Source organism: Strigops habroptila, chromosome 12 (assembly GCF_004027225.2).
Source record: "Strigops habroptila isolate Jane chromosome 12, bStrHab1.2.pri, whole genome shotgun sequence".
NCBI classification, from domain to species: Eukaryota; Metazoa; Chordata; class Aves; order Psittaciformes; family Psittacidae; genus Strigops; species Strigops habroptila.
In genome coordinates, this window is record NC_044288.2 from 21,008,775 (window position 1) to 21,079,115 (window position 70,341).

At 57.5% G+C, this 70,341-nt stretch overlaps 1 protein-coding gene across 3 annotated transcripts; it reads right to left on the minus strand.

The window, feature by feature from the left end:
* Positions 1-19,829: 19,829 nt before the first annotated feature.
* CXXC5 (CXXC finger protein 5) lies at positions 19,830-51,766 on the minus strand. Of its 3 annotated transcripts, none has more exons than XM_030504028.1 (3): positions 51,685-51,766; positions 25,151-26,191; positions 19,830-20,927 (listed from the first exon to the last, which is right to left on the minus strand). In XM_030504028.1, the coding sequence occupies exons 2-3, from the start codon at positions 25,934-25,936 to the stop codon at positions 20,883-20,885; spliced, it is 831 nt and encodes a 276-aa protein (XP_030359888.1). In that variant the 5' UTR covers positions 25,937-26,191; positions 51,685-51,766; the 3' UTR covers positions 19,830-20,882. The 3 variants fall into 3 exon arrangements, with proteins under 3 accessions (XP_030359888.1, XP_030359889.1, XP_030359890.1); XM_030504029.2 differs by having other exon boundaries at positions 51,522-51,720; XM_030504030.1 differs by lacking the exon at positions 51,685-51,766 and adding an exon at positions 26,315-26,335.
* Between the last annotated feature and the right edge of the window lie 18,575 nt (positions 51,767-70,341).

Genomic DNA, 70,341 nt, shown 5'->3' on the forward strand with positions numbered 1-70,341 from the left:
TGCTGTTCAGGTCTCTGCATCCATGCACCAGATCTTCTACTGCAGGGAAGGATGGTCCTGATGACGGAGAATGAAACATTGTGGATGGCTTTGGACATGGTTTTCTTTTCCATTCCTAACCAAAACAAAGAAATACAGGAAGAAAATCCTGTCCAGCCACATTCGTTGGCTCACCAAGGTCCACAAGTGACCTCGGAGCTCCCCACTGTGCTGAGAGCTTCTTGGAAGCTCAACACTGCTTCCAGAGGTGGGGAAACTGAGCCAGAAACAGGGCAACTACTTAGATTTCTTCTGGTCACCTTGTACCTCCATGTGAGATGGTAGAAAAAGGCTCCCAAAGTCTGGTCATTGCCTTTTGGAGGTCAGGCCAGCCAACACCACTGGAGCATTTATTCTGTTTATATGGTCTATATGATTCTACTTTTCCATGGGTGGATAGGATAAATCCTATAAATACTGCTGCTTGTTCTCATTACCAGATTTTAGCACCTGAGAGCAGGTAAATTGAGGTACCAGAGGGGCTCCAAAACCCCGCAGAAAGGTGGTACTCAGGTTTAGGTACACCCTTACCTGGACCCTTCACCCCATGGCCTGGCCAGACACCAGGGGAAGTGGGGTGGCAGTGTCAGGGTGAGGGTGAGGCTCACCGAGGGGCTGCGTGGTACCCAGGCAGCAGAGGCAGGATGCTGAGGCAGGGGCATGAGCGTGGGCTCCCCAGCCAGGCAGCTGATTAAAATGCAGTCCGGCCACCCCGGGCCTGTCCCCACTGTCTCCCGGCTTTAAATAATAGCTTAATTATCTCATTTACATTTGGCTCCTTTCAGGGAGGCACTGCAGTTGATTAACATCTTCCCTCCCGGTGTCTTGCTCCGTATCCCCGCTGCATGCCCACACCGCTGGTCCCACTCCCCCCGGCACGGCTCCTCAGCACCCACCACATCTGGCCTCAAGCCCCACTCCTCTCCCCAGGTCAGGGCTCTGGAGATGCAGAAACCAAGCTTGCAGATGGCCACAGCAGATGCTGAAGGATGGGAATAGATGCCCTGGCTGCACAGCTGCATGATGAAGGCTCTCCTCATCTTCTCCCCACCGCTTGCTGGTGCTGGTCGGTGTCCTGCCATTGCTTTGCTGCCGGCGCTGCCCCTGATCTCTCCCCACGTTCCTGTTTCCACCCCTCACTGGGCAGCTTTTAACTTTCTTTTTTATCTTCTCTTTTTAACTCTCCTTTGAAAGCTTCAGCCAAACACTGAGTTCTTTTGAAGAAGAAGAAAACGTCTCTGTGGGTTGCCCTTTCTCACCGGCTGGAGCTGCGAGAGATCCCAGTGCCCAGCCTGGAGAGGGGAGAAGCTGCTCAGGCACATCCCAAAGGGTGTTTCTGGAGGAGATCCAGGACTGGAGGCATCACCAGCCCTCACTTTGCAGACCCTCCGAGCTCCCATCAGGACACCCAAGTTGTGCTCCTACATCACTTGGAGGTCTTGGGGACAATTCTGTGTCCCCTGCCAAGCTGAATGGGAGATGTGTAATTAGGTCCCCAGGCACCCAAGAGAAGGAGCCAGGGGGGATGCGTGTGGCACTGGGCTCCCCACTCTCCCCACCAACCTGTCACACCACATCCTGATGTGGGACAGGGAGGTGATGGTAACCCCATCCCACTGGTGCTGGGCTGACAGAGCCAGGCTGGGGGAGATGAATGTCCTCTAGGCTCTTTGGTAGACCAGCCCCTTTCCCTCGGCTGCTCCATCCTCTCATCCGCCCTCCCCGGCTCGATGCAGCCCCGGAGGCTCCATCCCTCCCCGGGCTTGGCAGCAGAGCACTGCAGGCTCCAGTGAATTACAGCCTCCTGTGTGAGTGGCAGGCATTTCCAGATAGTCCTATTGATTCCATGTAGCCTCCCAAACCCCCGTTCCTGCTGCTGATTTAGCTGGGATGCCTGTGTTGTCCCTTCTCCTGATGACAACCCTTTGATCCGCTCCCTCCCACTCCCTTCAAACAGCCCCCCATTGCCAGGAGATCTTGTGCTTCAGTGCAGAGGTGCTCTTTTTGGAACATATATTTTTAATGGGTATTTCAGACGTGGCGCAGGCACGAGGGAGGAATTCTCCTGTGCCCTGGTATTTACATATTTTCCAGCATGCACAGCACAGGCAGGGGAAGGTTTCACAGAGGGAGCACAGCAAACAGGAAGGAAAGAGCTTTGTGCTTTGTATCGCCAGGGCCCAATTACAGCCTGCAAGGCAGGGAGCCCATCCGGGTATTGCCCTCTCCAGCCAGTCCAAGCTGCAATTATAGTTCTCACCAGGCTCAGCAGGATCTGGGTAAAAAAATATCTCAAGAGCTTCAAAACGGATCGCTAGCTCACTCCTCGGGGCGCGGGGATTTTAGGGCACCATCTGCTCGCTCTTCTCTGCCAGCACAGATCCTGAAAACTACTGGGTTTCACCTGGCTTCGGAAGGAAAATAAGGGGTGAGGAGAACCCAAACGCTCCCCACTGCCCGCAGTGAGTGCCAGGAGGCTGCAGAGGTGATGCTGCAGGGAGGGGGCTTCAGGGTGATGCTGCCAGGGAGGGCTCAGGGTGTGCAGAGGACATGGAAGGAGATCCCACTGAGCAGAGGTGATGGGAGGTGCGGAGGGAAGCTGGGATGAGGTCCCTGCTCGCACTGTGCAGGCTGACAACCCCAACCTTCCCACAGACATGGGCATGCCCAGGTATTGCTCTGCTGGTGGTGCAGCCCCAGGAGCTGGTAGAGCCCTCTGACACTACCTATGTTATTGGGAGGGGTAGGTGACACTGCAATTCGGGTCACATCTGAAGCCACCCTGCAGCCAGTACAAGCCATTCAGGCCACCTATCACCACCCCAAGCTGCTTGCCCCAGCAGGGCAGCTCTGCCCTGCCTCTCCTGCAGGTTTGGTTACCCTCGACGTGGTCAACACCATGGGGACAAGGGTGTGTTGAAGCAGAGGATGGTGGCATTGCTGCCTGAGGACCCATGCTGGGGATCAGGAGAGGCAGAATGGCCAGGGGAACCATCTCCACACCCAGTCCTGCATGCTGCTCCTAGCTGCCTGTCGTTGACCAAAGTAAGATCCTGTGCCAGTGACAGTGTTTTCCACTTTTGCAGGGCAGTTTCTAGGCAATGCACTGAAAAAAATGAAGCTGCAGAGATAGTAGGAAGAGAGAAAAAGAGCTATATGGGAATACTGTGTATCGTGCTAAACCCAGCGAGCTCTATTTTTGAGACAAACCAACAAATACTTCAGTGGTGCAAGTTTCTCAGCTGAAGCAGGCTCTTGAGCGAGCCGGATTTGACCTTCAGGCACTGCTAGGGCTAAGTGATGTGCAAGGATAGGGTTTGTCCCACCAAACTTAACACACAGGGTACCACCACACTGTGTCAAGGCACACGAGTTCTGTTTTCTTTGAAGCTTTTCGAGCTCCAAAGTCCTGCCTGGCAATTATACACGTTTTCAGGTCTAAATTTGTTGGCCTGTCTCTAGACATATGCTGTACTATATAATATGGAGCATTTGGGCATAGATTTCCGTGCAGCAGCGCCGTCTGCTTCCGAGTGCTCACGCTGTGGCACTCTCTGCTCCTTCAGCACTGAAAAACCTCCAGATTAATATTTCCATGTACAGGAGACTGCTCTGCACCTCACTATGGGCAGGGAAGAGGTAAGCCTGAATCCAGAATTACCACTGTTGGAGCAGAGAGGGAAGGATGCATGGGGACATAGTCCCATTGCTGTAGCCAAGTGCTACACACCCACCTCTCCCATGCTTTCCCCCATAACATTGACCATACATGCCCAAATAGCAGCCGATTTGTTCCCTGTGAGGGTGCTGAGACACTCGCACACCAGTGAAGCCCAGAGTAGCTGTGGCTGCCCCATCCCTGGCAGTGTTCAAGGCCAGGTTGGACACAGGGGCTTGGAGCAACCTGCTCTAGTGGAAGGTGTCCCTGCCCGTGGCAGGGGGTTGGAACTGGATGAGCTTTAAGGTCCCTTCAACCCAAACCGGTCTGTGATTCTATGATTCAGCCTGCCAAATAAGTCTGATACTTAAAGGCTTTTGGGATGTATCTGGTGTGTCCATTCCCTGCATCAGGGGGACAGAGAGGACTGGTGGCAGTGGCATGGCCGAGCGAGGAAGGAGGGTGATGCCGCACTTGCCAGCACAGACCATGGGGTCCAGTGCCCAGATCAGGGAGGTGGTGAGGGCCAGTTTGGGAGCCAGTTTGGAGATGTCCCTTCCTATGCCCTGTCTTGTCTCTGGAGTGTTCTTGTCTCCGCAGGGATAAGAGGAAGGGTGTACAGTGCCATGGTTCCTGCCTTGGCAGTGCTCCCAGCAGCTGCCAGCTCTGCAGTGACGCAGAGCCTGAACACCCCCATTTCAGTATCCAAAGAGGTTCCAGTCCCCATTGACTCCATCCCACCACCCAGTCACAGCCAGATTTGCCTCGCTTTGCAGGAGGGAGACAAATGTTGAGCACGGCATCCAGCACAAGGGCTCCACCAGCTTGTTAGCTGCCTCAGAGCAATGTATAGGATGGGGCACCTGGGGCTATATCTGGCTCGTTGCTGTGCTCTGGTCCTGCTGGTTTGGCCCTGCTGGAGCCATGACTGGTGGTGATGGTTTGTGCCTCTCTCCTGATGAGGTCTCGCAGACCACAGTCCTAAGGCCAGGCAGGGGTGAGATCAAAGCCACTTCTGTGACCATCCCAGGAGACCCAGCACTGGGAGACTTCACCCCTGTTTTGGAGCTAAAGAGACCCCCAACCACACAGTATGAAATGTCTCAAGCCTCCATATCAGGGCTTTTCCAAGTCCCATCTACCAGGAAGCTTCAGCTGCGTCAAGTCCTGGACCAGGTCTCTGCACCACTGAAACCCCTTCCAAGCCCCAGACACCACGAGTGGCATCACATTTGCTAGCTCACCCTGCACTCAGAGCCACATAGGGATGAAGCCCCCAAGCCCCTGGCCCCCACCTCCCCTGCACACCACTGCCCCTAAAAATCCAAAGCCACATGCCGAGCTCCCAGCCGCTGGAGAGCAGCCAGGAACCACTTCCAGACTGCGTCACCGTATGCACGGCCTCTCTCGGGCTATATATAGTTGTGTGACTGCAGGTTTTTCTGGACGTCGCCTTGCTAAAGAACCAGCATTCCCCAGCCAAAGCAGCGCAGGTCCCACAGGGATGCTGAGCTGGAAGCGGGGAGCAGTGCTGAGCATCCCCAAGGTGAGGTTTGCCTCACTGACAGGTATCTGCCCTTCAAACAACCAGCACAGCAGGAGTTTAGACCTTTCTGTCTCCTCAGCAGTGCAGTGCTGGGGAGGTTTTGTAGAGCCAATTGCATTTTGATGTCGCCAGCAGATCTGGAGAGGATGTGAACCTCAGTGCCAAAAGCTGCCTCGCAAAGAGGTCACAGAAGCAGAGAGAGAAACCGCTGCTGTACTGCGCATCGCATCCCCAGCCTCTGTGGCGTGCAGGTTGTTTGTGAGAGTCTGAGTCCATTGGCACTGACTCAACCACTGCAACGTCCCCCTCTTCCCCTGGAGGCCCTGAGGGCTCGGGGCTGGCCTGCAGCACAGCAGGGGATGGCATGATTGCATCTCTCTGCATTCCACTGGGTCCCTTTGGCTTAGGAACAGCCCAGGCAGCTGCCAGACCTTGTGAGTCTCCTGCTGCTTCACTCTGATACCTGGGAAGATGCTGGGATGGGACACATGCCCAGGAGATGCCATGGCTGGGGTATGGGCTCTAGCAAATCCAATGTCCTAGCTCAGAAAAGGGCTGCTTTCAGACATTTATAGGAAGGTGGAAGAGACCCAATGAATTTCCTCTTTCCCAGAGGAATTATGGGCACTTTCTCTCCAGGCACTGCTCTATCTCTATGCACTGTGACTTACTTTAGCCCCAGCTACCCCAGACCAGACTCCAGTGACCCAGCTCCAGCAAGGCATCCCCAAGCAACACACAATTGTATGTCCCATTGCTCTTCAGGCCACTGTGCCCTGGTGCCCCGGCTTCTGCAGCAGCTGTTGGTCAAGTCTACCCTCTACCTGACCTCTCCCTCCTGCTGCTGTGTGTTTGCTGTGCCCATCATCATGCCAACTGCTTCATACAGCCATGCTGTGAACAGCTGAGTGAGATGATCAACACTAGAAAGCAACGCCGAAAAGCACCAAAACAGAAGAAGCCAGTGCAGGGTGATCCATGGCCATAGACATGGCTCAGCCACTTACTTCCAGCCTTCAGGAACTCAAATAGCTGCTTGTTGGAGTTAATCATGTGAGGAGGTGGAGCAGTCCTGGAGTGTTGCCCTTCTATGAGCTCATCCCTGTTGACCTCATCATAGTGTCGCAGAAGAGTTCAGGTTGGAGGGGACCTCAGGAGGTCTCTAGTCCAACCTTCTGCTCAAAGCAAGGTCAGCGGTAAGATCTCGTTGTCTAGTGGGGGCTTGACAACCTCAGAGGATGGAGACTGCACAGCTTCCCTGGGCAGCCTGCTGATGCTTGGCTGCCTTCACGGGGGAAAAAGTGTGTCTTTAGAACCAGTCTGAGCTTCTCTTAATTCAACTTATCTCTTTTATTTCCACTGTTTCTGTTCCTCTCACCAGACACTGCTCTGAAGAGTCTGGCTCTGTTTTCTTGATAACCTCCTCATGGTGCTGGAAGGTTGCTATTAGGTCCCCTCGAGTCCTTCCCTTCTCCAGGATAAATCTCCTGCTGGCTGCTTTTGTTCTTGCCATCCTCTCCAGCTGAGAGGAGACAGCAGTCCTCCCCAGCTGCTCTGAGCTCCTGTGACCCTCTTCACCCCAACCCCACTAACCATGGAGGCAGGTGAGCAGGTCACATCCCAGCAAACTCTAGACTGCTCTAAGAACCGGGAACAATAAATCAACTGAACTAGCTTGGTCCAAGATGTTCCCATTCCTTTGCTGACACATGATAACAGAGGACTATGAATACACCTACCCTGGAACACCTCTGAAGGTAAAAAATGCACTTTCTGAAAGATGCCAACTGTCTCTAGGGAAGCAGAGATATTTAGTAGGCAAAACAATGGAAAAGGAGCCTGATAGGTCTCAGGTAAATCCCTTAATCCCACCGTGCCTTCATTTTCCATGCTGCTCCTGCAGGAACCATCAGCTGATGCACTAAGCATCTGCACAGAAAAGCAATGCTACCCAGTCACCCTCTTCCCCTCGCTGAACTCTCTGTCCCATGCTCTGATTTCACAGTCCCTCAGCATAAGCCAAACCCAAAGTCAGTCCTCACACAGTTAAGCATTTTCAGAAGGAGAGCTGTATTTTTTCCCAGGTTGAAGACAGGATTAAGAGGGGTTGGACACACAGGAGTTGGCTACATCAATCAGGAGCAGCTCTGTGTATCACCATCATCAACCATGAGTCCCTCTGCCTACAAGTGTCCCTACAATGTCTCCTCAACAAGCATTGACCAAGGCCAGCCCTGGTTCACAGAGATGACAGTACTAGACATGACAGCTATAGACAGGTAGGTAGGACACTATAAGTGAGCAGGGACATAGGTGTCCTTTCTATGGGTGGAAGCAGGCAGTTGAGAGCAGTGCAGAGAACAGGCGGTGTGAGGAGGTGCAGGAGATACCCAGAGCTGAGAGGGCAAGAGGTGACCATGAGCTTTGGATCTGCTGGAGAGGACCAACTTCCATGACAAAAGACCGAAGGTGAGAGCAAGCCAGGAAGTGTTTGGAAGTCACCAACAAGACCCAAAGAGGGTCAGGAGATCATAGGTCTCATCTCGAGCTGTTCATTAGCCACATGGACTCTGGCCTTTCAGCCAGACTAATTACTGATTGCTCAAAGGATGACACTTCCCACAGCTGCTAAACTTGCTGACGCTGGGCCCTGGATATCTTCTATTCTGGGAAGGGGGAGTGGAGTCTCCTAGTGTGAACTTGTGGAGCTGGGCAAAGCCACACTGGAGCAGGGATAAAGTCAAGGACAGCTGCAGCTGCTTGGCAATTGTTCAGGATGAGCCACGAGTCAGTGACTTGGCTATTCTGGGACGAGCTGAGGAGCCAGCGCTGGGGAGAGCAGATTCATCCCTGCTCGCACATACATGGACTGCAGCGGGCCAGAATCTGAGCAACGCCCAGCACGGAGGCAGGGCAGATGCATGTTTGTCAGAGACCTCCAAAACCCTGGTCACCAGAGAGGAGCCATGGCTGCGTATCTGACATGGGATTTATCTACCAGACCCCACAGGTCTACAACAAGGAGAGCCACATGCAATCCCCAAAAGTTACAGAGAGAAATAGGTGCTTCAAGGACTTTCCAACATACCTGAAATTGGAGCAAAGCCTTAGTCTAGGGCTGGTGTGCCTGAGCTCAACTGATGGTGCTTGTAGTGAACCTGGTGGAGGTTTCCCAAGCAGGTGTTTATTGGGGATGGAGTGTTCCACTGGATGAAACCTCTGATATTCCCTGAATGTGAAACCAGTGACCAGAGAAATCCTCTCAAATCTCTGCCTAACCCCGGAGCCTGAATGGTTTATGTGCTGCATCTCCCAGCTTTTGTGTGGGAGCACTAGGACTGGATGCACAGAGATGCGCCTCAGCGAAGGTCTGTTTCCTGCCTCCAGTATTCCCATTCTGATCTGGAAAAGCAATGGCTGGGCCTGACCTGACCCCACCACACAAGCCCATTGCAGCTCCCCTCCAGAGCTGCAAGACTCAGCTAGATAATTAAGCTCTTTGCAAGCTCACCCAAAGCCTTTTGAGGTCACCCATTGCATATGCTGGAAAGCAGATATGATCTCATTAGGCAAATATTTATGATCAATATTGTCCACTCGCTCCAATGACCAGCATCACTTGGAGCAAGAAGCTCTCCAGGGATGGTTAGAAAGGATGCAGGTTGACAGGAGAGCCTGGGTTGAGAATGAACCTCTGCTCACCTGGCTTGAAAACACCTACATTTATTCAGAATATCTTTTTCACCGTTCACCAGGAGATTAATTAACTGCTTGGAAACCCCAGCCATTAATTATTGATTATGCAAAAGATTTTGTTCATCACAGTTGCTGAGCTTGCCAGTGCTGGGGGACAGGATGGCTGAGGACATCAGGATGGAGGAGAAGTCTGCATGAGCCCTGGAGAGTGGATTTGCCACCTGCTTCCCATGGCAGGCCTCTCTGCACAGCTCGAACTTGGTCAATGAGAAACTCCCCATGACCCAGCTTCAGTGTGTGCTTGAGCCCAGAACCCTGCTTTGTGCTGGGCTGCACCACCAGAGTGTGAGCAGCAGGTCAAGGGAGGGGATTCTCCTCCTCTGTTGTGCTCTGGGGAGACCCCCCCTGCAGTCCTGATCCAGCTCTGGGGCAACAAGACAAGAGGGACGTGGAGCTGCTGGAGCGAGGCCAGAGGAGGCCCCGGAGCTGCTGCGAGGGCTGGAGCAGCTCTGCTCTGGAGCCAGGCTGAGAGAGCTGGGCTGGGGCAGCCTGGAGAAGAGAAGGCTCCTGAAGGGGAGACCTTAGAGCAGCTCCAGTGCCTAAAGGGGCTCCAGGAAACCTGGAGAGGGGCTTTGGACAAGGGCCTGTAGAGACAGGACAAGGGGAATGGCTTTAACCGCCAGAGGGGAGATTGAGATGAGCTCTGAGGCAGAAGCTCTTCCCTGTGAGGGTGCTGAGGCGCTGGCACAGGGTGCCCAGAGAAGCTGTGGCTGCCCCATCCCTGGCAGTGTTCAAGGCCAGGTTGGACACAGGGGCTTGGAGCAACCTGCTCTAGTGGAAGGTGTCCCTGCCCATGGCAGGGGGTTGGAACTGGATGAGCTTTAAGGATCTTTCCAGCACAAAACATTTTATGATACTGTGATTCTAATAAAAGGACCCAAGCATGGCAGTGAGAGCCCAACTCAAACACTTGCCTTGTGAGGTGACAGGGAACTGAGGCAGAGGACAAAGTGACCCATCCAAGCAACAGATCCAGGACCCCCTGCACCCTGGGGCTCCTGAGCAGATGGATGGAGCTGCCTCCAGGGGAGATAATGCCCCATCACCTCCCTCTTGCAGCAACATGCTGGCTCCATGCGCACTGGGTGCAGAAGGTGCTGGCGGGCTCCTCCTCGTCCTGGCTCCACAGGCAGAGGAGGCAGGATGAGAGGTGAGCTGCAGGGAGCCGCGGTGGCAGTGACAAACCTCCTGCAACGCCCGGCAATTAATCTTGTGAAGCAGTGAGTCAGAGTCACCCGGAGCGTCCTCCCCTCACCCAGAACCAGCCGCCGCCGTCTCCAGAAGCTCTCGGCTCCAGGGACGTGCAAATGCCACCAGGCTCTGGGAAAGGGGTTTTTCTGTGCTGTGCCATCAATTGAGAGCCCTGCCTGTGAAGAGGTGCCGGTTCCCCCTCCAGATCCATCTGCTGCACCGAAAGGAAATGATACCCACCAACGACACACGCACCAGTGTATCTCAGCAGAGGAGAGGGGTTGTTTAGTTCCAGTTTCTTTGGCCGCCGGGATGCCATCCTCATGATAAAGCTTCATATAAAGATGTGTCAAAATCGAGAGGGCTGAAGGACTGAAGGCATTTAAATAAAGACCCTGAGAAGAAGCAAGCAGGCTGGGGGTTTAACTCACACCAGGAACATGCCCCTGTGTTTCCCCCCCCCCCAAACTACGGTGCTCCCCAAAGTTTGCCAAGCTTTCCCAGGGAGAAGCCTCTTCCTGCCTTGCCCTAGGCATGAATGCAGTTTGCAGTTTTAACAGCAGATGTCTCTCCTATTATGATTTATAAAAATGCTTAAAATAAATAATGCAAACATATTTACAGGAATGAATTCCTGCTCCTGAGCGCGTTTGTCACTCGGAGGCTCCGGAGCAGGAGCCACTCGCTGCCTCCCGCACAGCCCCCTCGCCGCTTCCCCTCCCGCCGGCACTGCAGCGGCTGCCAGGAGCCCAGGGCAGGGTGGCCGGATCCCAAATCCACCCCACACACACTCCAACCCCCAGGTCTGGGCCCACACCAGCATTTCAATCCCAACGTTGTATAATCAACATGTTAAATATTTAAGCCGACCGTGCAGGAGAGCTGCCCGGCAGTGCCTGATTTCACACATCCCCATGATTTCACGGACCTCTGGGCTTATGTTCCTTGGCAAATAATGGAAGGGCTGAGGAGCCCCCTGCCACCTCGGGGAGGTTCACCCAACTCCTCCCAGCACGCTGCGGCTCCCACCTCCAAAGCACATCCAATGCTTTTAAGCGTGACCTTCGCGCGGGGCGGATGCAGCCGTCACGCTGCTGAGGTGACTCAAAGGCAGAGCAGGGGGACAGGGACAAGGGGGGACACAGCCGCAGGGCAGCTGCCATTTCCAATGGAGCACCTTTGGCATCGCTGCACACAGCAGAGCCAGGCGTACCTGCCTGTGAGAGTGGCCCAATTACAGCTCCCACCCAGCCTGGCCGTTTCCATAGCTTCACAGCACTGAGCTTCCCTCTCCCGAGGCCATCGGAGCAGGACCCGGCATCTTATCAGCCATCATCCTGCAACGCAGCTCTCCTCCGGGCCTTACCTGCCGACGGCCGGTCTCGCTGGCAACGCAGGATAATATCTTTTCCCACCAGAGCCGTGCAATGATTTCTTCCTGCTGTAATTCTGTCTTGCTTCCAAAGCCACTTGCATAACCGGTGCCGAGGAAGCAGAGCACCAGGCAGGGAGGCGACAAGAGATCCTCAGGGCAGGGGATGGGGCAAAAGGTTGTTCCAGCTTGGAGGACACCCCAATCAGCTCTGGTGCTCTGGTTCTGCCTAAGGAAGGGTGAGAGGAGCCATCCAAAAGGACTAATGGGTCTTCCTGGCAAAGCTGACCTCGGGGAGGGGAGGCAGCCTGCAAAGCTGAGCCAGGAGGATGCGTGGGGAGAGAGAGGGCAGATCACTCCAGTGGGCCAGATCCCAAAATGGGCACAGAAATTAGGCTGAAAAGCCTGCTCCAGAAGGACACAGGGTGTTTGTGATTGTGATTTGCTCAGGGTCCTGCCTTGGCATGGAGAAGAACTGGGCATGCAAAGGAAAAGGGTGTCTCTGCTGGGACCTCTGCCACGGTGGAGGTGCATATTCCAGGTGGGACAAGCAGGGGGATCATGAGCTGCATACCCTAACATGTTCCCAAGTGAGGGTCCTACACCTTTACCCCCTCAGCCAGAGTCACAGCCAGTGCTGCACATTAATAACCAACCCTGCCTCTGCTTCTCATCTCCAGAACTCGATCCACAGGCAAAGCCAGCCACATGGACCACTGGGCACAAGCAAGTCAAGCCCCCATCCTGGCTAGAGGACCATCGCTGCACTGTCAGCATCCCACCAAGCATCACCCAGCAAGGCAGCAGCAGCACACAAAATAAAGGCTGCTCAGTGATCTGCATCCTCTGGGTGATGATGTAGGGAGAGCATATCCTGTCATGGATGCGTCCACAGCCTCCCGACTAGGCAGCCAGGCTGGAATTGTTCACACTAGGAGTTTATCCACTGAAATCTCTAGGTTTAGATATAATTATTGGTGAATTTGGGCTTCATTTGAAAGGACAAGGAGCATCCATTACCTTGGAATAAGCAAAGTGTCTTTTTGTTTTAGAGGAACTTTATGTTTGTTTCATCTAGAAATATAGTTAATATCAGTAGTGGATAAAACCAAGTGCCTCCTCCTGCCCAAACAACACTTTTCATGTGTGTCAGAAAACCCAGTTCATTCTGGGTTGACCCAAAGAGATTTCTTTCCCCTGGGTTTTTGCTTTAACAGCCAAAACAATGCAACACCACTTACTCTCACAGCCCAAGCAGACTTTTTGCCACGCACCAACTGCCTGCTTGAGATTTGCCATGCTTTGTGGCTGAGTCAGACTACATTTGTCTCTCCAAAATTTAAGCAAACCTCATTTCTGAGAATACAGTTTGCCCATACAGCAGGACCACAAAGCTTTGCCAGGAGTCAGGAATGAGATGGCTGTGCAGGGCCTGGATGGGGCTGCTCCATTTCCTGAGGAGCTGCACACATTTGGGTGAATTATCAGCCTCTGGAAACTGTTGTTTGCTGATGAGTTTCCAGACTGCCAATCCCACTGAATATGCTCAACCTCTGGAAAACTGGGTTCCTCCATGGAGCAGGGTGCTGGGAACAGAGGGCTGCCAAAAGGAAGGCACAGAGGCAGGGCAGGAGGTCTGAGATGCTTCCGGCCCTGGTGATGTGTGGCTCAAGGACTGTGCAAGATGGAAGTTGGGATGTTTGCGTTTTCTCTTCTTTCTTGCCTTTTTTTGCCCTAATCTGGCCAGGTATGAAAGCTGGACATGCAGGTCATGAGCTGTACCTGCACTGCATGAGGGTGCTGAGGCGCTGGCACAGGGTGCCTAGAGAAGCTGTGGGTCTAGATGATGCCTGTTCCTTAACTGGGAGATGGGACTGAGTGGGGCTTCACTCTCCAGTCTGGGCAAGCCAGCAGCTATGAGAGAAATGGGGAGAAAGGAGAAAACTAGGTATAAAGAGAGGCTGCTGTAGATCTGCTCAACCAGGGCTGCGGCAGCACCGGGATCTGTGTTAATGACTGGCTTCCCCAAGTTTAGGAGGCTGAGAGGTGCGTGGAATAAATTACTTGTGACACCGACTCCTACACTTCCAGACTCACGCGGGATTTAGCACCAGACTCTCGGCTAAGTCAGCGCCAGTTATTAAGGTCAGGAGAAGTCGGGTGGCTAAATCCTATCTGGGGGCTGTGGCACAGCAGGGCTAGGCCAGCCCATGGTCCCCCCCAGCACCCGGAGAGGAGAGGGGAGGGGAGGGGAGGGGAGGGGAGGGGAGGGGAGGGGAGGGGAGGGGAGGAGAGGAGAGGAGAGGAGAGGAGAGGAGAGGAGAGGAGAGGAGAGGAGAGGAGAGGAGAGGAGAGGAGAGGAGAGGAGAGGAGAGGAGAGGAGAGGAAAGGAGAGGATCTTGCCCTGATCCAGGAACAGCCTGCTCTATCTTTCTGCTGGTTTCTGAGTGGTTTCACTTATCTCTTTCCTCCTCCACTACCTGAGGTTTCATATGCTCCAGGGAGATGTCTCCATTAACCACAGTTTTCCTTGGCAGTTATATTTCATTACAGTCTCTCTTCCCGTTAATCCTTCCCAGCCTTCGCTGTTGTTATTTTTATTATGATTATTTTCACAAACCCTTTGTTTCCAGCTGTACTTAACCTGGCCATGTCCCTTTAAATACCACAGCCTGGGCAGAATAGGGGATCAGTCCTTTGACAGGAGCTAAAGTCCTGTTTGATCTGGATTAGATGCTGATTTTGCTTACCAGACTAAAGACCAAGGGGGACCACGCAGAGCCTGTGTTTGCACAAACCTGCCTGGTTGCATTCCTCCTCCTCCCCGTGTCCAGCTGAAGGGGTGAGTGCGGGGCTGTGCACACAGCTTGAAATCCAAGCGGATAAACGGTCACTTTGTCTGGAAGCGTCGGAAAATGGAGGTGGGAGGATGGAGCCGGCAGCTCTGCTGTGTTGGAGGACTCACTGGGGCTGCAGACCCTCCCCGGGGTGAGGGCAGCTCAGATGAGGTGCCCAAGGGCACCCCTCAGCCCTGGGCAGACACCCCATCGCTCATCGTGGAGGGCCCAGCTCTGTCTTGCTTCCCAATGTGCAGGATGGGGCTTAACTGTGGTACCCTGGGTCCCTAATGACCCATTCTATGGTGGGACCAGGTAGGATGTGGGGACACTGAGACCTCCACCAAGCCCTGCATCCAACAGATTGTCTCTTCTCCAGAGACTCCCATCACTGCTGTGTCCCTTTCCCACCCCCATCTCCTGCTTCTTCTCCTGCTCTTTTCTCTCATCCTTCTGCCCAAAGGACAAGTGTTTTCCCTTTCCTTGTGCAGTCCCCATCCTTTCATGCCTTGCCCTGGCCCGTTTCTCCAGCTTAGTCTCCCCCAGACCCCAGGAGTGGCCCTGTCTCCTCACTGCCCTGCAGCTCAGCACCACTACCATGACCCTTCTGCAAGGGACCATGGCCAACTCAGGCTCCAGATGACGGGAGCTTGGGGGGACCCAGGGACCCCCATTACACAACTCATACTTGCAGCAAAGCCAATTCCAACGTCCCCAGGTGGCTGTCTCGATGGAGAAGTGTCAGGACTAAGCAACAGGCAGTGAACCGTGCTGCTGGTGGGAGCCCTCCAGGCCAGGCAGAGCAGCAGGAGATGGGGCACCCCACACCTTGCTGCAGGGACACACAAGGGGCTCTGCCCTGGGCTGGTTTCACCCCTCCAGCTCCAGGTTAAAAGTACCAGGAACAGCCTGGTGTGTCTCTTGCTGAGGCAGGCAGGGCACAGGGCCTTGATGCAGGAGCATCTCCCAGTGGGATGGTGCCCAGGTCAGTGGGAGACCTGTGACCACCATGGTGAGGTGGAAGGATGTCAGTGGTGGTGATGCCAGCTCCAGATGGGTGGGAGCATCTGGAGGGTCACAGGGCACAGCGGAGAGGTGCTGAGCTGTGCCAAGTGCTCCTGCAGGCTGCTGGAGTTCAGCACAATCCAGGACCTGCGAGGGCTTCATGAGCATTGATCTCCAGGCTGTTCTGCTCCCAAAGCTGGAAAACGAATTCTGCTGGAGGAGGGGACGCTTATGGCCTTGCCACTCCTGGAGGTATCATTGCCCACAACAGATGGAGCTTTAAAAGGAGCAAGGGCAACAAGTGAGGTGAAATGCAGAAATGAATGACTAAAGTTCAAGGGGGATGTAATCATCAAGCCCTGGCTCCTCAGCTCCTGGGGGTGGGCTTGGCTGACTTGCATTGCTGCACTCCCAGGCTTGCCTGGGCTCAGGGAGATGGGGCTGCAGGAGAAGCCAGCCCAAGTGTCTCACAGGCATGGCAGGAGCGGGCAGGGCATCCTTCCTGCCCCATGGGCATCTCATCCTCCATCCCTGGATCAGAGGTTCAACGGGGGCTGTAGAACCGGCTGGGAGAGCAAGGACAGGGCAGCCTGCTCTTGTGTTCTCACCACCCATGGTACTAGCTGGACACCTTCACAAGCGCTATGCCCACTTGCAGCATTATGGTGGGGGAACACAAAACACCCCAGCCCAATGCTTCCCCAGGGCTGCCGGTGCCAATGTCTGGCCAACGGGGAGGCAGGTTGCAGCAAACCCCCCCAGCTTGGACCGAGTCCTGTCACGTCTGCTCAGCCCCTGCTCAGCCACTGTCATTAACCCATCAATCAGCACCTCTCCCACTGCCCAGTAACACAGCATCTTGCACCGAGAAGCCTCCTTTTGCTGTCACCGGCCGACCTATTTCTCACAGATCGTGACTACTCTGGCCTTTAAACATCTTGACGCAGTGCTGAAACCATGTTGGCGCAGCACACATGGCTGAAGAGCAGTGGGAGCACCTACATGTTCATCAGGAATAATCAGGGACACCATGGCTCAATCAGGCTGGATGGTCGTTACTACCCACTGTTGTGGATGCTGGAGGCCAGGGCACTCTGATGAGACTGAAGGAGCTGGAAATGCAAGAGGTGTCCTCCTTCATGTAAGCAAACCCAGCACACGCCAAGAAATCATTCAGTATGTGGGGTGCAGATATGGGACCTGAGACCCCAGACCTGGGGCTTCCTATGCAGAGGCAGCAGTGCTGAGCTGCAGGCAGGGTGCCAGGTCTCGTGGCACAGCAGTCTCCACAGCAGGAGGACATCAGGCAGTGTCTGTGCAGCCCGAGCTACAGAAACCACATATAATGACTGCCCCGGCTCAGGCATGGGGAGATCTCAGAGCGTGGTGGTAAGTCAGGAATTCTGAAGTCCCAGCTCCAGCCCCCTTGTCATCCTCATGGTCTCCTCTGGCCTCGCTCCAGCAGCTCCACGTCCCTCTTGTGCTGTTGCCCCAGAGCTGGATCAGGACTGCAGGGGGGGTCTCCCCAGAGCGCAGCAGAGGGGCAGAATCCCCCCCTTGACCTGCTGCTCATGCTCTGGGGGTGCAGCCCAGCACATGGGGGGGTTCTGGGCTCAAGCGCACACTGAAGCCGGGTCATGGGGAGCTTCTCGTTGACCAACACCCCCAAGTCCTTCTCCTCAGGGCTGCTCTAACCCCTTCCCCACCCAACCTGTAGCTGTGTCTGGGATTGCCCCAATCCATGCACAGGACCTTGCACTTGGCCTTGAGTTGAACTCCATGAGCTCTGCATTGTCTCGCCCCATCTGCGTTGTCCCATCCCACGGTTCATCATGGGACTGCACCACTGGGTCACTGAGCAGCCATCAGTCCTCGACGCTCACAGATGCTCCATCCCACCACCATGGGTCTCACAGCCCCTTTACCAGGACTCCAGCCCCTCATTGTCGCAGCAGCCCCCCTGCAGGAGGCCAGGCCTGGCCAGCGGCACCGGCAGCATCCCGCCATCCGGCTCGGCTCCAGCACATTTTGTTCAGCACTTCCTGCATCCTGCCCCGTCCCCGCGCCGGGGAGGTCAGACTGGGGTCAGGATGAGGATTGCAGCCTGGGGGACATGGGGATGCCACTGTGGAGAGGGGAAGGGGACACCCGCAGCTCAGTCCCACATGCCACAGTAGCAGATGCAGGATGGACATTGCTCTGGCACCAGCTCCTGGGACACCGTCCTCGCCAAGCCAGGCCAGTTCCACCATGCACACCACCGCTGGCATCACTGCTGCACCAGCCCCACTCCAGGGGCTGTCCTCTCCTGGCACTGTTTTGCTGGCACCATCCCACCACTCGGACACGCTGTGTCCTCTGCCACCGCATGCCCTCAAGCCAGAGGCAGGTTTAGTTGCCCTTCTGCTAACTCTGTTTAATGAGGATGTTAATTAAGAGTGACCCCAGGCCAGCCCTTGTGGTAGCACCCAAGGTTCTCCCTCAGTGCCGTGCTAAGCTTGTTATCATACAATCACAGAGTGGTTTGGGTTGAAGGGACCTTAAAGCTCATCCAGTCCCAACCCCCTGCCACGGGCAGGGACACCTTCCACTAGAGCAGGTTGCTCCAAGCCCCTGTGTCCAACCTGGCCTTGAACACTGCCAGGGATGGGGCAGCCACAACTTCTCTGGGCACCCTGTGCCAGCGCCTCAGCACCCTCACAGGCAGGGTTTGATGCCACCTTCTCTCTGCCTCCTTCCTTTCTCCCAGACCTGTTTTCCCTCCAGAGAAAGCCCCTACTCTCAACCTCTGCTAATGCCCATGTCCTCCCTGCAAGCACCATGTGCCCTCCGTGCTGTTGTGATGCCCATAGAGGTGATGTGGGACATACATACTCCCTGTGCCTTGTGGCTTCCTGGGGGGAAAGCAGAGCTGGGGAAGCTGCTGTCCCTGTGGGGAGCAGGTGGCAGAGGAGCAGCATGGCACAGTGGAGTTTGCCATGTCTGCAACTGCCCCATCGGCACTTCACCAAGCACCAGTTTGTGCCAACAGCAGACCCCATGCAGCCCTGTTGTGGGTGACATGGCCAGACCTGGGGAAACAGCCTTGTAGACAATGCCAGCAGTCCCCAGCCCTGGCTCTGCTGGCGGGTGAAGCAGCCTTCTACCCCCATGCATCTCCCGCAGGGTGTTGGGGCTGGAATTCCCATTGGAGTGGCTCTGCGTGCTGCTACCCAGGATGCTCTCCCTGCATGGGGTAGGGTCTGGCTCCCCCCCAGGTGCCAGCACTGTGCATTCACACAGCCCCAACATCAGCTACAGTCATAAAACAACAGCCAGACTCCCTTTTCCCATAACACCCCCCACCACATTCCTGCTAAGTGATTTCGGCTGTTGCCTGAGCAGCCACAACTGGGAACCAGCTCCCCGCAGCCCCTTGCCAGTGCCACCCTGGTTGGTGCAGAAGCCAGGCAATACCACACACCAGAGCACTGCTGGTCCATCTGTCCCCGCAGGCCTTGAGCTCTGTCCCTTGCCACGCTGGCCCAGCTCCATCACCATCACCATAAGCTCCAGCCATCCCCGCAGGCATCCTGACAGTGTGACCTTGGTGCTGGACTCCAAACCCCTGGGAGCTGCTGGTGTGACAGACTGCTGGAGAGGGCATTTGAGTTAGTTTTCCCCCCAAGGACATTCTGCTCGGTCCTGGCGGGTCAGTGGGATGGAGCACAGGCATCGCCATCACCCCCCTCCTCTGGGTGCACATCTGGTCAACAGATGCTGGCCCAAAAGCTGGCTGGAGCCGGGGACAAAGGCTCCCACTTCCTCCTCCCAGCATTGACAGGTCCAGGCAGATTTGCCTCTTCCCCCAGGATGGGACGACGCTGCCTGCATGGCCAAGAGACCCTCCTGAGGGCTGCAAGGGGGAAGGCAGTTCACCTGCAATGCCAAGCACAGCACCCCAAGCACCAGCATAGACCTCACTGAGCCCATTCTACATCCCCTCCATCCCAGCCAGCTCCCTCAGACCCAGCCTGGAAAGCCACCCACCAGCAGCACCAGAGCTCAGCCTCCTGAGCACGCTCACCTTTGGGAGCTCGTTTTGGACTTGTCCTGACCAAAGGAGCCTCACTGTGGTTCTCCATGGTACATCAATGATATTGCGTTACCAAAACCAATGGCCTTGCACTACCCATTAGAACTCCAGGCAGGTCAAACCAGGAAATATCCCTGGGAGGAGCTGGGGCTGGCTTAGCCCATCCACTGCTGGGATTAACAGTGTGGATTTAGCAGTGGGGTGACTCCAGCTCAGCTCAACATACCATCACCATACCACCACCATCCCACTGGGACACATGGGCAGGCAGAGCGAAAAGGGAACCAATCACCATTGTGGGACCTGGATGGCAGGAGAGAGGAGTGGGAGAGAAATAACAGAGCTGGAAATCATGACACAAAACATGCATTCATTTTATTCACAAAACCAGCCTGGATCGCTAAAACATTACAAACAGCATTTCAATTGGATGATGGAGAGAGAGCTGGAGAGACGGGGATGGGAACAGAAGAGAAATGTCACTTGTCGTAACTGCTTCAGCACAGGTCCCGCGATCGGGATTGGAGTTTGATTTTTAACTTCAGTAAGTTGACAAAAATTGCTTCTAGGAGCAAACCATTGCGTTAGGAGGGTTCTGGCCGCAGTGTTCCTCGCTCTAGAGTAATAAACTAACAATGACTTTTTTTTTTTTTGCCTTTATTTTTGCCTTTTTTTTTAATCCTTTTTGTTTTTTCCTTTCTCGACCACCCCCAGTTGTGTAGCAATTGTTTCCTTCCACCTTTGATACCGGGTTAAACTTCCATCGGTGAATGGCTAGGAAAAGGGGATACTACATCGCTTTAAACATATTCTCATTTATAAACATGAAGTTGAGGCATTCTAGAAACTACCCACTCTATTGTATGATGGGAAAGAATCAAAGAAAAAGTATAAATGAGGGTGCAATTAAACAACTGTGCTAAATTACAGTAGTGCTTATTAGTAACTAGGTTTTCAAAGGTTACTGTAAATTTACATTCCCTACACAAGTACTGCATCTTTCACACATAAACAACATCAACACCAAAAACACAGAAAGAAACTGATTGTCCATACTCTGTCTATTAAGTCTTGGTACTTTACAGATCCATTGTGGTTGTATATTATTATTATTTTTTTTTTTTCCTTTTCATTATTTTTTATTTGAAAAGCAGTTAAATGTCTGACTCGGACTCGGAGATGTTAAAACGAACGCCAAAAAAAAAAAAAAAAGAGAAAAAAGAGAGGAAAAAAAAGAAGGAAAATAAAATTATAAAAACAGGAATGAGATTTGCGAGAAAATATTTTTGGTTCTAAAGAGACACAGGTGCATCCATTCATTTCAGCCAAAAATCCCTTGCCTGAGACAACACAAGCAAGCAGTGACATTGCACTTGGATGACAGAGCTTTGGGATTCCCGTTCCTACTGGAACCATCTGAACGCGGCTCCTGTAGGAAGCATCACCTTCTGGAAAGGAAGAGAGACAGGGAGGGGGGGATAGAAGAAGAAGGGACAAGGTGTTAGGTCGGGTCCGGCACAGCCGTGCAGCATCACCTCCCTCCACCCCTCCATCTCCATCCCGGCATCCCGGCCACTGGCTTCAGGATGGACTCCACATCCCACAGATATGACCACACATCCCAAGGTTCCCAGGCCACAATGACCCGGCATGGCCCAGCACAGCCCCCACCTTCCCTGCCGTGGATGAATGGACACCCAGCAGACAGCAGCCCAGCCAATACATGGGTGTAGGAGGGCATCTGGGGGAAAATGAGGCAGGGAGTGAGCTGGTCAGGCTTATGGACACCAGACCCAGGAGCTGCTCAAGACACAAGGGACATCCCCCCCTTGCCACAGTGAATAACCTTGTCCCAAACAGAGCAGCCCAGGGCAACAGCAGGACCTCTCAACACCTCACAGGGAAGAGGGATGAGTCCCACCAGGCTCAATCCCACACACAACAAAGTGCTCAACAACAGAGACCTCTTTGAAGACCCCCCCAGGAAAGGTGGTGTGGGGCAATAGCCCCAACGGGTCTGTGGTCCTCTGGAAGGAGAACTCGGGATGTTTCCCAGCTGGATGGGGTGGGAAGCCCACACGACATTCATGAGACCATGGGTGAAGTATGCAAGGACCACAATGTCTCTCAATGCCAACAGCCTCCAAGCAAGGCCAAGCCTTGCTAGCCAGCAGATAGTGCCACACAATCACATAGAAATGTGTCTCAGAGGGCCATTCAGTTCCTGCATCTCCAGACAAGCAAGGGACACCAATGGGAAACAAGCCAGCCGGCTCTCATCCGGCCCTTCTCTTGGATAAAGATACACACTGAGCCTCAACGAGGAACCAGGACAGCACCTCCCGCCACCCCTGCAAGAGGGACCCCAACATGCTCACTTCCATGGGCATCATGACCCAAACATGGGGTTTGCGCAAGGGGAGAATGGCAAAAGGCAAGAATGAGCAAGAGCTGGTGGTGCCCAGCTGAGCTGCTGACGGATCGCACCTTCTCCTGCTTTTGCCTGTGTTAGGTCTCCTCTGGGCAAACTGAGCTGGGGGCATCACCATTTCCCCAAAAGTCTCTGCAATATGTAATCAGGCATCTGAGGGAGACACATGTGCCTCTAGCCAATGATGCATGGGCTGTGGCAGGGCACACAGCCACCCATGCTGGATGCCACCCAAGGCACTGGGTGCAGAACCAGGGCAGATCATGGTGGACTCGCCAGTAAGGGCCACCTACTCAGATACATCATCCAAGGAGAGAGGAACAAGGGTCTGGAAGGACATGTCTGATACAGGTCACCTTCAACACCTCTGCCCCTTCATTATTAAAGGAAGATGGACAACCAGCTCTAATGTGGATGCCCAGCATAGATCACCCCTTGTCCCCATGATCATAGAATCACAGAGTCAGTTGGAACATTAAAAAAGGAATCACAGAAGGTTAGAAGGGACTTTCACAGACCATCCAGTCCAATTCCCTTCACATGTGCAGGACATCTTTCATTAGACCAGGTTCTTCAAAGCCCCATCCAACCCTACTTTGAACCCATCCAGTGATGGGGCAGCTTCTCTGGGTGACCTGTTCAGTGTCTCACCACCCTCATTGTACAACATTTCTTCCTTATCTCCAACCTAACCCTGCCCTCTTCCAGTTCAAAAACCATTGCCCCTTGTCCTGCCACGACAGGCCTTGGTGAAAAGTCTCTGTGAGAGCCATGTGAGGTGTGAGACCCTCACACCAGTGCTGGGTCACCAAGGCACTTCACCAAGGCTTCTCCAGATGCAGGACAGCTCTGCTGAGTCAAATCCTGGCTATTCAAGGCCTTCGTGTGACCTACAGCTCTAGATACAAGCCCAGGGTGACCTGGCCAGGGCTGGAGGAGCCTGGTCGGTACAGGGACATGCTGCTGCCTGCTCCGAGCATCCAACCTGCCTCACCAGTCTCAGAGCCTCGGGCGGCCCGCACCACACCAGGGCACCAGCGGAGACCGGTTATTCGGGCTCTGTAGATGTGCTGATAAAGCCTAATGGTGGCAGAGGGATTTAGCCCATTTCTTTTATGCTGCCATAAATGTTTAATTCTATGTGTTTTTTACTGCTTGGTTTTAGATCAATGTTTAATCACAGCTCGGCCCCTGTCTGGGCTCCCTGAGGATGCTCCTCTGGACACACCAGGCTGGCAGATTGAAGTCACCACCAGTGTCTCTTCTCCTTGGCAATGACACTGCTCACTCAGACATGGATGATGCTTCATAAAGCCCGAGGAATTTCTCAGCCCCATATAAAGGGCCACTGAATGGCCCCTCCTGTCCCAGTATCAAGCACTGTGGTGTGATGGCACCTTGGAGCTGCCGAGCTGGCAGTAGCGTGGTGTTCTGTCCACCGCCACCTCCAGATGGGTTTCCTCCAAAAGGCAAGTGCCAGTGGCTGGCCCAACAAAACGCATTACCAAGGTTGGCTGACATAAGGAGAGGTTTAACCACACACTCATGGACCCAGGTGACCATAGGACATCAGCCGGGGTCTCGGTGTTTCTGTCCCAGCCACATACGGCCACCATCTTGTTCAATCCCACCAAGGTCAAACATGGTACAAACGGATATCCTAAAAGAAGGGAGGATATGCTCTGAAATGGGGATGGTGATGCCCTGGAGAAACTCACATCAACCTTGGTGCCCATCCCCACCAGCACATCATCTCTTTTCAGCCTCAGCACACTCCTGGTCATGCCCAAGACCCATCTTTGGTGGCTCCAATTCTATCACACAAAGGCCCCTATTCCAGTGGCTCAGCCAGCTGGAGGATGGGGAAACCCATAACAGGGGTGATCATTCCATGGGCTCCCAGTGCTATTTATGATCCCCAGGCCCGGCTCAGCGCCAGGAGAAGGAAGTGACTCCTCCAGCTGCTGCAGCTCCAAGTCTATTGACCCGATTTAGGACTCTTTGGAAGAGATGAACTCTTCTTTTTTTCCTTTCTCCCTTTTTCCAGATCACTGACTCAGCAAATTAGAACAAGAATATAATTTAGCAATACAGCGGTTTTTGAAAGACATAGTCCTCCTCTCCTCACCCCCACCGCCCAGATAGGGATTTTTTCCCCCCTTCACTATTCATTCAGAGCTGATGCTAATTGGAAAACACAGAACGTGGCTAAGCAAACGGTGGGTTGTCTCTTTGGGACAAGCAGAGGATGGGCAGTGCCCTCATGCCAGGGTGTGCAATCAGTCTGGGTGACTTCTTAGCCTTTGCCGGCAGGACACAGTGGGATCAGCTCCCGGAAAAACCAAAAACGGCTTCAGCACAACACCCGGCAGACAAGTGCTGGCCCAGAGCACCCATGGGTGTGCAGCAAGAGGCAGGCTCTGCCAGAGCAGCGTGCCAATGTACCAGCTGTCACCCCTGCCACAGCCCCAGCTCAGCCTCAACCCAAGTCACTGGACATTTCCTGTGCTCCCACATGAATATGGCACCTCCGTGGTGGATTTGGAAAGGTGGCACCCCCAACCCAACAGTGGCTGTAGTCCCAACCCAATGGCTATCCTCTGAGACCAACATGGGTGGACCATGGTGGGCAGCGACAGCCCAGGTACCACCCCAAAGCCTCACGCCACAGGATCCCAGCACCCCAATGCTCAGCAGGGATGCTCCCAGCTCAGTCGGATGCAGAAGGACCACAGCTCAGCTGCCAGTGGGAAATCTGGATGGTGCCTTATGGACTCATCCTGACCGCCCCAGAGACATGCTGGAGACCCAGCACGGCCACAGCACAGGAGATGCTGCCCAGCTTTTACCACCCAAACCCAGGGACCACCATGCTGCTGCTCAGAGCCAACAGTGAGCTGAGGGGCTGCACACAGCCACGGGCTCCACCACCACCCATTACCCCCAAAAGGCACCTCCTGCCCATGCCTGCAATGGGGACAGCAAAACCCAGCACAGCCCAGAGAGACCCCCCAGCCCTCCTCCCCAAGCCAACCAACCCCAGAACGTGAGAGAGGGCAGGACTGGGGGCACTGGGCAGAGCACACATCTCACGGTGGGGGGAGAACTGGTAATGGAAAAGGGGGGGGGGGAGGGAAATAAAAAAGTAAGAAGTACCAGGCGCTTTATTATCTAGGGCCAGATCCGAACCCAGAAGCGCAGCCCGAGGAGGGGTTAGGGTGCCTGAGAGGGGCCGGTTACCTCCAGTGCTGCAGAAGGCTTCTTTTTGAGTTCTTCACACTTTCGGAATTTGCAAATCTGGTGGCCAGTTTTGCGATTCCTACAACTGCTGCACTGCTCGCAGTTTATCCGTCTTCGGCAGGGCGGGCACATGCCGCATCTTTTCCGTTTCTTTTTTCCCGAATTGATGGCAGATGCCAACTCATTCTGCATGGGATACTCTGCCAAGCCAGCCATATGGAGCGCGCTCTCTGCCAGAAACACGCCGGCAGGGGTCATGATGAAAAGGCCTGGGTTGATGGGAAAAGCCCCCAGGTAAGGAAAATCGGAGGGGCCGTTCATTGTCTCTGCAGCTGAGACTGCCTCCATGTCAGAGATCCCAGTCCCGTGGTCGCTTGCTAGAGGAAGATGCTCCTGTACCACTCTTTTGAGCATTTCTGTCGACTGAGCAAACTGTTGTAGGGCGGTCTGTCCTTCTGAGGAGAGCTCCGACACCCGGTCGAGTTTGCTCAGCATACTAGAGATGTTTTTGTGCTTTGAGGTAGAATGACTTTTATCCACAGTCGCTTCGTTGCCATTAGCTAAGGGGTTGCCTTTCTCTGAATGTTCGCTTACCGAGCTGCTGCTACCAAAGGTGGAATAGTGGGAGAGTGGACGGGACTTCTTAAGACTTTTGTTCAAAGGTTCACTTATTATTCCACTTTTGTTCCTCCTCTCGGAGTTGACAGGGGGTTGAGAGTCATCTTGGGTATTTTTTTCCGTCTCTGCCTTGTTCCCAGTGTCTTGATGGGAGCCCGAATTTGACATGGTGCCCAGAGCACAACAGCAAAACCAAACCCCCCCCAAACAAAACAACCCCCAAACGAAACAAAACCCCAAAACCCACCCCCAAAGCCAAAAATCCCCAAAGCCTTGGTGGTAGCACCAGCCCGCCGGCCACCGGGGAAAGCTCAGATGGGAACGCTCATCAACGGGGCGTCTCCTCCAGCGCCGCTGCAGAGGGCTTCAGTCCGACCTCAGAGCAAAGACATACTCTGCGGCTCTGGAGCACAACACGCGGCTCTGGAAGGAGAAAAGAAAAGAGAGTTAGTGCTGGCGAGAGCCAACGGGCTTTTCAAAGCAGCTCTTCCTCCCCCTGCCATGGAAGTCTCAGCACTGGGAACAAAGGAACTCCAGGGAACGGACCTCGGTGGAGATCCGTTGGGCTGCTCTGTGAAAGGGTCGCCATGCAGACAGAAGTGGGGGGTCACAGGGGAAGTCCTGGCCTGGTAGCAATGCACGCTGGTACTTAAAGGCTCTCTGTCCCCGGCTCTCCTCCCGCAGGGACCGCAGCCCCAGGGAAGTCACGGGGCTGGTCTCCTGCTCCGCTCTGGCGGGCCCCGCACCGGATGGGGGATGCCCGAGTCACCAGCTGGAGCTCATGCATGGGGCAGCCGGTCCCCTCCCTGTGCCACCAGTGTCCCCCCATGCCGGGTGCCACTGAGGCAGCAGGTTGCAGGGCTGCACCCCAGCTCCCACAGCCCCCGGATGATGTTGCTCACCCAGCTCAGGCTGCACCCTCACCCTCCTCCTCTTGTCCCCACGCCAGCACTGCACACCAGCACCGGGCAGAGGAAGGAAGACACATGGGGAGCTGCAGCACCCACCTCCAAGCCCCACAAGGAGCTGCAGCATCCACCTTCAAACCCCACAGGGAGCCACAGCATCCAATTCCAAGCCCCACCAAGAGCAGCAGCATCCACCTCCAAGTGCCATGGGGAGCTCCAGCATCCACCTCCAAGCTCCTGCAGCCTTCACCTCCAAACCCCATGGGCAGCCACTGTGTCCACCTCCAAACCCCACAGGGAGCTGCAGCACCTACTGCCAAGCCCCACGAGAAGCTGCAGCATCCACCTTCAAACCCCATAGGGAGCCGCAGCATCCAACTCCAAGCTCTGGCGCTGACCTCCTGCCATGCCCCATCATGCCCTTGCCCTTCCCAGCTGCTCCAGTGGACACGGGGGCTCAGCGGTGATGGTGAGACCCCCCCCTCAGTGCTGTGCCTGGGGTGGCTCCGGGGCAGCTGGGCCCAGTGTGGCTGCAAACACTTGTTGTTGTGAAATTCCTGCCCGTCCTCCTCCCCTCCCGAGCACGCCTGCACGCACGCACAGGCACCGCCGGAGTAATCAGGCTTTAGAGGAGAAAAGCTGCAGGGCTTAGCGGAGCAGGAACCCTCGTCCCCACCCTGGCAGCAGCTGGGGGAGGGCAGCTCCGGGAGGAGGCCCCTTGCCTACCCCATCCCTCCATCCAGGCTATCCCAGCAACCTCCTCTCCACAGTGATGGGGCTGTGTGTGGAAAGCTCTGCCAGCACCATTGCTCCTGCCCCAGGGGTGATGCTGCAGAGCAAGGGGCATCCCCACACCCTGCTCATCCATCACCCTTCATGTCCCCTCAGTCACAGCCAAGCCACATCCCCAGGAACCCCACTACAGCAGAGTAATCCTAACAATTCCACACAGACATGGCTTGGGAGCATCACTGTTAGGACACTGATGGGGGCAAGGTCCCCATGCCAACAGCCCCGGTGCTGGCAGAAGAAGACAGCCTGTCTCAGTGCGGTGCCAGAGCCGGCTCGCCTGCGGAGAAACCCTCCCGTCCTCACGCTCAAAACCGCTTGCTTCAGCTGCTGCAGGATTTAAGATGCAGCGCGGATCGATGCAGGGCTTGGGTTCCAGCCTGGAGCTCGCCAGGCCACGTGGCAGGAGGGACAGGCTGCCCTTCCCTGAGCATCGTGCTCCGTGGGGATGCTGGGTGCTGGCGAGGCTGGGGTGCACCCTCAATGGGTGCTGCCAGGGAGGTGGGGGACCTGCCCCTGGAGGCGTTAGGACAGGTCACACCTTAACACCGAAAGCAGCGGCGCTGGGGCCGGAGCGGGGAGCACGGCAGGAAAAGTACCGGACGGGAGGATGTGAGATAAAGCCGCCCGTCACCGTTATCTCGTGCCTGCTTTTCCTGTGTCCCAGCGCCTCTTCCGCCCCGTGGCGTGGCCCAGCGCCGGGTCGGGCTGGGGTTCACCAGGCCGTTGTAACCACCAAGCCATGGTGCTGCTGTGGCCTTAGCCAGGGGTCTCCAGGAGCGCGCATTGCTCTGGGAATGAGCCCGAGTGGTGCCCAAAGAGTGGCGGTGTCTGGTGCTGAAGCAGAGAGGTCACTGGCTGGAGGCACGCTGTCGTGGCCATCTCCATCAGTTCCCATCTTCCTCTGGTCTGGGGTACCGGGCAGCCCTTCCCTGATGCTCCCACCCTGCCACATCAACAGAACCGAGCCCCCGCCATTCGCAGCCTTCTCCAACCGGGGCTGATGTCAACAGAGCATGGAGCATCACCCCTCTGAGCACCCACTGCTGCTGCCCACCCCATGCAGCTCCCCCAGTACCCATGGGGACAAGGGGGACACCACCATGTCCCCTCTCGTCCCCAGTGGCACACAGGGATGCTGCACCAAGTGGTGCCACCACACAATCCCACCATTGTCCTCACCACCATGCTGCCTCCAGCAGCTCCTGCCATCAGCAACCACTCAGCACTGCCCTCCATGCCCCTGGGGCCATTATCCTGCCCAAGTGGGATGGGTCTGTCCCCATGCTATGTCCCCTCCAAGGACCCCAGGACCTGCTTACTGTGGGGTGCCCAGTGATGTGCCCCCAACCCAGCCCAGCAGACATCTCAGCAGCTCCTCGCCAGCCTCTGCCCAGCCAGATTGCTAATTGCGGCAGAGGGGAGGAATTAATGATCTTAATCCCTTCTTTATGATTGACCTGAGTAAAGACTGCGAGGGCCCCCCCTGCCCTGTCCCATTTCTACCCCTTTTCCGGCCCCCATCCCCTGGGGAAGGCGCCGGGCAGTGTCATCTGGGTCCCTGTCAGAAGGTGCTTAGTCCCGGCCACGGCATTAAGGCGCACGTGATGGGCTCCCTCGCCCGGATCTTTGCACCAGGCAGCTTAAGCAGCCTGGAGGGATGCCAGGGTTCAAGGGGACACCACCAAGGTCGGGAGGCCCCAGTGCACACCCAGGAGTTCCCAGCCTTCCATCCCTTCACAGGACCTTGCTCTTGCCCCCTGCAATCCCCCTGGCCAGGTACAGGTTCTCCTGGGGGCTCAACTGAGCGGTGAGCAACAACACCCAGGCAATGCCATCACTTGCGTGTCCACACTCCACACTCCCTGCTCCCACCAAGACTCATTTCCATAGAACACCCCAAAAAGCTGCCCGCCACCACCCCAGGTTGCTTGGCAGCAGCCCTTTCCCATGGTCTGAGTGGACAAAGGGAGTTTTCCTCCACGCAGGCCTTTCCCTGGAGCTCATCCCAGCAGCACCCCACATCCCTGCTCCATCTGCCCCAGGGCTGCCCACATCCCGCACAGATCCCATAGGACCACACTGGAATAGTCCTAACAACTCCAAAACACAGAATAATATAGGTTGCAAATGGATCTCTGGTGGTCCAGCACCAGGAACCATCACCAGCAATGGACTGAGAGTCCCCCTGATTGCAGGCACCATTTCCCATCAGACGGGAGCAGGACAGGAGCTTGGTTTCTCATACAGAAAATGCCAAGCTGCAATTCCCAGCCCACTTCCCTGTGTTATTTCACTGAATCGCTGGAAAGCCATCGGCTCCTGCTGGTGCAGAAAGTTGCGCCTCCAAGAAAGAACTTCTGCTTTCCTTTAATTTTAAGTAAATCAAGCTCCTCCTGGAAAAGCCGCCGGTCGGTCAGCCGTGGAGACGGAACCGGCAGAGCCGACACCGAGCTGCTCCCGGGCTCCGGAGACAAAGGCAGAACATACAAATTCGGCTTTCTCCTAATCCCTGGGCGCTGGGTGGGCGCGGGGGGACGTGGCTTTGTCCGCCTGGAGCAGACGGAGGACGAGGACGGAAGGGACCCCGGCGTCTTTTCAGCCTCCAGAAAGGCGGTCATTGTCCCCTCTGCCGGGTTTTTGTCCCCACTTCCTCCCCCTCGCCACGCGGCCGCCCGCCCGGCGCAGCACCCCCCTCCCAGCAGAACCCTCCTGATGGACACACGGACAGACAGACGCAGGCAGACCTAAGGAGGGCACCGACCACTGGCACTTGCCTCTCTCCAAGGCATCCCAGGAAGGGTGTAGGGTGAGGGAGGCTGTGGCTGGAGGTGCCAGAGAGGGGCCAGAGGCGAGCGCCGTGCTCCTCAACCACCATGGACAGGATTGCAGGGCCATGGGTGGTGGGAGAGATGCATGCGATGTTCCAAGACACCCTTGAGCATGGTGGTGTCTGAAGCACACCCTGGGATGAGAAAAGCCAGCAGGTAGAACAGGACCACCACCCTGCAGCACCACCATGGGTCAGAGGGTCCAGATGCAACCCAGCTCAGAGGCTCAGGAGAACAAGCACCACCACAACAAGGTTCGAAGCAGCTCCAACCCCAGCACCACAACACCCGACTTCAGCTCCTGGGTACCTGATTTCCACAGCACAGTCAAACCTGCTGCTCGCTCCACCAGTGACACGGGTCAACTGGAAGATGTCTCACCACAGCCTCCTCGACAAGAAGTCAGGCAGCAGGCACCAGACCAAAGGGCTCTCCTTGACCACACAAGGAAGCACAAGGAAGTCTTTGAGCTGCCAGGGACTCAGCCCGGCGAGAGGCAGCGATGGGGACTGCTGGCAGGGCAGACACCCATGGCACCCTCACCTCTGCACTGCCGCTTCCCCCAGAGTGCGGAAACAAGGTGAACCAAGGGAGAAATCAAGCTTCCATCTCCCAGGGCTGAATATCTTTCAGGACACTCGTTCAGGGAGAACATGGTGCTTGATAACCAGGCACGGGCACCCTGAGGCAAAGACAAGGACATTGTTTGCAAGCCATCACCTCTGCCAGCCCCAAAAGCCCCCAAGCTCTGCTCTTCAAATTCATCCCCCCCCAGAACTGGTCCAGCCAGAAGATCGACTCCGGGATGGGCCATGGAAGTTACCATCACCCACTACATTTTCTCCAGACATCAAGAGAGGACGCCCAGGCCTGGGGGAGCTTTGGGCTGTAAATGCTGAAGCCTCACCCTGGGCGTTTGCAGGTTAAAGAGCCAGAGGTATGATGGGTCTATGACGGGTCACCAGATGGGCAACTCACATGGAGATAGTTCATCTCCCATGCTTCCCAACATCCTTGGAAGGGCCAGTTGTGGCAGCCACTCCGCTCATCTCTGCTACCGAGGTGGCACTGAGGGATGTTAAGAAGCCAACTCCTGAATTAAAAAGGCTATGGAAGATTAAATCCAGCATCTGGAGTTAGCCCTGGAAGCAGATGGCGGCTCATCATGGCGCACAGAGTGCCTTTCACCCGTCTCCTCCTTGCAGGCAGCCACTCTGCTCTGGTGGTGCCTCCCCAGAGCAGCTCTGGACACACGCACAGCCTGGCCAGCACGGGCCAGAGGTGTGTCCTGCCAGGCACATCCTCAGGGACGCAGTGAGGCCGTGCCGCTGTCCTGCAGATGCCCAGGTCAGATCCCTACGCCAGGACTCCAGCTAAGGCATATTTTATCCCTGTTAGTTGTGCCTTTCCCCACGTAACCCCATGGCTGCTGCGGGCTTCCCAACCCACTGCAGGACACCCAGTTCAGTCAAATGCACTCATCGAGGGAGAGCCTATCACCAGCATGTCCTGGACTTCCACTGTGGAGAGGACAAGGATATCCCCATGGATACCATCACCTACAGGCACATCCTTGGACATCACCCTGCGGCACCCTGCATGCACCCATTGTGCCTGGGGCCACCCCACACTTCCCGGCTGGAAAACGTGGGCTGCATCCTGCCTCCGCGGGGTGGTGGTTATGGATTAAGGAGTCTTAAATGTCAGACGACCAGGCGCTCCCTGGAAATCCACTTATCTCGGCTGTCACTCGGAGCGGCCAGAGCCGGGCGGTTATGGAGATAACGCGATTTGAAGCGTCCACCCGAGCGTTGCAGGGCTGCGGGTGCCCTGCGGACAACACCAGGCACCTCCTCCCCTCCTCCCTCACCCAGCTGCTGCCCAGAGAGCCGGGTGACGGCCACACTGCTCCCACCTGCACCACATCCCCTTTCCCAATCCAGGGGGATGAGGGAAGCTTGGCAGCATCACCTCCGCAGCACTCATCCATCCCCCCCATGCCAAAGCTGCACCAATTCGCTGCCCAAATCCTAACACGACTGTAACTAAAACCTACCAGATTGAGCCTCGGGAAGGGCCCCCCCGCCGTGCTTCTCCCCCCCCATTCCAAATGGGATTGAACAGATCTGCGCTCGCCCGAGCCCAGCTCGCAGCCAAGCAGCATCTGACACTCCCGCGCGGTGGCACGGCTCTCTGCCGCTCACCCGCTCCCCCAGCTTGGCATCCCCTCACCTCACGCCACCCTCCTGGAGATGCAGCATCACTCCCAGCCCAGCAGAACCCCCCCTGCCCGCTGCAAAGCACACCCAGACCCTCCTGCAGGGACCCCAGCTCTTTGGTCCAGCTAGTCCCCATGGATTTCAAGGTGGTGATGTGCAGAAGACCATGTTCAACCACCCAAGGGTGTTGGGGCCCAGTGGACAAGGGGCAGGCACAGCAGATGACAGCAACAACGGGGATCCCAGCAGGAGCCCTGGGAGCCACTGTGAGGGGCTGTGGGGGGCCCAGGCAAGGCTTCACCCCCATGAGACCCACACACAGCCCAAGGAGGCCAAGCTGAGCCGTGTGAATCACTCCCGTTAACAGATGGGGCGATTACAGCGTAAATTACTCAGGGTCTCACTGATAACAAGGGCACGGAGGCGCAGAGCTCCAGGAAGTTCATTACACGTAAGAAAAGAAGTTTTAGGTGCAGCCACATGGGAGTATTTGATGGCAAAGAGCCCCAAATCCATCAGTGCCACCTCCAAGTGCCACCTCCAATGGCACCCAAATCCATTAGTGCCACTTCCAATGATGCTCAGATACATCAGTGCCACATGCAAGAGCAACCCCAGCCTGGAGAGGTCCTCTTGTGTTCCCAGCTCTCTCCAAACCTCATCCCTCCACATCCCACCAGGCAGAGCACAAACTGAGGGGCTGTTCCAGATCCCAGGAAAGCCACCGGTGGGAAGGGCTGGTGCACTGTGGTCACCATCATCACTGGTGAGCAAGAAGCACACCGGCAGCAGGAGCGTGCATTTGAGAGGACCCGCTCAGTGCATTTCAGTATGGTCATTAATGGGTGGTGGGGACATCATGGTCCTTAGTGATGAGACCCCCTACTTCAAAGGTGGCTACCACCTCAGTGCCTGCACCCCACGGACCCACAGAGCAGCAGGGAGGAGCTGTGCAAGCACGGGTGCAGAGAGCACCCAGCCCACTCTGTGGCTGAAGAAGACACTGGCATCCAAGAGGCATCTCTGCTGCTCATACCAGAAACACCCCAGAGGGCTGGGTCCCTGCTGCTTCTGTGCTGGTGGGACTGAGGGGTGCAATCCCCCGCCAAGCCCCTCACAAACAGCCATTCCTGAAGGCAACTGCTTTAAGGAATCACTTTGAGCACAAGGAAGTTGCCAGGGCCCGCGAAAGGCCGCGATTGACAGATGTCCAAAAGGACGGCGAATAATCCCATCTTCCTCTGGGAGGATTCGGGTCGCCCTCACCCTCTCTGGGGTTTATCCATTGTCTGCATCCGCCGGCAGTTGTTATTTTTGGTCAGCCCCGCGTTTTGTTTGGCCTCGCTGGCAGGAGGGAAAGAGGAGGAAGAGAAAGGGGAGGAAGGCTGCTTGGCAGGGGAAGACCAGCTCCGCTTTGAGAAGGGGCAGTGGGGCACCCCACAGCCCTTGGGAGTCTGCGTCGGTCTCCTCCCAGCCCCACAGCCTTGCTGAGCACAGCCAAACTCACCACAGCAAGCACAGCTTCCCCTGTTGCCTGCGGGAACTGCTCCCAGTAAGCCCAGTAAGCCAAATGGACCAGAGAGGCTTGAGAGGTTTTGGGGGGCAGGTCTTGCTGCCCAGTTGCCAGCACCCTCCTGTGCAGGCAGCAGCTGGGGTCATCTCCAGCAGCAAATAGGGAGCTCCAACAGGGATGGGCAAATCCTGCCCACAGCCAGCACCAAGCCCTGCCTGCAGACCCACATGTGCTGCAGGTCCATCACCATGGAGCAGCAAAGGTTGAGGAGCCTCATGAAGGCAGGTATCCGACCTGCCCTGACCCCCCAGGGCTGTGGACCCCCATCCTTCACACTTCATCCCCAGTACTGCGCATCCCAAGCAGCCTTCCCAATGGCTGGGGGTTGCCAGAGCTGCGGGATGCAGCTCAGGCAGCTGCTGGAATCTGGACCCATCTCTCCAAGCTGGGTGCAATGGGAGGTGTCAGCAGAGCCAGGGAATGAGACACCCAAGAGCTCCTGAGTAGAAAACACAGCCATGCCCCAAGACTTTGTGCTTGTACCCATGTACCCAGTGGCAACTGGGAGAGCATCAAGCCAGGACACTCGCCATCCTTCTCCATGCTGCCTTCCCGGTCTGCCTACAAAGCACCAAGACAACAAGAAGCTGCCTCCTCACTCGGCAGGGCTTTGGCTCCTGCAGGAGATGGAGGGCACGGCACACAAAACCACCTCTCCCCAGCCTTCCCTACCACTTGTCATTCAAGCAAACCCCGTGGCCTTTAAGCTGCCAAGGTACCAGAGCTGCTCCGGAATCGGAGTTCGCTCGGCTCCTGCCCTGGAGCAAGGAATCTGAAACGCTGCCACTGGAAACGAAACAGAGCATCCGTCATTTTACTTGCCAGGAATATATCCAGCCCCCAAAAAAAGAAATGCTGCCTGCTAAAGAGCCAGCAACAAACGCCCTCGATCGCACCGGCGAAGCGGAGCCTGGCATCGGGCATCGCCACCCGGGGCCTGCTTCTCTGCTGCATCCAAAATCACCCGAAATTCAACGAGCAGCAGAGTCAGGAGAGGGCTGGAGCCACCCTGGAGCCAGGTCAGGATGGCTGGCGGGGACCAGCAGACCCCACCTAGGATGCTACAAGGAAAACCCATGGGTTTGGAGCAAGAAGAGGCAGGTAGCAGGGGCAGGGCTGGAGGGGATGGAAGTGTCTGAGTAGTGCCAGCCCTCCTGGGGGTGCCCATGGGAAGCCACCCTGCCCGCGGGCATTGCCAGCATCCTGCCCCCGGCCATTCCCAGTGGCATCTCCAGGAAAAGGAGCCGCGTTCCCAGCCAGCCCAGCCCCCAGCCCAGGCACGCCAAGCCAAATATCTGCAAGAGGCGCTCCCCTCCATGGGAACGGCGACTCCACGCAGAGTTCACATGCCCCAGCAATGCCTGATTAAACTCCCAAACTCCCATGGAATACCCCTGAGGCTGTCTGCAGATAAGCGAGGAGCTGGGCTGCTCGCAGGAAATGCAGGAACTGGGAAAGAGCAATGGCTTTTTTTCCTTGTAAATCCAGACTAACACAGAGCAAACCCCGGCGCGCTCTGGCTCAGACACAAGCGCTCACCCAAGCTCGCTGCTGTGCACCCCCAGAGCTTCCCGCTCTCTGGAGCGACTGGGAGCTCATGGGTGACCCCAGCATGAAGCTGGATCCCACCAGTGGCAGTGGGGATGGAACTGGAGAGCTCAGGATAACTCAAGGCTGAGGGGAGCTGAGCATGAAACAGGCTGAAAGATGTTGAGCAAGAGGATGGTGTTGGAGGCCCAGGTGGAGGGAAGGCTGCAGCAGGTACCCGAGGACAGGGACACTTGCTGCCAACACCTCCATCCAGGACCGGAGATGCTCCATCATTTTGGTTCACCCTGGGGAACACCTCAGACACTGGTTTCACTGGTCCTTGGGTCTCCTGCAACCCCACACTGCCCCTCTCCTCCCCTTCGGCTTTTCTGTGACATCACAGCACTAGACCCAGATCTCCCGAGCTGTCCACACGGTCAAGGGCAACAGTAGTCAAGGAAACCATGTTGGTGCAGCATCCAATGCGATGGGTGAACTGGAGCATCCCAGGGTAAAGAGGAAGGTAAAGAGGTTGCTCCTCCTCCTGAAGGCAGGGGAGCAACCAGCTCCTCCTCCTCTCCTGTGCTCCGTGAGAGCGGAGCCATAGGGAGGGTTTGCATGTCTTGGGGATCAGTGACCCCAGTGCTGGGGCATCCCAGGGGTGCTCCATCCTAGCTGCCACAACATTGGCTTTGATGGAGACCAACTGAGTCGTAAGGTTGAAGTTCTACCTTCAACCAGGACCTGCACTGTGATCTCAGACGGGCAAACTTGTCTGACACCACAGGAGCACAGGCGATGCACCTACTCAAGCCAAGTTCTCCTTTGGAAGAGATGTCTAGCAGCTCTCTTGGTTCTTGGTGCTTCTTCAAGAATCAGCCCAAGAGGAAGGGTGTCTTCCTTCCCTGTAGCATGCCAGCAGAGAATGGAAGAACAGCAGTGTTGGGCAAGCTGATGGGAAGAGTCATTAGGAAAATGGTTCCCAGCGAACTGCTGGGACAAGAAGTCCTGCCTCAGGGATGTGGTGGCATGGTGGGGAGGGGTTGTACCAACAGGCCCAGCTTCTGTCTTTGATCAGATACCAGCCTGGATGCAGAGAGCATTTGGACTGCTACAAAACACTTAGATTTTCACTGGCTGTCTCACACACAGCCATGAGACCTCACTGTGGCCTTCCCACAGATGAAGGGGGTAAGAAAGATGGAGAGAGACTTTTCACCAAAGCCTGTCATGACAGGACAAGGGGCAATGGTTTTAAACTGACAGAGGACAGGGTTAGGCTGGAAATCAGGTGCTGAGGTGCTGGCACAGGGTGCCCAGAGAAGCTGTGGCTGCCCCATCCCTGGCAGTGTTGAAGGCCATGCCCCCCATGGTAGGGGGGTTAGTCTGAGTGATCTCTGAAGCTCTCTTCCAACCCAAACCATTCTGGTTCTACAGTAATTTAACTACCAGCACTGTGCCTTACCAAAAAGCACAAGTGAGATGCGCTGGCAGACCTCAAAGAACCAACCACAAGACAGTTGGAAAGCAGAGCTGGGGCCCTGAGAAAAAGGAAGGGAACACCACCACCACCAGCCACAACATGAGTCAGGATGGGAGGACCCTCAGATGAGGGGCCTTGATTACAGGGGATAAGCATCATCCAGACCTTCTTCGCTGCAAGCTCTGAGGGTCTACAACTGAAATTAGCGTTAGATATCAATGCTTCTGCCTTTCCTCACTTCCTCAAGAGTTGAGAAACGAGGTGGAATGGCAAGGAAGAGCTGGATGTGGTTCTCGCAGTTGGTGCCTGCCACATGGTGGTGCACCCCTTCTGCAGCCAGCCCAGGGTGGGTTCAGAGCCCCCAGCTTCCTCCCAGAGACCTGCCTGCTCATTTGGTATCCCTCCTGCAAGAGAACCATCTTTCTTCACCCATGCCAAAGGGTTTGATCCCAGGCACTCCCGAAACCCAATGGTTTCAAGATCCCCATCTCCCGATGGGTCCTCCAGCTGCAGTGCTGGGAAGTGCCAGAGATGGGAGGAAAGGGATCTCCAGAGCACAGGGCACCAACCCAAAGGGTTGATATCCGCACTGCCTGCTCTCAATGGACATCCTCCTCCATGTGCTGCTTTCTCCAGCCTGTTCCACCTCCACAAGGGCCACCACACCATTCGTGAAAAAATCCCATTTTTCCAGGCTTGGATCAAGCACAGGCAACTGAGAACGATGGCCAGCAGGAGTGTGGCCATCAAGGGAAATCCTGCTGGAAAGCAGCAAAACCCATCCCCAAGAAGTGTGACCTGCAGTGCCAAGGCAGCCACACTCCAGCCGGGACAGCTCTGCCTGCTCCATCACATTTGGGGGGCTTGGATTCTAGCATGGACTTCACCATGCAGGTTTGTGCCTTCAGGTGCTTTCAGAGGGGGAATATATATTCAAATAAAGCAAAAAAGCCAACAAACACGGGCATGCAACTGAGCTCCTGTGATTTCCCTATCAGCTGCTGGGCATCCATGGAAAAATCCCGAGGAAATTTCTGCTGAAATATAATCATTCCACAAAAAAAAAGGGAAAACCCACCGAAGGCTGAGCTCGCCGGACACAGCATGCCAGGAGGGGCTGACAGAGCTGTTACGGTCTATTGGGCCAATAATCCACAAACTAAGACAGATTTATTGTACATGGCAGATCGTAACAGCTCCAAAGAAACCATCACTGTCTCCCGGTGCTTAAAATTCACTTTCTTGGGGGTAAAAAAAAAAGGCCAAAATATGGCTTGAAGAGATAAGATGCGTGGTTGTGACAGACAGAAGCCTGTGCAAACACATATTATGGGGTTTTTTTCTCTCTTAGTATATAAATAAATAAAATATCTCCTCTTCCAAGGCGAGTGCAACAGCATTACCCAGCTCGCAGCACTGTCCCTACCACCGGATTACCCAGCTTGGTTTCACCTCCCTTTAGCAAGATGGATTTGCAGGGATGTTGTTTCCGCCCCAATATTACAGCCTGAACGCAGAGAGGGGGATAAAAATGAAGCTCATTAAAGCCAACTTGTTCCCACCTGCCTTGCTGGGATGGGTGGGTTTGGATTCCCTCTCCTTGGAAGGTGCAAGCCTCTGAGACGCAAGATGCCGGAGCGGAGAGCAGGCTCTTCCCACCAGCACATCGTGATGGCAAGCCCAGGATGTGGGGATGTTTAAGGAGTAATAAAGGGCAGTCAGTGCTTTCCCTTCAGCTTTGTTCCTGGGTGGACAGGTCCTGGGAGCAGGACCAGGAGCAAGACCAGCTCTAGCCCATTGCTAATTGTGGCATCTGTTCAAATCACTGCACTAGAAATCAGCCTGGCTCCGGTGAGAGCTTAGGCCAGCTCATCATATCCCATGGGATCAAAGGGGCTCAGTCAACGGGTTTAGTGTGCCTTGGCCCAGCCGATGGGGTAGACCTGGTCCCCGCTTGTCCTGCACCCAGGGGCCAGCCCTGAACCGCCCCAATATCATGATGTGTCAGCACCCACCAGCCCCCTGGCAGCACCCCAAAACCATCCCAAAGAGGGGGTGCTGGACCAAGTGACTTTTGGCTGTGCTCAGAGACACAGAGCAATGCCCATGGATGCAAGGAGGGGGTTTGCAGGGGTACACCAGCTCCAGCCCCCTGGAAGCAATGGGCTGGGGCTGGCTGGGAGCTCCAGGGAGGGAGTGGAGCCGAGTAATTAGAGCAGGAGGCTGTGAGTCAGCAAACGATGCGTAACCTCGAGGTTGACAATGAGGGAGAAGATGGCAGTTTCGACCGAGAGCGCCCGCTGAAAGGGCACATTTAGACCGAGAGCGCCCGCTGAAAGGGCACATTTAGATATGCAAGAAGCAGCAACTCCCAACAATCGGAGGGCTGGCGACCTGCTCCACAAACCATGCTGCTCCACAAAGCACGCTGCTCCACAGCGGCCGCCCGGCTGCCACAAACCGGTGCCTTTCTCCACCATCACTGCAAATAGAGATGCGGCCAGTCACAGCCCAAACCTGATGGGAGCAGGGACCACTTCCAAAACCCCCAGTGCTCAGAGCGGGAAGGACAGCGGGCAGCCTCTCCTGCAGCATCCCAGCCTGCCGGAGGAGCGGGATGCAGCCGGGCTCGGCGCCTGACCTTGCTCTGGATGCCCTGGAGAGACGAGCAGCCGGCGGCGGCAATCCTCCAGCACGCGATGGATATTAAGGGCAAGGTTTGGCTTGGAAGCAAACCCCAGCTCCAGCCACAGGCTCGTCCCCGCCCTTATTTTAGAGGGGGGGTGTGTGTCCATGAGGGCTGCAGGCAGGTAGGGCCCTGCCGCACAGCAGCCCTCGGCGAGGAGAGTTTAATTAACCCCGGAAAGCAATCGCTCAACGGCCAGCGCGGGAATCGATGCGGAAGGGGCAGCTTGCTGCCAAGGGACCATCTGCTCGGGCGAGGGATGGCGGCTCCGTGTCCCCCCCCCGCCGCCCCACGCCTGCCGGGAAGCCGCCGAGGGGCAGCTGCTTGAGGGGGGGGACCCGATCCTGAGCGTTACCGCCGGGTCCCCCCCGCCCTCGGCTCGACTCTCGCTTCCCGTAAAGCCCCACGTCCCCACGTGATTTCCCACACGCTGCAGCCCACCCCCCCCAGCACAAAGCCTGCCCCCATGGGGGGTCCCTCCAGAGCAAAGCAGCCGCTGGGATGCAGCTGAAGGAGAGCTGGGCAGGATGTGGCCAAGCATCCTGCTCGCCCACCCCGCAGCTGTTTTCACCCATGAGATTAGTTTGGGGCAGTCTCAGCCTTGAGGGCATAGCAGGGTTTTTGCCTTTTGGAGCACCACATTCTACCTACAGCCAGACTCCCAGAGGAATACTCAGAGGGATGCTCTCAGCATCCCAGCATCACCCAGGGTAGCAGCCACCCTGCCACAGGGCACCATGTTCCCTCCTGTCCCTGCCTGGCAGCTTGGCAGGAGGAGCAAGATAACCAAACCCCCCTGGACAAGAAGCAGCAGGGAAACCCCCGGAAGAGGAGGGAAACCAAGGCAGGGAAGCACCCACACTAAGGAACATAGATTCAGCATTTCATGCTACTCCCCATCCCGTGGCCATCCCAGTATGAACTCAAAGGGGCACAGACAGAAATGAGGTTCTGCTGTGTCCACACTGCACAGGGCCTACCCGCGCTCCAGCAACAGCCCCCCAGCACCCACCTGCACCCTCAAGCTCTGTGCGCAGCCCTGGGCCCTTCTCTAACCCCGTAACTCCCAGTTACTCCTTGCTTGCTTTTCTTCCCAGCCAATAATTTACGCCAGGTGCTCAGGGGCAGCAGGGCCGGGTGGGGGGCACCCGCTCCCAAGGGACCCAGGAGCTGCTCCCCACTTCAGAGCTCTGGGATGAGGTCCCCGGGCAAGTTTGGGATGGGTGCAGGGAGATTCCCAGCCCCTTACCCCATGGTCACCTCAGGAGAGCTTTGGGGAGCAGTGGGGATGCAGCCGGCGGCAGCATCGGAGGGCAAAGAGCAAGATTTTATCTTCCATGATGGGACTCAGTGAGACTGGAGACCCCAGTGGCATCGCTCCTCCCTCTCCTACAAGGGGACCTTCTACCACCATCACACCCCACCCAGCTCCCAGGTGACCACACGGCATCTTGCTCAGCCCCACAGTGGTGGTGCAGATGCTGGGCATGGAGCCACAGGCATCCTCCTTCCCATCTGGGAGCTGGGACACACCTTGGGCTCCTCTTCACCACCTCCTCCTGGTGCCCTGGACCTGCAGACCCTTCAATGGCAGCAGCAAAGCTGGAAAGGGATGGTGCTTCCTGTACCCATGCACACTCCTCCTCGCACATCAGTATGGGTACCAGTTCATGGGCCACCTCTGCTCCAAGGAAAGGTCCTGGTGGATTCAGTTCCCAACCAGTGATGGGAACAGGCTCAAGCTCCTTATGGAGTTGGCAGGGTGAGGGCTTGCCAGCACATCCCACTGTCCCCAGGATCCCAGGGGAATACTCAGAGGGATGCTCTTGGTACCCAGCATTGTCCAGGGTACCAGCTGCCCTGCTGCAGAGCCTAGGGCTGAGGCATTTCTTCCCATCCCTGCCTGCCCTGCCATGGCAGCCCATGGGGAAAGCAGGCAGACTGCTGCGGGCAGGAGGCAGCGGGAAAAGCCCTGCTGCAGGAGGGAAATTAAAGCAGGGAAGGGCTGGGATGTGTCCACACAGTTGGCACCAGCGAAGGGACCCAGAGCCAGCTTTTCCAGCTTTTCCTGCTCCTCCTCATCCTGTGGCCATCCCGGTAGGAGCACTCATGGAGGAGGACAGGGAGCAAGGAGCGGGGAGGAACAACTCCAGCCGCCAACACAGGGTGCGAGGCAGGAGCACATCCCCAGCACTCCCAGGAAAGATCCAGCCCCCCCCCAAAACAGTGCTTGAGCCCCCGAGCTGGTGCTCAGACCCCCAAAATGGTGCTTGACCTCCAAGCCAACACTCAGACCCTAAACTGTTTTCTAAGCCCTCTAAAATGTTGCTTGACCCCAAGCTGGTGCTCAGCCCATCAAGATGGTGGTCAGCCCCCTAACGCAGTGCTCAACACCCCAAAATGCTGCTTGACCACCAGGCCACTGTTTCAGCACACCAAAATGATGCTCAACCCCAAAACTGGTCTTTAGACCCCTGAAACAATGGTTGACCCCCAAACCTGTGCTCAATCCCCCTTGCTAGTGGCCAGTGTTTGACCCCTAAAAAGGCTCAGCCCCAATGAAGGGGTCAACCCCACTGGGAAATGCCCAAAGCAGGGCTGGCTCCATTCACCCCCCAGAGCACCCATGGACCATGGGGAGAGGTCCAGGGTCACCGCTGCCCATCCTCCCCAGAGACAACCACTCCAGTTTCCTCCAGTACATGTACTGGTCGTGTGGTCCTGGGAAAAGCCAGAGAGCCCAGAAGGTGTCTCCCCGATTTCCTTTGCCCCTGGGCTCAGCACGTCCTCCATCACCAAAGGGATGGGAGCACCATGGCAGGGATGTCAGTCCCCTCCCAGCCACACCTCTTGGCTGCATGACAGGACATGTCCCACCACAGTGTCCTGGAGGGGACACTTTGTGCTCCCTTCCCAGTGCTTCCCAGGCAGTGGTCATCAATGCCACACCCCCCCCCCAAAATCCCAGCCACAGACATCCTGGCTCCTGGGGACCCCCAGGTCCCCCATTGCCCAGCTCTGGCATCTCCAGACCCACAGACACAACCCCCATCAGTTCCTTGGCCCCCATCCCTCCCTGAACCCCCAACCCTGAACAACCCACCGTCCACAGCATGATTCATCCTGGTTTAATCTCCACAGTGCATCACCGTGGGGAGCAGAGAGGGGGGAGGAAAACACCTTTTCTCCCTTTTTTAAGGTCTTAATCTTTACCTGGGGTCAGATTTACCAATCCTCTCACTAATCCCTCAACACGTTCCCAAAGAACAAAGCCCCATCCTCCAACCGGCATGTGGTTGCTCCCAGAAGGAGCTGGACCAGGGAGCACCCAGAGCCTGGGCACCATGGGTTTAGCACTCCAGGTGACTCCACTTCTTCCCAACAAGGTGGTCAACACATGTTTTCACTTAAGGAACCCAAATGGGAGGGTGGGGAGAAGGGAGATGTGGGCTTTGGCTCCTCCACCACTTGATGGAGGTGGGTCTCAGCGGGTCTCAGCTCAACTCATGGGTTCAAACCTTTAGGAAACATGTAGGGTGAGGGTGAGAAACTGCCTCTTAGCAAGGATCTGCTGGAAAACCATCCGGTTTGCATCTCCCATGGACAAGGTTCATAGGGACACCCAGGAGCATCTCCCACCACTGTACATACTGATCCCTGCCTCAGTTTCCCTGTGTTAGGGAGGACAGGTCACCCCTCTCCCTGGGGACCCAGGCAGCACAGGCTGCCCTTGAACCACCTCCAGGGCATTGTTAGTGCTGGGATGGGAAAAATGCTTTGGGAATCACCTCGGAGCCTGCAGGTGAGAGGAGAGGAGGTCTGCAGATGGGGGGACAAGGGCTCTTGTGTGGCTGTGGGGGGATCCCTGCAGATGAGGGGGGGGGACTCCAGGCTCTGAAGATAGAGGGACAGGGTTCTCTGTAGAAAGAGGAGGACAGGGATGCCTGAAGATGGGGGGAGTACGAGCCCCCGTAGTGGGGGGACAGGGGTCTCTGCAGACCAAGGGAACAGGGGTCCCTAGAGATGAGGGAGCAGGGGGCTCTGTAGAAGGGGGACAGTGGGCTTTGCAGATGAGGTGGGGACAAAGGGGACAGATGTGGGACACAGGGATCCCTACACATCTGCCCTTCTCAGGCCAACCTCCTGCTGTGCCACCCCCATACCAGAGCTGCTCCCACCTCTGCTGCAGCGGGGGGCTGCCAGGACCCCCTCCAGCATGGCAGGGGCTGCCCACAGCCTGCCCTGACCCCCAGCCCCGCCAGCGGCCGACGAGCAGGGCAAGCTATGGCGAGCTAACCGGATCTGGCAGCACGGCCCTCACGGCTGCCAGACAGCGCACGCTCCACCGCGGCCGGCACCTTGCCGCGCCAGCCTGGAATTTGCAAGCTGTCCTGATGCATTAAAGCACAAACGCCTGGCGTCCAGCTCCCAGCACCGCTGGGGCTGAGCTGGGCCATGGCATCCCCCGACAGGGTCCCCAACACTGGGCCTGCTGTCCCCAAGGCAGCCAGAGCCACCCTCATCATCTTCATTCTCTATGTTTATTCTTCTCCCCATGCCCCAGCTTTAAAAAGCTCTTTCAGCAGAGCAGGGAGATGCTGCCAGCTCACAGCACCCTCATGGGCACAGCGCTGTGAGGATCACCACAGGGAGCCAGCTACAGATGGGCTGTGGTGCTCTTGGGGAGCAGGGGATCCCAGGGTCCCCCCTCCCTGCACCCAGAGCCGCACTGTGCTCCCCCAGGTCTGGGTGCTCCCCATTGGGGCCAGCACCCACCATCCCGCATCCAGAGATCTCTCTGCTCTCAGGGACTCCATGGGACTCCCCTCAAAACCACCCATTGTCCATGCCCCAGGCTGCCCCTCCAGATCTTCCCAGGGGATGGGTGTGCTGTGGGATGCTTGGGCACCAGCCAAGGCTGCAGGCAAGGGGACATCCCGCTCTGCAGCATCAGCACACGCTCATCCTCACCCACGCACCCAGCGATGCTCTGAAATCACTGCAGGACCCAACACCCACCCACAGCCATCAGCTCAGCCAAGGGGTGACCTGCAAAGGGACACATCCATCCCACAGCCGGCCAGGATGGGCTCGACCGGCTGTGCCGATCCCAGCCGGCACGGGGCGAATGGCAGCGGGATGCCCGTGGGAGGAGGGAACGGCAACAGCCGGCTGGAATAGGAGTGTGAAGAAACGGCTCTTGCGTGCTCTGTCCGGAGCCAGCCAATGAGGCCATATTTGAAATGCTTCGCATACCTCCGGTCATCAGATTAGCGAGATGCAGAAGGTAAAGCAGAGGGCAAGAGGAGCCCCAGCCGCCCGCTCCCATGGGCAGCAGGAGCTGCAGGAAACATCCCCAGTGGGGATGAGGGTGGTCACGGGGACCCTGGGAGCGATGGGTGCCTGGGATCCACCTCTCTGCTGTGATCCCAGCTGGACAAAGCACAGAAGGTGAGGAAGGACAACCCAGCTCAGCACTCGCAGCCACCCCATGTCCACAAGCCTGCTGCCATGTCCCAGCTACCAGCCACTGCCACCCCTCATCTCCCTATGGGCCAGTGGGGACTTGGACCTGCTGAAAAACCTTTCAATGGATAAAGGGGGCTCATAGGAAAGTAGGAGGAGGGAGACTTTCTGCCAGGGGCTGTTGTGACAGGACAAGGGGCAATGGTTTTAAACTGCAGGAGGGTGGGTTTAGATAGAGCATAGGGAAATGTACAATGAGGGTGCTGAGGCGCTGGCACAGGGTGCCCAGAGAAGCTGTGGCTGCCCCATCCCTGGCAGTGTTCAAGGCCAGGTTGGACACAGGGGCTTGGAGCAACCTGCTCTAATGGAAGGTGTCCCTAGATCTTCTGGGGGGCCTTGGACTAGATAATCTTTGAAGGTCCTTTCCAACCCAAACCATTCTATGAGTCTATAAAAGGAGACGAGAGCCCATACAACCTCCAAGTAACATCCGCAGGCACAGCTCCTTCGCCCTCCCTTGACCTGGACCCAAGCCTAAAGACAAAGCAGAGGGCAGAGCCCTGGTCTGCACCTTCCATGGGTGTAGACCTCCCTCCATCAACCATTGCACCAGTATCAAAGGGTCTAAAGTCAGCCCCAAGACATCAACACTCCTTGGACATGAAGAGTCCTCCCCGGTCATGGTTCATCTCCAGGAAGACAGGAACCTGCCTCTGGTCAGCATTGGGGCTCAGAGAAGAGCCTTCGGGGCATTGAGGCAGCAGAACTGAGAGCACCTGAATCTGCAAACACTTGGGACCTTTCAGCATCAGGATGTTCAAGTGAGAACCCCTCAGCCTTTGGAATGCTCAAGTGAGAGACCCAGGACCCTGATCTGAACCACAATCTAGTTTTCTCAGCCAGCCTCTGAGGGAGAGAAAGAGGCACAAAAGCCCCAGGGGCAGGTCCCAGCAAAAAGCAGTGAGAACCAATGACCCCGGGCCCTTGAGGACACCAAGAGGCCCAAGCACACGGATCTGCATCACCTGTTTGGGCACGGCCAAAGGCTCTCAAAAGGAAGACTGCAGGAGATAGATATTGCCCAGATGCCATTATGAAGAGCTGGAGCACTGGCATGAGCTCAAGGAGCACCAAAGGACGCCAGAGGTGAACATGCCCAACCCCATCACACCAGAGCACAAACCCAACCCTTGCTCCAGCCTGGGCCATCCCCAGGAAGCTCAGCAAGCGCTGAGCAGACGTATGCCGAGATCAACTGCAGGTCTCATGGATGGCAGCAGCCACCAGAACCCCCTGGAGCCACCCAGAAGGACCTCACAGTCCACGGGGCTAGGACAGCACCGTTCCCCACCTCTGCCACCACTGGTGCCATGAAGGTGACAATCAGGCCTTTGGGATGAAGTTCATCTCGGAAGTGACCCAGAAATGACAGGCTGTATCTCACACCGTGGCACGGGTCCCATCCATCACACACACCAAGCCCCCACTTAAGAAGCATACTGCAGCAGTGACATGGGCAGAGCCAGTGACCCAAGCCCCTCTCCAGCTCCCACCCCTCTGAGCTGGGAGAGTGGCAATGGAAAAGCACACCCTGCCTGGAAAAATCAGAAAATGGCATTTTCTTTCTTCGCCACCAATTCCAGGGTCAAGGCCAACACACACCTTCCCCTGTCTGAGCCACCGCGCCATAAACATCACTCTATGGAGGTGACAGGCCCTCATCCTCCCAGCACAAAGGATGTCCAAGTTCAGGCAATGGAAGATGCTTTGGTACAAACAACACTGAGGATGAGGACATAGAGCCAGACCTACAAACCCCAAGGCAAGACCACAGCAAGATCACAAGGCGGACACATCAGAGCCATGGTTCGAGTCCCTCTTCCATACCATAACGGTGGATGGGTGGAAACCAGAGATACCAAGGCAGCCTCTCGAAAACCTTCTGACCTTAACAATCCTTTTATTCACATAATAACAGGCTGCCACCCATGGGTGGCAAGGGCTGTCATCTCCACATGCTTGCAAGCTATGGGAAAAGACAAGACAGGACGAAACCAACCTGAAGACGTTATCTATGCACCCCACAGTGGCCAGGGCAAACATGTCCTTTGGACTGTCTCAGAGGTGATGGGACCCACCGGTCACCCTCAGCCACTCACGGGGGTCACACTGTCCTGCTGCCTGGCTCTTCCTGGAGCTCTCCTAAGGGCTCCAGCCCCATGGGTGTCCCAAGGGACACGTGGCATGGATGGGGACAAAAGCTGCTCCTCACCCTCACACCCTGGTGCTCACCCAGTGGATTCCTCAGGACGGGCAGCCACAGCCTCCCCGCCATGGCCCTGTGATGAAGGCAAAGTCTGCTGATCCTGCCCTGCTCCCCATGGCAGAGCCACTAGAGCAGGTTGCTCCAAGCCCCTGTGTCCAACCTGGCCTTGAACACTGCCAGGGATGGGGCAGCCACAGCTTCTCTGGGCACCCTGTGCCAGTGAAAGCACTGGGAGCTGCTCTAAGGTCTCCCTGAAGCCTTCTCTTTCCCACTGAACACCCCCAGCTCTCTCAGCCTGTCTCCAGAGCAGAGCTGCTCCAGCTGCTCCAGCTGTTCCAGCACTTGGACCATTTTGGTGCCCTCCTCCAGCCCCGCTCTCACAATCCATGTGTGTCTTGCACTGGGGACCCCAGAGCTGGCTGCAGTGCCCTGGGGGTCCCACCAAAGCTGAGCAGAGAGGGAACATCCCCTCCTCAACCTGCTGCTCACACTCTCGGGGTGCAGCGCAGCACACGGGGGGTTCTGGGCTCAAGCACTCATGGCCAGGTCATGAGGAGCTTCTCATTATCCGCCAGCATCCCCCAGTCCTCCAGAGCACTGCTCCCAACCCATCCACTCCCAGGCTGTGCTGGGACTGGGGTTGCCCCCACCCAGACACAGGACCTTGCCCTTGGCACAGCTGAACCTCCTGCCCACCGCCTGCCTGGCAGGGAAACCAGCTACCACCAGCATCTCCATCCCTTCCCCAGCCACCGCACCCTCCCATGTCCCCAACAGGGTGAGGGGGCCACCCTCTTCCTGGGATGGTGGTTCCCATCCTCCTCCCTAGCTTCCACAGCTCCATTCACTGGGGGGACACCCAGCCAGGCGAGACCCCCCCCACCTCAGTGCCCAGGCTCTTTGCAGAGGGGTGGCTGTGAGGGGAACTGGGGACAAGTGGGGGTCCCCCCTAGGCAAGGGCTCCCTGCAGGACCCCCCACACTCCCAGGAGTCAAAGTCAAGCCAGGGGAAAAGGAGAGGGAAAAAAAAAGAACCCCAACCCTTTGGAGTGCAATATTTTAGTTGAGCACCAGAGCATGAGTAAAGGAGGGACCTTTTTGTGGTCTGGTGAGTTTAAGCTATGAGCTGAAAGTTTAACTATTAATACACTTAATCAAGAGGTTGTTCCTACAGCCAGGCTTTGGGAAAACAAACTCTCCGGCAGGGCAAGGAGAGGCAAAGGAGCAGCGGGACCCCTGGGAATGTCCCTGCTGGGGGGCAATGCGGGGCAACAGAGGGGCTGGGACCGGCTGGGGCTGGATCCAGCCTCGGCTGAGCCTTGAGCAGCCACAGCAGGAGGTGTGGGGGATGCTGGCTGCAAGCCCAAGCACCCAGGATCCAGCCCTGCTCCTGCTCCCCACACAGGAGACCAGGCAGAGGGGACACTTTGGGGGAGAGGACACCCCCTGCCCCAAGCCCTGCAGCATCCCCAGGTCCCAGGCAAGCAGCACCCGCACCACTGGTGTGACACTGGAACTGGTGACACTGGGGGATGCTGGTGGGCATCCCTCAGGGTGAGGGATCCCCAAAACACACACCCTGTAGCCCTACAGCATCTCCCCCACCTTTGCCAAGGAGGAGAAAGAGGAGGAACAGGCTGAATTTGGGGGCACAGCACCCAGAGCCCCTCTGCCCTGCTCGCCCACCTCACACCACAGGCAGGAGGTGCCGGCTGCCTGCTTCCCCGCCACAAAATCCATGTCAAGGACGACTCGGCTGCTTCCTGCCTCCTTCCCACCGAGGCAGGGAGCGGAGGGACACACAGCGCCCGTCACAGCCCCCCCATCCTTGCCTGCACCCCGCAGCCAACAGGCAGAGCCCCCTCCCTGTCCACGAGGCCATGGACTCGCCGGCAGCGTCGGACGGCCGCGGCGGGGGGCCGGGACGAACTTCTGAGCTCTACCAGCGGGTCCTTTGTTACTTTGCTTTTGTTGTCACACGCCGGTGCGTCCCCATCGTTCCCATCATCGTCCCGTCACCGTGGTCCCCCCCCCACGCCACCCCCCCGAGGTCAGTGATGTGACATGTGCCAGCACGCCCGGGTGCCATCACGAGCACGATGCCGGCACCCTGGGCATGCCGGGCCTGCAGTGGGTGTCCGTCGGGAGCCAGAAGCCGGTGCCACCATGAGCGGTGACACTTTTGGGTTCGAGGCTCAGCCCCACGTGACGCCGCGACCGGTTTGAATCCGTTGCGGTGGCAGGAGCCGACGGCACCGCCGGCGGGGCGAGAGCTGGCGTCCGGGTGCTGGGAATGAGGGTGCTGCTGGAGGAGATGGTTCCAGATAGAGATTTTAAGGAGAGACACATGGATGGATGGATGGACGGATGGATGGATGGATGGATGGAGGTTTCCATGCCTACTAGCGGTACCCTGGGAGGGGGTCACCACCTCGCCCCCCCCACCTTCCCATCTGACCCCTCCTCGCCTCAACCCCGTGGAGGGGGATGCAGTTCAGCTCGCCAGGGTGCAGCGAGGGGATGGGGAGTGGGGGGGACGGGGAGACACAGGGGGGTCTGACCCTCCGCAGCCCCAGCGGGGTGGGGGGACACGGACAAAGCAGCACAAAGGGGCCGCTGACACAGCAAGGGCCCGTTCCCAGAGCAACAAAACTTCCGCCGGCCCCAGGTAGCCGGGTTTGTGCATCCCCCCCCCTCATCCCGCACCAAATCCCGCTGCCTCGAACCCCCCCATCCCTGCAGCATGCCAGCCGTCTCCCCCCCCCCCATGTTTTCCCGCTTATCCATGGGGTCGGTTGCAGGGAGGCAAAGGTTGCCCGGCCGGGGTCACACATGGGATCCGTTATCGCAGGATGTGTGCGCAGCTTTGTTTGTGCGTGGGACGCGGAGCGGGGCGGGCGGCGCTGAGCCCCCCCATCCCCATCCCACCACCCCCCCTTCCCTTCTCCTTCTCTCCCCAATCAATCATCCCAGCAAAGAATAAACCGACCCAAAGCAAACACGGGCCCAGCAGAAGGACGCAGCCGGGTGCGGGATGCGGCGAAACAACAATAATAAAAATAAAACGAAGGGGGGGTGCAGCACCCGGGGGCTGCGCCGCGGAGTTTGGTGCCAAAATCCCAGGGTTTGGGCACAAATCACAACCCCCACGCTGGCTCCGCGGCTGGCAGCACCAGCGGGGATATCGCGCTGCGATCCGGCTGGATTTGGGCTCTCGGGCTGCGGGCGGTTTGGGAATCCCACCCGAGGGGGAAGCGGTGGTGGGGAGGGGGGGGGTGATAAAGTTGGTTTAGTTGTCGCACATGGCTGGGCGATGGCGAGCGGCGCCGCTCCCACGACCACCCCGCTGCCGGTCACCGGCGGAGGAGCCACAAACTGCCGCGGACGCGCCCCCGGGGGAGGCGAGAGCACCGAGAACCGAGCACCGAGCGCGGGGGGGCCGGTACAAGCCACCTCCCCTCCCAAAACCCTCCTTTCAAACCCCCCCGGGATCCGCCGCCGGTGGCCGCTGCCCGCTGCCCCCCCCGCCGCCACCATTGTCACCGGGGAAACCACCGGGCGATGCCGCGGCCGGTGGGGGGGTTGCAAGGTCTCGCCCCCATCTCTTCCCCCCCCCACCCCATCTCCTAGCGCATCCCCGCCGGGGCGCGGGGTACCGGGAGCGGGGTTCAGCCGCACCGAGACAAACTTTGCTCGTTCGTTTCTTCCCCCCTCTCACACACACCCCCCGGGAAGGGAAGCGGCGGGGCCGCTCGGGCGCCGCGCAGGCAGCACCGGCCGGGCCCCGGCGCGGGCAGGCGGGCAGGCGGCCAGCTCCGCGCCCCGCCGCCGCCGCGGGCAGCCCGGTACCGGCGCCGGGCGGAGCGGAGCGGGGCGAGACGCAGCCGCCCCCCGCCAAACTTTTTCTTCTCCCTTTCCCCCCAACAACCTTCTCCCTCCTCCTCCTCCTCCTCTTTTCCCACCGCCACCCCGCACCCCAACTCCACCGGGGGTCGGCACCTACCGGTGCGGGCAGCGCTGCCGGGGGGTGCCCGGAGGGGAGGGGGAAAGGGGAATGGGAAAGGGGAAGGGAACGGGGCGGGGGGGGTTCGGCACCTGCCCGGCACCGGGGACGCGGGGCCCGGGGGGGGTCTCGGCCGGGCTCGGTGCCGCCGCCGCACACCCACCTCCACATCGCCGCTCGCTCTGGCAGCGCTCAGCCCCCGAACCGCGCCGCTGCCGCTGCTGCTGCTGCCCGCGGCTGCCGGCAAAACCCGGACCGGACCGACCGCACCGCACCGCGCCGCGCCGCGCGCGCCCCCCGCCGCCCGCCGCGCAACCCACCCCCCCCCGTGTCACAGACACACACACACACACACACACCCCCCAACTGCGGCGTGTGCGCACCCCGCAAAAACACCGCACCGCCTGTCCCCCCGCTGCGCCCCGACATGGGCCGTACGCACCCACGGGCGGGAACGGAGTGTGACCCCCCCACATACACCGCGTGTCCGTGCCCCACCTGCCCCCCCCCCACATGGGTGTCGTGTTCCCCCCTCTGTCCCCTAGCCGCCCCCACGGGTGTCACCCCGCCGCTGTGCCCCCTCCCGGTGTCCCACCTGCCCCCCCCCCCGGCTGTGACCTCCCCATGTCCCATCTGCCCCCTCCCATGGGTGTCACCACGGTGCGTCCCCCCCGTGTCTCCCCGCTATACGCACCCGGATGTGACCCCCCGCGTCCCATCTGGTCTTCCACCGGGGTCACCATGGTGTGCCCCCCCCCATCCCCCGTGTCCTAGCCCCACCCACGAGTGTCACTGAGGTGTGATTCCCCCCCCCCCCGCCGTGTCCCACCCACCCCACACCCCGCTGTCACCCCCATTTCTTACCTGCCCCCACCGCCGGTCACTGTGGTGTCAATGTCTCACCCCCCAGTGTCCCAGCCCCCCCAACGGGTGTCACCCCACTGTGCCCCCCACCATGTCCCATCAGCACCCATAGGACATGGCCCCACTGTGCCCCCCCCCCGATGTCCCACCACCCCCTGGGGTGTCACTGGGGCGAGCTCTCCGTGTCCCACCCCGCGGGTGTCACCCCCACTTTGCACACCCCATGTCCCATGTGTCCCCCACAGGTTTCACCCCATGTGTCCCAGCTGCACCCATGGGTGCCACCACAATATATCGCCCCCATGTCCCAACCACCCCCATGGCGTGTCCCCTTTGAGGTGCCCCATTCCCTATGTCCCACCCCATGGGGTGTCCCCCGCCCCTCTGCGTCCCCCATGGGGTGTCTCCCCGGGTGTACTCCATTCCTTCTTGGCCCCTGTAGGGTGTCCCACCACGTGTCTCCCATCCATCCATGTCCCCCGTTGGGTGTTCCCCAGTGTCCCCCATCTTTCTGACCCCCCATGGGGTGTCCCTCTGGTGTACCCCATCCCTCTGCATCCCCTTTGGGATGCCCCATCCCTCTGTCGTCCCCTGTGGGGTGTCTCCCACGTGCCCCCATCCCTTCGTCCCCTCCGTGGGGTGCAGCTGGAAGGGGGCACAGGACCTAGGGTCACCCCCCTTGTTGCAGAGGGGGTTGCACAGGGAGTAGACACCCCCCATCCCCCCCATTTGGCTCCACAGGGAGCATCACCACCGTCCGGGATGAGAAACCCCAACGGAACCCTGAATAAACAACAAATAACCGATGGCTCCATCAAACCACCCGGGGGGGGGGGACACACAAAACCGCCGAGGTTTGACCCCGACAGGAGGGGGACACGCTTGGGCCACAAGTTCGAGAAAATCCCAACTTTTGGGCAGGATTTTTCGCTGCCGAAGGGCCATTTCCCTTTTATTTCCCCTTTGAGGGGTGGGCACTGGAGGGTGGGAAGTTTAAAATCCTCCTTCAATCCCCGCCCCGCAGCCGAGCGCAGCTTTCCAGGGACAAACAACCCAAAAAAGCCCCAACCACCCCCAATTCCCGCAGCCTTTTCCCTTGCCAGCAAAATACCCAAAACCTCCCAAAATGAAACTGGGTTTGTGTTGCCGTTGGTAGATCTCTTTTTTTTTTTTCACAGGAATGCAATATCTCTTCCCACCCCGCTCCCGCCTCGGGTGGAACAAAAAAATCTCAGATGGGGATGGGGACACACACACAACTCCCCCCCGAGGAGCCGCCGTTTGTATTTGAGCCACGTCTCCCTTAATGAGGTGCCTTTTGCATATGGAGCGCCTGGAATTCGCACCCGCGGGCACTGTGGGGATGCTCAGCCCGCCCCAAAATCCCCCCATTCCCCAGAGGCAGCGATGCGGGCGCTGCCCCGTCCTCTTGTGATGCTTCCTTTGCTCTTTTGGGGGTGTTTTGAAGGTCCCAACCCACCCAAATGAGTTAAAATCACCTTTATTGAGGGCTGAAGCCTAAGAGAGGGGAAACTGAGGCACGGAGAGGGTGGTGGCAGGCTGAGGCTCCAGCCCAGCATCCTCAAGCTGGTACCCACTGTCCAGCACCCCGTGCTCCATTCCCAAGGAGGATGGGGTCCCCCAGCACCCCAAACTGGCACATCCCCACAGCACCGGGACAAGGGATGTGGCCCATGAGCCTCTGTCCTGCTGCTGGACCCTTTTCTGGGGGTGTGCTGGGGGTTATGGGGTCCAGGAGGATGTGGATGGAGGGCAATGGGAGCAGGGATGGAGGGCAAATGGGACAGGGATGGAAGATGACAGGGAACAGCGATGGAGAGTGAGTGGGATGGGGATGGAAGGTGAAAGGGATGAGGATGAAAGGGCAAAGGAGACAGGGATGGAGGGCGAGGGGGCAAGGATGGAATATGTCAGGACAAGGGATGGAAGGCAAGGGGATGAGGATGGAGAATGATGGGGATGACGGAGGAGGGCAAATGGATTGGGGATGGAGGGCAAGGGAGCAAGAATGGAGGGTGACAGATCCAGCAGTGGAGGGCACAGGGCATAGGGATAGAAGGTGCAAGGAACAGGGACGGGTGGCAATGGGACAGGGTGCAAACCCTTCCTGCCAGCAGCAGCTCTGCCCCTGGTCCCTGCCTGCAAGAGCCAGGGCCAAATCCTGCCCTTCCATGCCAGGCACCATGCTTCCTCTGCCCAGCTCCAGGAGGAGGCACAGGGCTGGGAACAACTGGGAGCAGGGACATGGGAGGTGGAAGTGATGCTGGGCAGCCCAGTGATGAGGTGGGGGTCACACCTGGAGACACATCCCAACAGCATCCAGAGCACAAACACCCCCCAAAATACTCAACCTGACCACCCCCAGCTCAGCCAAGTGGGTTACAGAGCTGGCACTCGCTGGCACCTCCTCTGCACCGGGTGTAGGGACATCTTCCGGCACAGGGGACCCAAATCTGTCCAGATACTGCGCCAGGAGCCCCAGACCTCGGTGACATCCCTGACTTCGGGGAGGGGGCTGGATTTCCTCAGCCACTGGGATGGGGAACCTGGTGGTTCCCAGCACTCGGAAGCTGGATGAGCTCCTCCGGATGCTGTGCCCTGGTGTCAGGCTGGCACAAACCCCTTATGTTTCTTATAAACCAACTTGCTCCCTCATCCCTGGTGGTGCCAGGAAGTGCATCTGGAGCAGCCAGCGTGTTTTTGGGTGCTGACCTCTGCAGCATGTCGCTGGGTCACAGTGACCCACCACCACCACCACCACACTGGGCTGGCTGCCATGGGCAGCACGGGGCTCTGGTGTGCCCAGCCAAGCCCAAGGTCACTGCACCCTGTCTGGGGGAGGGGCATGGGGGTCCCTTTGCACCTTCCCTGCTGCAGGAGCCGGGAATGCCAGGACAGGGCCCCCGTGGCCCGCTAAGGGAGGCCCTGTCTGTGTTAATTTTTAACCCCAGCTGTCTCACACATGGCGGGCGCTGGCCGCAGCCGCAGGGACTGGCCACCCCTTCCTGGAAAGGGCTGGGGGGGGACATGAGCCCCCGCTGCCCATGGGGTCACTGCGTGATGCTTCATGTCCCTTATGGGAGCCCAGCTGGGGGGCTCGGGTAGGGGGATGTGGGCGCAGGCGCAGGGCTGTTGTGTCTGGGGCGGGGGGGCATGGTCCGAGCTGTCCCCCCGGCTCTTCCACAAACAGCAGCAGCCGCTGCCCGGGAATGTCCTGGCAGGAGGGACCCGGGCCTCAAAGCAAACAGAGCCCGGCGCAGCGGTTGGGAGAAGGGCAGGAAGCAGCATTCCCACTGCCCCATCCCACGGTGGGGGAGCGCAGTGTGGCGAGAACCAGGGCATTGAGAGACCCTCACCCAAACCAGCCTTGTCTGGGGGCTGAGGAGCGGTTCACACGGTGCCAAGGGGCACCACGGCCATCCAATGTGATGTTCTCCCCTTGGCTGGGAGAAGGGCGAGCGGGCGCAGTGGGTCGTGCCATGGGGTGGGTGGGTGAGAGCCACAGGGCCATTCGAGCAGCAGCGGTTCCACCTCCAGGGACCCAGGCAGGCGCTGGGTTGGTTCTTTTTATTGCTTTTTTTTCCTCTTTGGAGCCAGGGATTCGCCTGGAATTCAGACACCCACGTGGTCCAAAATAGCCCGGCTCCAACATCCGGAGCGCCCTGCAAAAGCCATCTGCCTGCGCAGGCAGGGCAGGCACCGCCGCGCTCCCATCGCTTCCCAGGGGCTCCCGTGCCCACCTCTGCTGTGTGGAAGCTGTGCCCAAGCCCGACCAACAAGAGAGGGACAAGTAAGAGCCATGATGAGTGGCCAGGCAGGGGACACTGGTCCTGGGTCACACTGACATGGGTATTTGCCTGCTGCCTGCAGGGTTTTGGCTCACCCCAAGCTGCTGCTCAGCAGCCAGGTGTGGGAGGACACTCGTGGCATGAAAAAGCCCATTCTCAGAGCAGGGTAGTTCTTTGGTGGGGAGCTGACATGCAGAGCCAGACTCAGGGTGGGATTAGTCCTGCTCTGCTCATGTCCTCCCACATCCCGTCTCCTGGCCAGCCCCAAGTTTTCATCTGAATCCAGCATCATTCCCTTGGTGGGATGGGATTCTACAGCCCTAGCACATGGGATGAGAGGACAACAGTTAAACATGGTCCGTCCCCACTGCTGGATCTGCAGGACCAGATGGGACTTCGCAACCTGCTCTTGCCTGGAGCAGCCATCCAGCCAGACAAGCACACGCTGAGGGGTCGGGGCAACCACAGTCTTAAAACAGGCATGAGTGTTAAATGATTTCCCCAGGAAATGTTGGAATCATACGATCCTATGATTATAGAATAGAGGCTATTCTATAATATTCTATAATATAGTAGAGGCTGGAGCAGCTCTGCTCTGGAGCCAGGCTGAGAGAGCTGGGCTGGGGCAGCCTGGAGAAGAGAAGGCTCCTGAAGGGGACACCTTAGAGCAGCTCCAGTGCCTAAAGGGGCTACAGGAAACCTGGAGAGGGGCTTTGGACAAGGGCCTGTAGGGACAGGACAAGGGGAATGGCTTTAACCTGCCAGAGGGGAGATTGAGATGAGCTCTTAGGCAGAAGCTCTTCCCTGTGAGGGTGCTGAGGCGCTGGCACAGGGTGCCCAGAGAAGCTGTGGCTGCCCCATCCCTGGCAGTGTTCAAGGCCAGGTTGGACACAGGGGCTTGGAGCAACCTGCTCTAGTGGAAGGTGTCCCTGCCCGTGGCAGGGGGTTGGAACTGGATGAGCTTTAACGTCCCTTCAACCCAAACCATTCCATGATTCTATGATGAGTTTCATCTGAGCACATTTGTGTTTCACTGAAGGCCACAGAGAAGCAATGACCTGGAGCTGGTAGTGTGAGACCTGGTTCAGGGCAGCATCCCTCCAGACACGTTCGTGTACATGTGCCAGCAGCCAGCAATGACATGGGCACAGGAGGAGATGATCTCTGGGTTGCCTAAGCAGGGGATCATCCCGACTTCACAGGGCACCCTTTGCCCCACAGCAGGGCCCAGTCTGGGGGAGCTTGGCCCAGCAGGAGCCCTGGGATCAGAGCCCCTTGCCCAGCTCCACCTGAGGAGCAATCACTCCCTAACTGTCACACACTGAAGCAGTGCCCCAAACCCACCACCCTCCTCTCTGCTCCCGTTTACTGCCCATAAAAGACGTCAGCAGCAACGTGGGATCAATGCTATTGAAAGAAGCTGACAGATCTGACTCTATGGGTATAGGAAGCTGTCCCCCCTTGATCACCTAAACACCATCCATCATCCAGGCTGATGCCACCTCTGTGCCGATCTGCAGCCTATAATGGATTGTAAGATGTCAAATGGACCCGTTACTTCTAGATGACTCTTCCTCCAGGAAGGAAGCTTAGGGGCTGAACAACAACTGCATGTCTCTCACATCACATCCTTAACCACCTAAGAAACCTCTCCCTGCTTCATCTTCAAGGGACCCATCAGAGTTCAACTACAAGGGCAGCACCAAATTCTTAGGCAAGATGAGAGGGTGCTGAGGCGCTGGCACAGGGTGCCCAGAGAAGCTGTGGCTGCCCCATCCCTGGCAGTGTTCAAGGCCAGGTTGGACAAAGGGGCTTGGAGCAACCTGCTCTAGTGGAAGGTGTCCCTGCCCGTGGCAGGGGGTTGGAACTGGATGAGCTTTAACGTCCCTTCCAACCCAAACCAGTCTGGGATTCTATGATTCTATGTGCAACGGTCCCATCAAGGCCTACTGGGAGACACGTTTTGCAGCCACCTGATGAGCAGGAGCACTGGGGTGCGTTCAGCCATAGCTCCTGCTGTTGGAGAAGCCACCTCTTCCCCAGGAAGCCCTCTGTGACCTGGCTGTGAACATGGGTCCTTACTCCGGACTGGCAGCAGCTCCTTGCACCGCCCCATTGCCCCTTGCTGTTCTCCTCTGCTGAAGGTTCCCCTGCACTCACCCAGTCCCCATGCTCAGGGGAGACCTCTGCAGCCCCCAGGGACGTCTGGCATCACAACCTGGAGAAGAGCAAGGCCTGAAATTCCAACTTGTAGCTCCATTTCTTCCGGGGCAAACACAACCCAAGAAATCACGGCAAAGAGCCAGCCTAGAGTTGGATGGGAACAGACCATCATCTCCTTACCTAGGAAGACCAACTGGACTTGTCAAGAGGAAAGAAATTCATCTACATCTCACACATATGGTCTCATCCTAATGGATATGTATGAGCATAAGGGAAGAAGAATAACCTTCTGGTTAGGCTAAGGGCTTGGCAGTTGAGATTTCGCGATGCTATTCTCAGTGCTGTCCACACCTTGCTCCAAAGCCTTGGAAAACTCTTCATCCATCCTCAGGCCTCACGTTTCCATCTGGAAATGTGGCCAATTTTCTGCTCACCACGAAGGAGAGAGGAGGGACATTTGAGATGCATCTTCCTCCTCGGTGACTCTTGTTTCGAGCTAAAGACAGCGATCAGGAGAGATGGGAAGAATGAAGAGCCACGAGGCTCTGCTGGGAAAGCTCCAGCGCTGCTTCAGGCTGCCTGGAAAACCCAAACCTTGGTGGAAAGAGAGGAAAACGTCCTTTCCCGGCAGTTTGGGGCAGCACATCGTTACCTCTGATAGCTCAGAGCGAGCTGGAGCTGTGAGAACGTGTTTCCATCCTTGTGACCCAGCCCCAGATGCATCCTGGGGTCTGTATCTTCCAGGAGGGATGCAGGAGCTGCACCAATGGTGACAGGAGGAGCACCCAGGACCACTCCCAGGCAGGAGGTCATGGACTGGTGGTGCAAACCCATCATTTGCCAGCAAAAGTGCACCTAGACGCATGCTGTTGCCTGCTCCAGGAGGATGGTGCTCACCACCAGGACCGGCATCAGCCAGTGGCCTTGCCTGAGGTGTTCCAGGGAATGAGGGTTCCAAGTGGCCTGAGATAGGCCAGAGACCCACAGCACATGGCCAGGCTGGAGCTGGGAGATGTCACTGGCTTCCCAGAGGTGGCCATGGGGTCTCCCCACCACTTCCCCACTGCTGGGAGACCTGGTGTGTGGCCATGCCCATGCTGGGCAGCATCACCCACCTCCAGCCCTGCCCTGGCCCTCCCAGCCCCATGGTGGCTACAGACCCACGGGTGGACCAAGGATGACCCTCCTCATCCCACCTCCTGGAGTACCCTGCTCCCCTGACCTGGGGGCTGGCTGGGACCCCATTATCTGGATCGATGCCAGTACAGGCTCTCTCTTCCATCTCTTCCTCCTCCTTCCTCTCCTCCTCGTCCTCCCGCAGGGCATTTCTGCAGGAGCCCCAGCCCTGCAAGGAGAACACAGAGCAGCCAGAGCAGCTGTAAATCCTTCCCTGCAGCCCAGGGCTCTGCCAAACTCTCCCTTCCACCCAAATTTATGGAGAAGCAGGTCCCTGCCAGCAAAGCACAGTGCAGTTGTGAGGTAGAACAAGCGGTGCGGAAGGGCTCCTGCAGCCTCCTCCGCTCATGGCCCTTCTCTCTCTTCCTCACACTGTCACCCTCAGTGGCCTGGGCATGGACGTATCCCTGCCCAGCCAAAGCACCCGTGGCATAGCTTGTCTTCCCCCACCCCACTCCTTCAGGACCCCCAGGAGCACCCCAACCCTCAGATAGAGCGCAGGGTCCCAAGGCAAGGGAGACCCTCCATGGACAGGCACAGATGAGCCCAAGCACCCCCTTATGACACTCCCTTGTGACACCCCCTTGTAACACCCCCTTGTGTCCCTCAGTGCTGGCAGGGGGGGAGCCCAGATGTAGGTGAGGGAAGACAAAGGGTTCAGGGAGGGAGGGGAGAGCCAGGAGCTGGAGCATCACCAGGGATTCCATCGTGGTACCAAAGGTCAGGCCCGCGCCAGCCCCTTCCTCCGTTGTCACGGCAGAGGTAGAGCTGACAGAGACCCCAGGATTTGCATTTCCTGATGGCTGCGCGCTGAAATCCGCAGTCTGAATGTGCATTAATGCTGGCTCCTGCATTTCATTACTTCTGAGGGCAAGAGGAGGCACAGAGCGAAAACCCAACCGGCCACCGAGCGCCTGCTCCCGCCGGCCACCAGCCGCACGCCTGCAGAAACCCCATCAGAAAGCACCATATCCTTCCTTCGTTTATCCTTAACCCCAGATGCCCCTTCCCATGTCCAGTGGTGCCCAGTGTACCCCCTGCAGCCACCACCCCAGTGGGGCTCCCCCAGAACCCCCCAGCAAACACAGGGATGCTTTGGAGGCTCCTTGGTCTCCTCCCCATCCTGAGCTGCACAGGTTGGGGAAGGCAATACGCTTCTTTTGCCCAAATCAAAGTTGGCTGCTGCTTCTTTGCTGCAGCCTGGACACATATTTCTGGGCCAGAGCTGAAGTGTAAAGCACTTGGAAAGCTCTCTGGCCTGAAAGCACAGGGAGACGAGCAGCCAAGGCTTACGCAGGAGAGCAAGCACCAGTGCTGGAGGTGGCTGAAAGGAGGGAGGGAACCTCCTGGATGCACAGTATGGGCCAGAGCAAAGCTTGCCTGCTGGCCATGTGCTTTTTGGGGTGTCCAGCACACTAACGGCCAGCACCCTCTGTGTCCTTCAGGACTTTGCTTCCTGCGTGTGTCCAAGCCAAGGGTACACCAATGAAGTCAAATAGCCCAGGGCAGCATCACAGCATCTCCTCTGGCCTTCAGATCCATGAACCTCTGTGTCTCCACCTGCTTCAGCTTTGAGGTCCACCATCAGCATTGTGGTACTTCTCCATCATCTCAGCTGGGAGAGACTCACAAAGGTCCCAGCCATCAACACCGGGGAGAATTAGGCTGGCTGAATGTGACTCCACAATCCCCAAAAACCAACCCCATCCACAGGCTCTCACCTCCATAACCCTACCTGAAAGCAACTGGCCAGAGCTGACCCCAATACCTCCATCTGAGCAGCCTCCCTCTGTCCCCCAAGCCAGAGAGGACCATTCATCACCCCCATGGCATCTGGGGTGCATTGATATGGAGCATCCCTTTCCGCATCCACCCCCAGCGCTGGGTGACTTTCCCAATGCCCAGCCTGGAATTCCCCCTTGCTGTCCTGATCCTGGTTTCCATCTGCTCAGGCGGCAGCACCCTCCTGCCCTGCCTTTCCTGGCCATAAAAAACAACAGGGCAGTGGAAATATTTCGGAAACACCTTTTCCAGTTCCCTCCACTGGGCTCAGTTAACCCCTGATGGAACTGGCTGCCATCAGGAAAAACAATTTCATTCCAGCCACGCTATTTCACAGAAAAAGGCTGATTTTGGTGCTGGTTTTAATGCAGATGACTTCAGCATCATCCCCTTGGACTCTGCCATCTTTTCCTGTTCTCACGTTCTGTAGCAACCTGGTGCTCTGGCATGATCCAGATCCAGAGTTTGCCCTTGCTCCACACTCAGCAATGTCAGTTCCTTGGGGTTTCTCTGTCCAAGTGCCCTGTTTGGCTGGGCCCTGGTGCTGCCCCATCACAGCTCAGCCCGGCTGTTCCCAAAGGCACCAACAGAGCATTAGGTCACGGTGACTAAAATAGCAGATTCCGGTCCAAATCAGGGTGATGAGCACATGTTGTCCAGCCCCTGCCCAGGTCCCCAGCACCCTCCCAGGGAGCAGCACTGTCCCAGCCCAGAGCAGGGACACCAGGCACCCAACTGGGGGCAGCTCATGGAACCTCTCGCTTCCAAGAGCACTTCTTCCCTACTTCAGACAAATCCAGCACCTGGGACTCTCCACAGCCAACTGGGACTTCCAGTGGAGCCCAGGCACAGAGGGACCGGGGGTAACAACCCTCTACAGTGGGGAAAATGTGAGGATTTGGGGCTGAGACGCCCCTGGGGAGGTCTTTTGGCTCTGCAGGAACCACACAGGTGATGAAGTAGGGCTGTTCAGCCTGGAGAAAAGAAGCTGCGTGGAGACCTCAGAGCAGCTTCCAGTGTCTGAAGAGGGCTACAAGGATGCTGGAGAGGAACTCTTCATTAGGGACTGTAGTGATAGGACAAGGAGTGATGGGTTCAAACTGAAACAGGGGAGATTTAGGTTAGATATAAGGAAGAAGTTCTTCCCTGTGAGGGTGCTGAGGCGCTGGCACAGGGTGCCCAGAGAAGCTGTGGCTGCCCCATCCCTGGCAGTGTTCAAGGCCAGGTTGGACACAGGGGCTTGGAGCAACCTGCTCTAGTGGAAGGTGTCCCTGCCGACGGCAGGGGGTTGGAACTGGATGAACTTTAAGGTCCCTTCAACCCAAACCAGTCTGGGATTGTATGATCCTATGTCCAAAGGGTGAAGCTGTCAGGGCCGGCCCATTGCAGCTCCCAGAGGGCACCAGCAGCTCTGACCTCCAGCACATCCCAGCCCCCTCAGCCGCTCCTGGAGACGGCAGCGCTGGAACGTGACATTCCCTCTGTTTTATCTTCATACATGGGTAGCTCCCAATCAGTGCTGTGCTCTGCCCACAGCGAAGGCCAAACTCCTCCAGCACCTGGCACGCAAGCCAGGGCAGGGGCAGGGGCAGAGCCAGGCTGAGCGCACATGTGTCCCACGAGCAGTCAGGAACCAGCTCCACCAGGTCCCCAGCACCCAGCCCAAGCCCACCAGTGAAGTCCTCAGGAAGAGATGAACCACGTTCCTTCAAGCAATGCTCCTAATGTGGGGTCAGATTTATGGGTCCCAGAGCAGCCGGGTCTGATGCTCATGGAGATCTGGCTGATGACTCTCACTCCAGTTCACAGTTGATCCCAAATAGCCATCTCCAACATGGTTCTGAGGAGGACATCATCTCTGTCCCCTGCTTCTCCACAGCTGGACCATCTCCCTGTGCTGGGGTTGGTGCCCTGGGAGACTTCCCACTGTCGCTCCCTCCTTCCTGAGGGCTCAGCATCCTCAATGGGTGCTTCAGAGGCAATCAAAAATTGCTATTTTTTGCCTCTGGGAAAATTCAGCAGCAATTCAGTGAAGAGCCTGGGATTCGGGCCATCTGCGCTCGACAGGAGTTACCACCCGTGGCACACATGGCTTGACTGAGCCCCTAAATCATCTAGTGCCTCAGTTTCCCACTTTTATTAAACAGAGAGACCATTCCTTTAGTCATCCCACTCTTTATCCTCCTTTTGGGCACCAGCAGCATCCTGGCTGCAGAAATGAAACCTTGGAGCATTCCACTGTTGTGGGGCAATCTGCCAGCCCTTGAGGAATGGTCCTGCCCCATCCAGAGTGGAAGCTGGGGTTTCCTCATTCAATTACTTGCTTTTCCCTTCTAAAAACACGTGGACAGTGGGTTTCCAGCAGCTTGAGAGATTGCCCAAATGCCCTGATTTGGGAAAGGGATGGAGCTGGGGTCCTCCAGGTCCCAGAAAGAAGGAGAAAAGGCACCACCAGCCAGGGCTGGTGTTACTGATGGCCTTCAGAGAGCTGGGAGTATTCCCCAGCATCCCTGTGTCACTCCTGGAGCCAGGACAGGGTTTCAAGTCACTGAGTTGCTCCAGCCCTTCAAAAAACCCAGCATTTCCCTTGGTGCGTCTGTGCCTTTACAAATGGCAGGGCCAGATGATGTGAGGACAGTCTCGTATGCTGTCCCACGAATGCTGCTTCCAGTTCATTTCCCTCCCTTTCCTCTCCAGTCTCAGCTGAAAACCAGCTCCCACCTCCTCCATGGCCCTTCCAGTGCTCACAACTCATAGAGCTCAAGCCCAGGCCCCTCTGACAGCCCCTGCAGCAGGAGCAAGGCAATGGGTGCTCGGGGCTCATGGGAGCTGGCTGAGGGTGCTCACACTTCCCAAGGGACACCACACATGCCAGCACGTCCACGCCCAAGAGAATATCTCCCACCTCTTCCCCTTGAGCCTGTATAAGGTGAGGGGGAGATGCTGGGGCTCCACATGGCAGTCAGGAATCTCCAGCAGGATTCCCAGACGAGCAGCATGGACTTTGCACCCTGCAGCCAGACTCACTGCTTGCTCCAGCCTCAGGAGCCCTGACCCTGCTGGACCTCATGTTGCCTCCCCAGAATCCCCCCCTGCCCAGCTTTGGAAATGACAAAGGTCTCAGCTCCAGCTGAGGCACAGGGAGTCTTGTTGTGTCCTGATGGGGTGTGTCAGGGAAGGTGGGAAACCATCTGCCCTCCCCGGAACTGGGAGCAAAGTCGAGAACCACCCCCTAAATTTGGTGAATCCCAGATTTCACCTTCCATTGGTGGTGGTCCGAGACCTGGAGCCCCACAGGGAGGGATCAGCAGGCGTCGGTGGCAAGGGGCTGCCCCACGGCAGTGCTTTCCCTTCCCAGCAGCCCATCTCCCAGGGCACCAGTTGCCCATCCCCACCATGGGGACATCCCGGCTGCGTGGGGGGGCGGCAGAGGCAGAGCGCCCTGTCCCCATGTGGAACAGGGATGGAGGATCCGGCAGAGTTGCCATGGAGATTTTCTCCCTAGCAGATGCTCTGGGCAGGTGCAAGAAGAGGCTCTGCCCCCCTCGCTGTGCGGCACAATGCCAGCCGCATCCTGCAGGAACAGCCTCTGCAACCACCCGCCTGCCAGCCCTACAGCCACCACCACCACTGCCATCACTGCCACTGCCACCACCACCACTGCCACCACTGCCATCACTGCCACCACCGCCAACGCTGCCATCACCACCACCACTCCATCACCTCCACCACTGCCATCACCACCACCACCACTGCCACCAGGCAGCCGGGACCGCTGCCAGTGCCAGCACCAGCACGGGGAAACTGAGTCAACCTCCCAAAGCTGCCCTGAGCTCTCAGCATCACCTCCCCTGGTCCCAGCCCCATGGGATGGTGGCACATCTGGGGGGCTCCGACCTACCCATGGGACCCACCGCGTCCCCTCACTGCTTTGGCTGCCTTGCTCAGTATATCATCACTGTTGGGGTGCTGGCGTGGTCCCATATGGGCAATCCACCTAAGCCACCCAGGCTCCCCAGCCTGCCCCCAAGCACTGCTGACCTCAGGGAGAACCAGGGGGCATCCCAGCAGGAGGGGAGTGATGCCAGCCCAGGGTTAGGTCCATCTATAGGGAAAGGTGCTCCACAGCTCTGAACCCACCCTGGGAGACCCCAGCTTCCCACCTTTCCTGCTGCTCCCAACACTTGTCCCTCTCCCAGTCCCTCCAGCTACTTGCTGCACTTTAAAACCATCCACAAAGTTCCCAGCGCCATGGCATTAGGTACTTCCAAATCCCTCTTCCCTGGCTTTTTCACTAAGGATGCCTGGAAAACACCTCCGTGGTGCCCTCACGCCAAAGCGCAGCTCCTCCGGCAGGACCTTTACTGGGAGCTCATTTCAACCCGGGCTCTCCCCAGCCGTGTTTTCCAAGTCCTTGCGCTGCCGGCTGTGGAGCAGCGGGAGGGTTTCGAAAGCATTACCCACACCATCAAAAGCTGCTCTATGAAGCCGTTTCCGTGGGGAGCAGAAGTCGCCGGTTTGTGTACCTAGAGCAAAGGCTGCGTTTCAAAACACGCTGGGGTCGCTCTCCCGCTTGTGCCGAGGACCGGGAGGAGATAATGGAGGCAGTGTTTGGACATACTCCGACGCTATCACGGAAATAACGCAATCCTCCTGCAGCTGCACGACGGCCACGGGCACTCGGGGGGAACCCTGGGCCTGGCCGTGCTGGGGGGGTCACTGCTCCCCAGCTCCATGGGTCAGTCCCCTTCTTGAAATCCCAAAGGCATGAGGGTGGTGGGGTGCAGTGCGCCCATCCTGTCAGCCCTGATCTGGTGCTGTGCGCCCAGTTAGCCAATGGTGGCGGGTGGCATTGGCATCCTTAGGACAGGCTCTTGGGGTGCAGGAGCAGTCCCTCAGGGTGCTGAGGGATGGAGCTGCAGTGTCCACATCCTGGGGGGCACACATGGACCTTCCCAGGGGGTTGCTGGCACAGGAAGCAAGTGTGAAGGGCAGCAAGATGGGGACCTGGCACAGGGTCATGCTGGGTGGCAGGGTGGGTGCTGGGGTGGGATTGGGGGGTATTGTGGCGTAGGGCGTAGGATGTTGGGTGTTGGGTAGGGTGATGCTGTGGGGCAGTGCCTGGTGCCGTGGTGCCCACAGTGATGCCGCTGCAGTGCAATGCAGTGCTTATGCCCAGTGTGGTTAATGCCCGGTGCAGCGCAGCTTGGAGCAGTGCCTGCTGCAGGGATGCCCAGTGCAGTGCCCGGTGAGGTGCCCAGCATGGCACTGCCCAGTGTGGTGCTGGTGTGGTGCTGGCTGGCACTGTGCCTAGTTCGGTGCCTGCTCCAGTGCCCAATTGTTTGTCTGGTCTGGTACCCAGTTCAGTGCCTGGTTGGGTGCCCATTTGGTTGCCTGGCTGGGCGCCTGGTTGGGTGCCCAGTCCAATGCCTGGTTCAGTGCCTGCTCCAGTACCCAGATAGGTGGCCGGTGCACTGCCAAGTCCAGTGCCCGGCTGCTTGAGCAGTCCGGTAACTAGTCTGGTCTCCAGTTGGGTGCCTGTCACAGTCTCCAGTCCAGTACCTGGTCCACTGCCTGGTCCAGTGCCTATTCTTGTGCCCGGTTGTTTTCCGGGTACAGTGCCTGGTTGTTTTCCTGTTCCAATACCCGGTTGAGTGCCTGCTTGGGTGCCTGCTGCGGTGCTCAGTCCGGTGCCCGGTTGTTTTCCCAGTCTAGGGCACCGTTTTTGCCTGGTTTCTGCCCGGTAGTTTGCCCGGTTTTTGCCCAGGTGTCCCCCGTCCCGGTGCCCGGTCGTTCGCCCGGTTCTGCCCGGTTATCCCCGGCCCGGTGCCCGCTGTCCGCCCGCTGTCCGCCCGGCGGTGCGGCTCCGCGGCGCGGTCCATGCCGGCTCTTCGGGGCAGCGCGGCGCGGGCGTCGCGCCAGGCGGGGTGTGCGGTGCCACCGCGGGGCTCCCCGGGCCGCCGCCGCCGCCTGACATTGGCTGGAAAGTGGAGCAGCGCGGCGGGGACGGTCGATGCGGATCGATCGCGACGCGGGCGGCACCGCGGCACGGCTCGGCACGGCTCGGCACCGCACCCCCGAGGTCCCCGCCCCGCAACCCGCTGGGGCTCCCGCCGGACGGGGGGATGCGCAGCCCCCGGGACCGGGCAGGGATGGAGCCCCAGGAGCTGGCCCCGGGGATGTGCCAGGCCCCGGAGGAGCCGCTTGAAGGGTTGGGAGTCCCCCCGGGACTCGGCAGTGAGTTGTGCAGGGGTGATGGTGCCCTGTCACTGTGTCCTTGGGACCGAGGATGGGATCAGCACAAACCGCAAACACAGCCTGGGACATCCCCTGCCCTTCCAACTCCTTCCTCCTGCAAAAGGGACATTTCATGGAATCACAGAATCATAAACTGTTTTGTGTTGGAAAGATCCTTAAAGCTCATTCAGTTCCAACCCCCTGCCACAGGCAGGGACACCTTCCACTAGAGCAGGTTGCTCCAAGCCCCTGTGTCCAACCTGGCCTTGAACACTGCCAGGGATGGGGCAGCCACAGCTTCTCTGGGCACCCTGTGCCAGCGCCTCAGCACCCTCACAGGGAAAAACTTCTGCCTCAGAGCTCATCTCAATCTCCCCTCTGGCAGGTTGAAGCCATTCCCCTTGTCCTGGCCCTACAGGCCCTTGTCCAAAGCCCCTCTCCAGGTTTCCTGTAGCCCCTTTAGGCACTGGAGCTGCTCTAAGGTGTCCCCTTCAGGAGCCTTCTCTTCTCCAGGCTGCCCCAGCCCAGCTCTCTCAGCCTGGCTCCAGAGCAGAGCTGCTCCAGCCCTCAGAGCATCCTTTCTCTCAGGGTCTTTCCTCCTCCCCAGGCCATGTTTCAGCCGTAGCTGCAGGATCCATCCCTCCTGCTGGTCTCCTTGGTCCTCACAGCTGCTTGCAGGTGTCTCCACCACCAGCTTCAAAAAGCTCCACAACCAATGCTGGGACAAGGACTGGGGTTATTGTGCCCATGCAGACCCCCCCCTGCTCACCCCATCCCTGCCAGCTCTCTGCATCTGCCATCCCTGTGCTGGCCACGGCTTTGCTCCGGCTGCTGCTTTCAGGCTGCTGCACAGGGAAACATTGCCCAAAGTTTCCTTCCTGGCAGCAGGGAAACCTTTTTCAATATAGGAAACCAGCGAGGCTGGCTCACAGTGCTCATGTTCCATGGCCAGCACAGCCCAGGGATGGAGGGATGTGTCTCTGCCCTTTATCTTTCCCAGCCAGTGCTGGATTTTCAGGGCCAAGGCCACAGCAGGGGTGTTAAAACTACAGCATCGGACATCACAGCAGCATCTCCCTGTCTGCATGGGAGGAGGATGACGGGTGTTCCCCAGTGCTGAGGCAAGGAGAGCTGCTTTTTCCATGTGTGCCTTTAATTAAATCATACGATCTGAATAGTTTGGGTTGGGAAGGACCTTAAAGCTCATCCAGTTCCAAGCCCCTGCCACAGGCAGGGACACCTTCCACTAGAGCAGGTTGCTCCAAGCCCCTGTGTCCAACCTGGCCTTGAACACTGCCAGGGATGGGGCAGCCACAGCTTCTCTGGGCACCCTGTGCCAGCGCCTCAGCACCCTCACAGAGAAGAGCTTCTGCCTAAGAGCTCATCTCAATCTCCCCTCTGGCAGGTTAAAGCCATTACCCTTGTCCTGTCCCTACAGGCCCTTGTCCAAAGCCCCTCTCCAGGTTTCTTGTAGCCCCTTTAGGTATTGGAACACTGTTAGAAGCCATCGGGTGACAGTGATACCAAAGTTTCACCAGGTTTTGCTTGTGTTTGACAGTGATTTTAATCATAATGCTGAAGGATTCTCTTGCCAGGCACCCCGGGGGAGGCTGATCATCCACTGGATGTGGGGGGCAGCATTTAGAATCAGGGGACTGAAAAGACTTGGTAAGAAAGAAGAAAAATCTGCTGAATAAAATGCTAAATTGGGTTCCTGGGTTTGGTCTCCTCTGCTTTCTGCCCCGTGGCTGGAGGAGGTCACGCTGTGCCTGCAGCACTTGGCATCAGGGAATATCATTCCCCGATGATGTTCCCATCATGCACAGGCCCGTCATTCACTAATCTATTTCCTTTTTTTAAAGAAGGAAAAGAAAATTCCCTTTATTTGGCAACTCCTGCCTGCACCGAGTCAGAATTTCACAGCTATTTAGCACCTGGTTACAGCTCTTGCAGCAGAACCGATGATGTTCCAGGCTCTGCGTGGCAGGATCTCGGCCCTTCCCGCAGGCAGAGACCAGCCTTATTTATTCCTCCTTTCCCAGGCAGGGTTTAAAGCAGGAGGAGCATTGGGTGACTTCACGGCAAGGGTTCCCTCTCTCTGCCTGGTGTGTGAAGCCCCAGCTCTTCCCCAGCTCACACCCAGTGCCACCACTAACCCCGTCCAGCTGCCACTGCGGCCGAGTGGGAATCGACTCAGGTCCTTAAACCCCAAGAGTTAATCAAAGTGCTTTGAATATGTAAATGCTGAGTATTGTTTATCATTGCCTAGAGCTGATACAGCAGTTTTCCTGCTCAAAGCCCTGTTCAGATGGTAGCTCATGAAAATTCACACCAGCCTTGCAAATAGGTGATGGGGATTATTGCCGTCCAGACATCCAGCAGAGCAGAGGAAGAGCCATGGAGCGATGTTCCCGGTGGCAGTAGGAATGGGAGGAGGTGGTGGTCTGTCCCGTGCTCTGTCCCGCCGCTTGCCTCATTTCCTCTGGCCTGCCCCAGCTTCCAGACAGCGTTTGGTAACGCAGCCAGCGAGAGCCGGGTGTGACGCTCCCTGGAATACACACACCAGGCTCCGGGCAGATAAAGTGTGCAGGGAAAATGGGATTTTCCATGAGGCTCTTCTGCATGGTGTCCAGCAAGAAGCACTCTGTCAGTTGGGGATCTGGGAAGAGAAGGCTCTGGGGAGACCTTACAGCAGCTCCCAGTGCCTAAAGGGGCTACAGGAAACCTGGAGAGAGGCTTTGGACAAGGGCCTGTAGGGACAGGACAAGGGGAATGGCTTTAACCTGCCA

Bases quoted from the DNA above. Each gene is read 5' to 3' on its own strand.
- CXXC5 (XM_030504028.1), bottom strand. From the start codon at position 25,936: ATGTCAAATTCGGGCTCCCATCAAGACACTGGGAACAAGGCAGAGACG. The intron at 20,928-25,150 runs GTAACCGGCCCC...CTTCCTTTCCAG, and splicing joins AGCCTTCTGCAGCACTGGAG to AAGGTGATGCTTCCTACAGG.